The sequence below is a fragment of the Mobula birostris genome, chromosome 13 (assembly GCF_030028105.1).
Source record: "Mobula birostris isolate sMobBir1 chromosome 13, sMobBir1.hap1, whole genome shotgun sequence".
NCBI classification, from domain to species: domain Eukaryota; kingdom Metazoa; phylum Chordata; class Chondrichthyes; order Myliobatiformes; family Myliobatidae; genus Mobula; species Mobula birostris.
Genome location: NC_092382.1, coordinates 105629242 through 105699624, shown reverse-complemented (window position 1 = coordinate 105699624; position 70383 = coordinate 105629242). Strand labels below are relative to the sequence as shown.

The following is a 70383-nucleotide window of genomic DNA, read 5'->3' as shown; positions in this document are numbered from 1 at the left end:
GGCTATAAACCTGGAACTTGTGGGTGTGAATTGGGATGATGCTTTTGCAGGGAAATGTACTATAGACATGTGGTCGATGTTTAGAGGTTTCTTGCGGGATTTTAGGGATACCTTTGTCCCGGTGACGAAGATAAAGAATGGTAGGGTGAAGGAACCATGGGTGACCAGTGAGGTGGAAAATCTAGTCAGCTGGAAGGCAGCATACATGAGGTTTAGGAAGCAAGGATCAGATGGGTCTATTGAGGAATATATGTTTCCAACGTCTATACATCATATGTCTGGAACAACAACAAAAAAAAACAACAAAGCGGGCAAAGAATAATACAACTGTGAAGACTAATAAACTCTGAATCGAAACGGCAAATACCCCCGTGGATCCCATATATCATAATCCTCTGGATAAATCTCCCTGCGGGACCTAGTCAAAAGCCAAAATTATGTTCCCATAGTCAAGATCCACGACTGTAACTTCATCGATTACCTTAGAGAGAGAAACGAAAATCTATAGAATCAGGCAGACGCTTTCAGCAATTACCGAGACAAGGAATTTGAACTCACAGCAATGACGGATAAAAGTAGATGGGAGTGAGAGAGGGAGGGGTTGATCGTGGTGGAAGGAGAGAGTGCGGATGGTGGCTGGAAGGAAGTACCACTGGGGGAGACGGCTGAATTCACGCACACGGTGAATGGTCTCTTTACAGGTACGCATAAACAGCAGCCGAAAGAGAACATCGGAAATAGATCGTACCTTAATATCTGCCTACTCTGCCCCGTTACGACCATTCTTGTCGCGATAGTGACCGGGCTCTTGACCTACGGTGAGTCGAACGGGCTCCGGGTAGAGTCCGGCAGTAAACAAGCAGAGTGCAATAACATGTTAGCGTAAAGTCTCACAGTGATGACGACACGCCCCTGAACGTAACACAGACACACCCCTCACCGTAACACCGAAGCACCTCTCGCCGGAAACCTGACACACCTCGAATCGTGACAATGACACGGCCGTTACCGTTACACAATCAGGACTCATCCTGACACCGACACGCCATTCACCTTAACAGCAACGATCCTGTCACCGTAACACGGACACGCCCCTGTACCCGACACGCTTACGGCCCTCACCGTGACACAGACATAGCACTCACAGTGATAACAACGTAACCCTCACTGTGACATCGACATGCCCCTGACTGACGCACTTCTCAAGGCGATACCGAAACACACGTCACAGTGACACCGACACGTCTCTCACCGCAACACGGACAAGTCCCCCACTGTGAGAGGAAATCCAGAATCACCGTGATACTTACACAGCCCCCATCGTAACGCCAACAAATCTCTTATCGGGATACTGACGTGCCGGTCAGTGTGACACAGACACGCACGTCACGGTAGCGCAGACGTCCCTCGCTGTAAGTCCAACACACCTGCAACTATGATATATACACGATCTCCACCGCGATAGAATCACGCCTCTCACTGTGACACGAAAGTAACACACTTTCACTGCAACACTCGTCACCGTGACACTTATACGCTGCTGGACATGAACAGCACCGCACCGTGTCACTGACACACCACCACTGCGTCCCGCCCAACACCGTGACGCCGACTCACGGGTCAGTGTAAACTCTAACCGTCCTTCACCATCTCTCTCAGTGTCACAGATTCATCAGTCTCAGATCACCTCCTACCGAGATTACCAGCTACTTTGGGAGCAGTATCAGAAGATGAACAGGACACAGATCCAATATCGACATCAGATCCATGAGCTGAAGTTAAGACTTGAATCCAAGACATCCGAGAACTCCCGTCTGAATCTCTCCCATGGCGCCTGTCTCCAGAATCTTTCTGTCCTCAACAACCACATCTCCATCTTCGAAACGAAGCTCAGAACTGTCAGCGGAAACAAGGTTCAAATCTGCCAATTCCTGACCAGTAGCAGAGGTGAGGCAACATCATCGCCCTCTCACCACCTCCTCATGAGAGAGAGAGAGTGCGAGAGAGAGAGAGAGAGCGAGAGAGAGAGAGAGAGAGAGAGAGAGAGAGAGAGAGAGAGAGAGAGAGAGAGAGAGAGAGAGAGAGGAGGGAGGGAGATAAAAGAGGGTGGAAGGATTTTTGTTCTGTATATCTGACCATGGGAGTGTGTGATAAGACGGTATGGTGGGTGCGTCGCTCTGCGTCTGACCTCTGTGTGACGGGTCTGTGTCGAGGGAGAGTCACCCTGTGTCTGTCCCCAGGAATGTGTGATGGGCCGATGTCGAGGGAGATTCACTCTGTGACTGAACAAGGGAGTGTGTGATGGGCCGGTGCGGAGGGGGATTCACTCTGTGTTTGACCCCGGGAATGTGTGATGGGTCAGTATGGAGGGAGATTCACTCTGTGTGTGACCCCGGGAGTGTGTGTTGGGACGGTGTGGAGGGAGATTCACTCTGTGTCTGACCCCGGGAGTGTGTGATGGGACGGTGTGGAGGGAGACTCACTCTGTTTCTGACCACGGGAGCGTGTGATGGGCCGGTGCGGAGGGGGATTCACTCTGTGTTTGACCCCGGGAGTGTGTGATGGGACGGTGTGGAGGGGGATTCACTCTGTGTTTGACCCCGGGAGTGTGTGATGGGACCGTGTGGAGGGGGATTCACTCTGTGTCTGACCCCGGGAATGTGTGATGGGACCGTGTGGAGGGGGATTCACTCTGTGTCTAACCCCGGGAATGTGTGATGGGTCAGTATGGAGGGAGATTCACACTGTGTCTGACCCCGGGAGTGTGTGACGGGACGGTGTGGAGGGAGATTCACTCTGTGTGTGACCCCGGGAGTGTGTGATGGGATGATGTGGAGGGAGATTCACTCTGTGTCTGACCCCGGGAGTGTGTGATGGGACGGTGTGGGGGGAGATTCAGTCTGTGTCTGACCCCGGGAGAGTGTGATGGGACGGTGTGGGGGGAGATTCACTCTGTGTCTGACCCCGGGAGTGTGTGATGGGACGGTGTGGAGGGAGATTCAGTCTGTGTCTGACCCCGGGAGTGTGTGACGGGACGGTGTGGAGGGAGATTCACTCTGTGTCTGACCCCGGGAGTGTGTGATGGGACGGTGTGGAGGGAGATTCACTCTGTGTGTGACCCCGGGAGTGTGTGATGGGACGGTGCGGGGGGAGATTCACTCTGTGTCTGACCCCGGGAGTGTGTGATGGGACGGTGTGGAGGGAGATTCACTCTGTGTCTGACCCCGGGAGTGTGTGATGGGACGGTGTGGTGGGAGATTCACTCTGTGTCTGACCCCGGGAGTGTGTGATGGGACGGTGTGGAGGGAGATTCACTCTGTGTGTGACCCCGGGAGTGTGTGATAGGGCGGTGTGGAGGGAGATTCACTCTGTGTCTGACCCCGGGAGTGTGTGATGGGAAGGTGCGGAGGGAGATTCACTCTGTGTCTGACCCCGGGAGTGTGTGATGGGACGGTGTGGAGGGAGATTCACTCTGTGTCTGACCCCGGGAGTGTGTGATGGGACGGTGTGGAGGGAGATTCACTCTGTGTGTGACCCCGGGAGTGTGTGATGGGACGGTGTGGAGGGAGATTCACTCTGCGTCTGACCCCGGGAGTGTGTGTTGGGACGGTGTGGAGGGAGTTTCACTCTGTGTGTCTGACCCCGGGAGTGTGTGATGGGACGGTGTGGAGGGAGATTCACTCTGTGTCTGACCCCGGGAGTGTGTGATGGGACGGTGTGGAGGGAGATTCACTCTGTGTCTGACCCCGGGAGTGTGTGATGGGACGGTGTGGAGGGAGATTCACTCTGTGTCTGACCCCGGGAGTGTGTGATGGGACGGTGTGGAGGGAGATTCACTCTGTGTCTGACCCCGGGAGTGTGTGACGGGACGGTGTGGAGGGAGATTCACTCTGTGTCTGACCCCGGGAGTGTGTGATGAGACGGTGCGGAGGGAGATTCACTCTGTGTCTGACCCCGGGAGTGTGTGACGGAACGGTGTGGGGGGAGATTCACTCTGTGTGTGACCCCGGGAGTGTGTGACGGGACGGTGTGGAGGGAGATTGATTTTTCTTTACTCCTGCATTTCAGTGGAAAAATGTTCGAAGGATTGGGTCAGATATGAAGAACGGTGTTATTTCTTCTCCACGTTTGAAACATCTTACTTTAGAGCTAGGCAAGAGTGTTCAAACTTTGATTCAAGGCTTCTCGAAATCAATTCACAGGTTGAAGCGGTAAGTGTCACACCACGAGAAGAGATATTCACACAGCTCCCAACGTTTACCAGGATGAGAAGAACAATGGTGGTCCCTGTAAATAGTGAAGCTTCCTCCACTCCGTCTCATCGCACACTCCCGGGGTCATAAACAGAGTGAATCTCCCTCCACTCCGTCTCATCGCACACTCCCGGGTTCAGGCACAGAGTGAATCTCCCTCCACTCCGTCTCATCGCACACTCCCGGGTTCAGACACAGAGTGAAGCCGCCTGCGCACCTTCCCATCACACACTCCCGGGGTCAGACACAGAGAGAACCTCCCTCCGCAGTCTCCCTTCACACATTCATGTTGTAATAATCCGAGAGAGGCTCCGTAAATAGTTTCCTATTCTCGGCATTAATCAAATGAATTTAATTTCACAGAGTTTTGTTTTCCGCGCTCTTGCCTCCCGTATCCCTGCATACTGGATTGGAAAATGCGAAAGAGGGTAAGATTTGGATTGATCTGCGGGGTGAGAGTTTGGGGATGACACGGTACTGACGGGAGAAAATTGGGTCAGTTTACGGACTGAAATAGGTTTGTTGGAAGAAGCGGTGCCACTGGGATTGTTTCAAGTCTGTCCGAGGTTGTCAGGTGAGGGAGGCACAATGGGAATATTTTGGGGAATGATTCGTGTCTGTCGAGTAAGGGTAGGGCACTGGGGACATCTTGAGGATTGGCAGGAACTCTAGGGAGAGATCAGTACCCTGGCATTATTTTGCTGACTGACGCAGGGCTGTGGGGAGTGCGAGATGCACCGTAATTAATTTAGAGAGTGACACGAAGTTATGGGGAGATGGAGGAAACTTGGGACTGAGCTGATTTGTGAAAGAACAGTTGGGCAGCGGGATTACTTTAGGGACTGACAGAGATCTGAGGGGAGAGAGTGGGACAATTGAATTAGTCTGGAGACTGTGTGCAAAGAGTGGGTCAGTGGGATTCGTTTGTGGACTAAAGCAGGGCTTTGGGAGAGGGTTTGTCAGTGGTACAAATTTTGCGACGGACCCGTGTCTGTGGGTTGAGGGCGGTGCAGTGGGATTAGTTTGGATGCTGACACGAAGCTGTTGGGAGAGGAAGGGTCCATGGGATTAATTTGGGAAACGCCAAAGTTTTGCGGGAAGAAAGCAGGCCCTAGGGGTTCATTTCGGGACTGTCATAAGTCTGTGTGGAGAGGGTTGGGCAGGGGGATTTGTTTGGGGACGGAAATAGATTTGGGGGCAAGGTAGAGTTCGTCTGCTGGATTCGTATGGGGACTGATACAGCACTGTGAAGAGAAGGTGGGTCAGTGTGATTAGTCTGGCGACGGAACGCAGGCTGTGAGGAGTCCGCGGTGTTGTAACATTAGTTTGGAGACTGACACAGGGCTGTCCGGACCGATTGGGTCAGTGTGATTAGTTTGGGGACGGTCTCATGGCTGTGAGGAGAGCGCTGTTTAACAAGATTAGTTTCGCGAAGGTCGGGTTTACTGCTGCGCTGTTTTGTCTGTGTTGAAATTTTTTAACCTTCATTGATAGAAAAGTGGCCTCTGGTTTGCTGTACTACGTGTCCTCTGGAACACCCGTCTGCATTCAGTGCCAACCGAGAGGAAGGAACTACCCTTGCAATCGTGATCGTCGTTTCATCTGCGAGAAGTCTACACCTTTATACCCAGCTATTCCTGAAAACATCCAGGATCTGTGTCAACAACCATTGGGGGCTTCATGAATCACGGGACTACCCCCTGTTTCTCCTCCTTCTCTCTCTTCCACTCTCCCTCCATCCATCATCCCAAATTCCCTCCCCACCCTCACTGCCGCTCCCTCCTACTCTGTTCTCCCACTCATTTCGCACTCCCATTCTCAGACACCGTGAAACCTGCCTACCCATCTATCCACTTATTTCTCATCATTTCCCCACCCCGCCCCGCTCTTCCCCAGTCACGCTTGCTCTCTCTCTTTCTCTCTCTCTCGGCACTCTCTCGCACTTTCTTCGCCCGCTCTTTCGCCGCTCCCGCTACCCAATTCTTTACCCTCTCTACCTCTTTCTGCACCCCTCTGCCCAATTTTCTCTCTCCCCTCCCCGTTCTCTCCACACCCTCCGTCTCCCAGATCATTTCTCTTCCTCCTTTTTCACCCACTCTCACCTCCACCCTGAGCCGTCTGGTTGTCGATACCCCGACCCAGGGTAAAAGTCTGTGCGCCTGCACTCTGTCTCTGTCCGTCTTGGGTTTATGCAACTCTGTAAGATTACAACTACGCTCCCGGGAATAAAGTACCGCCCTTCCCTCCCTCTCTCCATGACTCAGTCCCTCGAGTCCCTGCAATATCGCCGTAAATCTCCCTCTGGAGTCTTCCCAGCTCTATGGCATCTTTCCTGGAGCAGGGCGACCAAAACTGTGTGCGGCCTCACCGACGACTTGTACACTGCAATGTGACCTCCCGACTCCGGTACTCAGTGCCCCGACTGGTGAAGGCCAGCGTGCCAAGTGTCCTGCCCACTCGTATCGGATGTTTCCCACCGAAATCGCTATTTCATTTATTATCTGAAACTTATACGGCCTGGAATTTCTTCTTTTGCAGCATCAGCACGGTGCAAATATTTAGAAATAATGTAAATTACAACTATTAATAAATACCGCAAACATGTCGCTCATTCGGTCAAAGATGACAATTAATGTAAATTACATAGTATGAATAAATACAGCAAAAATGTCGAGTCTGTGCTCATGTGTTTAAATACGTGACGGCTCAGCGGAAGGAGCTGTTTCTGAATCGTTGTGTGTGGGTGCTTCGGCTCCTGTGACCCCTCCTTGTTAGTACTAACGGACAGATCTCCTCCGGGGTGGTGAGGGTCCTGAGTGATGGATGCGGCCTTCTCGAGGCATCGCCTTACGAAAATGTCCTCGGTTGTGGGGAGGGCTGAGACTGCCAGACTGTCGTTTGAGCTTAGAACCCTCCGGAGCCTATTTAGATTCCGTGCGTTGCAGCCTCCACACCAGGAGGCGATCTGGCAAGACAGAATTGTCTCCAACGTACATGCATTGAAAATTCCTCATCTTCAATGAGAACCCACATGTGCTCAAACACATAAAGCTGTGATCCCTTCTGTAACGAGACAGCTATGGATGCTGTTGAACTCAAATGCAGAATGTGGTCTAGAATTAACTCAGGCTCAGACTCAAAATAAATTAGACTGTAGGAAACCAATCGAAAACCATCACAAATGGTAATACTGGAAATGTAACTCTTACGATTGAGCACTGAGTGCTCAGCTAGATTCCTTTAACAATAGACTTACACAGGAACGTCTGGAATTAACACAACCATCGACTCTAAATAAACTAGACGGCACGATACCAATCGGAAAACATCACAAACAGTTGGACTGGAAACGTAACTCTTACGGTTGATCGCTGAGTGCTCAGCTAGAGGTCTTTAATTACAGACTTACCATGCAGGAATGGGACAGGGAATAATTGCAAGTCTGAGTCGCAAAAGAATAGTAACTTCACCGTACTCTGGGAAATGGAGTTGCGGAAACCTGCATGTCCGTCCTATTCAATATGACACATGATACCTCCGTGGTTGCATGAACGTGTTGGACCCACTATAGATCCTCTGAGTTACTGACAGCCAGGGACCCTGAACTTCAAATAAGTCTATGCGACGTAGGAGTAGAATTAGACCATGGAGTTCGTTCCGAATTTCATCACGGCTGATCCATTTCCCTCTCAGCACCAAATCTCCCGCCCTCTCCCTGTTACCTTTCCAGCCCTGACTAATCAAGACTCTATCAAACTCAACCTTAAATATACCCAAATGGCCGGGCCTCCACGGCTTCCTGAATTCCGCAGATTCCCCACGCTCTGGTTGTGGATAATCCTTCTCATCTCCTTTCTAAAAGATATCCCTCTGTTCTCAGGCTGTGTCATCTGGTCCGAAACTCCCCTACAATAATGAACATTCTCTGCACATCCACTCTGTCACAGCCTTTCACCATCCGAGAGCTTTCCATAAGGTCAGCCCTCATTCTTCTCAATCCCAGCGAGTACAGGTCACTGACATCACAATGCTGCAAATATGACCTCACAGATCCGTAAAATTCCATTCTTGCTTTTACGTCACAGTCCTCTCGAAATGAATGGGTGGAGGGGAGCCACACATAGTGTTTGAACGGCGGCAAGTGTAGGACGGGACAGTGAAGAAGAATTTTCGCTCTGTGTCTGTGACAGACAAAGTCTGATGAAACGGTGTGGATGGAGCTTCACTCTGTGTCTGATCCCAGGACTGTGTGATGAAACGGTGTGGATGGAGCTTCACTCTGTGTCTGATCCCAGGACTGTGCGATGGGACGGTGTGGATGGAGCTTCACTCTGTGCCTGATCCAAGGACTGTGTGATGGAACGATCCGGTGGGAATTCCACTCTATGATTTGAGGAATATGTGATAGATTCTTACAATTTTGGCGCCGGGACAGCCTCCAAACAGAGATCAGGAGCGAGGCAAGTAGACTGGCATGCAATGTGTGTGTAGACGAATAGAAGATGTCCTGATCTCCAAAAGTTATTAAGTTAATGTTTAAACAATCTTTTCAACATTTTAATCAAGATTAGTGCATTTGTTTTGTTTTGTACAATTTTAGAGCGAAAAAAAGGGAAAGGATGACGATGCAAAGGTTTGTCACCCCAGGAGATTTGAGCTCTCAGATAACTTTTACCAAAGTCTCGGACCTTAATTAGCTTGTTAGGGTTATGGCTTGTTCACAATCATCGTTAGGAAAAGCAAGGTGATGCAAATTTGAAACCTTTATAAATACCCTGACTCCTCAAACCTTATCCCAACAATCAGCAGCCATGGGCTCCTGTAGGCAGCTGCCTAGCCCTCTGAGAGTTAAAATAATTCATGCCCACAAAGCAAGGGAAGGCTATAAGAAGATAACAAATCATTTTTAGGTAGCCGTTTCCTCAGTTTGTAATGTAATTAAGAAATGGCAGTTAACAGGAACGGGGAGGTTAAGTTGAGGGCTGGAACACCTGAAAATTTTCCGAGAGATCTACTCGTAGGATTAATGGTGAGGCAAATCAAAAGCCCCGTTTGACTGAAAAAGACCTTCAGGAAGATTTAGCTGACTCTGGAGTGCTGGTGCACTGTTCTATTGTGCAGCGACACCTGCACAAGCATGACCTTCATGGAAGAGTCATATGAAGAAAACCTTTCCTGCGTCCTCACCAGAAAATTCAGCGTCAGAAGTTTGCAAGGGAGCATCTAAACAAGCCTGATTCATTTTGCAAACAAGTGCCGTGGACCAATGAGGTGAAAACAGAACTTATTGTCTGCAATGAGCAACGGTATGTTTAGAGAAAAAAATGGTGCAGAATTTCATGAAAAGAACACCTCTCCGACTGTTTAGCACGGGGGTGGATCGATAATGCTTTGGGCTTGTGTTGCATCCAATGGCACTGGGGACATTTCACTGGAAGAGGGAAGAATGAATTTAATTAAATACCAGCAAATTCTGGAAAATAAAAAATAAATAAAACGGCACACTGTTTGTAAAGAAGCTGAAGATGAAAAGAGGATGGCTTCTACAACAGGATAATGATCTTAAACACACCTCAAAATCCACAATAGACTACCTGAAGGGGAGCAAACTGAAGATTTTGCCCTGGCTCTCACAGTCCCCCGACCCAAGCATCATCGAAAGTCTGTGGAAGACCTGAAAAGACACGCAAGACGGCCCAAGAATCTCTCAGAACTAGAAGCGTTTTTCAGGAAGAATGGAAGAATATTCCTGAAGAAGAATTGAAAGACTCTGAGCAGGCTATAAGGAGCGTTTACAAGCTGTGATACTTGCCACAGGAGGTGTTCCTCAGTACTGGCCAAGCAGGCTGCCCGAACTGTAGCTTCGGGCCCTTTTCCTTTTTTGTTATTTTCAAATTGTACAAGATGGAAATAAAGGAAAAGTAATCCGCTTAAAATATGAACCAAACGTGTAATCTTTCAGGTTATGCCTTTTGGAAATCAGGTGATCTTTTACACGCTTATCTTTTCACAGTAAAAGACATTTTGACCAGGGGTGTCCAAACTTTTGCATTCCACTGTATGTGAATTAAAAAGCAGCGTCTCGCGTTTTTTTTTTTTTTTCAACAACAACCAATCTGTGAAGCGGATTCCCAAGCGGGGGCAAATAAAGATAAGATAGGGGTAAAAGTTGATAGGTTTGATTTAGTAAGAGCACAGTAAGAGCAGTAGGCATGCCTGGAGTGATATTTGAATGCTCCTCTTGCAGGACCTGGGACGGCAGGGAGACCTCCAGTGTCTCTGACAACTTCACCTGTGAGAAGTGCATCCGGATGCTGCTTCCAACACTCAGAGATAAGGAAATGGAACTTGATGAGCTCAGGGTCATGCGGGAAGCTGAGTGGGGCGGTGATAGGGAGGAAGTTAGACCAAGGTTCACAGGGAACTGGGTGACAGTCAGGAGGATGAAAGGGATTAAACAGCCAGTCCCAGTATAGAGTGCCCCGGGTCAAACTCCTCATTAACAGGTATAATCCTTTGTAGACTTCTAGGCGAGGGAGAGGGGTGCAAATAACCGGGTAGATGCAAGTCTGGCAGATGATGTCTATGAGGTTGGCTCTGGTGATTCAGAAGAGAAAGGGACGAACGAGATGAGGTCAGCTGTGATGATAGCGGATTCGTGTTATAGGACAGAAAAGAGGTTCTGTGGGCTTGTATATAAAAATCGGCGACAACGCAGCGTGCAGCTCTGGGTCCACTGACTGCCATTGAAATCCGCAGAAGACCAGAACAGAGCTTGTCATCTGCCGACCGAACACTAGGGGGCAGCACATACTCCTGCCTGGAGACCACGTCACACCACCCCACATTGTGCAGCTCATTCATTTTCTCTGCCCCGAGCAACTCTCTCAGTTTACACCCGAACTGGACGGGAACCAATAACCCAGCGGGAAGTTTTCATATAAGAGGGGGCTTGAAACGGTTTATACTCGAGATGCAGAGGGATGTAAAGCAGAATGCCAAAACTGATAGTGGAGTGGTTATTGGGGTAGATGTTGTTAAGATCTCAGAGAAAGTATGGAAGTAAACATTTGAGCCTGCTGGCTCTCATGTTATGAGCTGAGTGCGTTTTAATGCAGGAAGTATTGTACGAAAGGCAGATGAGTTCAGTGCATGTTTCTATCCTGTAGTTTCTATCTTGTAGCTGCCGACGAGTAAACCATGTTCTATCTCTAATCTATCCTTTAAAGTACCGCTGTAATATTTTCTCTGACAAGCAATGCAACACCTCCCCCTCTTGTTCCTCCGGTTCTATCACACCTGAAGCAACGAAATCCAGGAATATTTAGTTGCCAATCACACCGCTGCCTCAGCACGTTTCACTAACAGCTACAGCATCATATTTCCAGATATCAGTCCATGCACTAAACTATCCACCTTTTTTTTGCAATGTTCCTAGTATTGAAATAGATGTATTTAACAAACTCTCCACCTCTTACTCTCTGTTTATCCCTAATGGTGCAAAATAACTTTGTTATCTTTTTCTACCTTCTCCCCTACATCTTCGGTCTGTGTGCTCCCCTTCGCTGTCCCCTGTCTATCCTCCCTCACACTGTCTACTAGCTTTCTATAATTGTGAACTAAACTCCTCTCTCCTCGTCTCTTCAATTTGACTGCCACCCCCTAATTCTAGCTTAAAGTCTCCCCAGTAGCCTTCGCAAATCTCCCCGCCAGGATATTGGTCCCCCTAGGATTCAAGTGCAACTCGTCGTTTTGGTACAGGTCACACCTGCGTCAAAGAGGTCCCGCTGCCCAACGTTTTCCTCACAAATCAGTTCAATGCCACGTTCCACCCATCTCCCCATAACTTCGTGTCCCTCTCTAAACTAATTCCGTTGCGTCTTGCATTCCTACAGCCCTGCATCTGTCAGCAAAGTAATCCCAGGGTACTGATCCTCCCCAGAGTTCCTGCCAGTCCTCAAGATATTCCCACAGCCCTAACCTTCCTCGACAGACACGTATCGTTCCCCAATATATTCCCATTGTGCCACCGTCTCCCGACAATCTCGTACGGACTTCAAACAATCCCGATTGTCCACTTTTTCCCACAAACATATTTCAGACCATAAACTAACCCAATTTTCTCCAGTCAGTATTGTGTCATTCCCTAATTCTAACCCGACAGATCAGTCCAAATCTTACCCTTTTTCGCATTTCCAATCCAGTATGCATGGATAAGGATGAAATGAGCGTGCTAACAACACTCTGTGAAATTAAATTCCCTTGATTAATGCGAAAATGGAAAACAATTTACGGAGTCTCTCTCGGATTATTACAACAGGAGTGGGGGGAAGGGAGAGTGCGGAGGGAGCTGCACCCTTTGTGTTTGACCACCACATTGTGTAAAAGGATGGTCTGGAGGAGGCTTCATTCTGTGTCTGAATGCGGGACTGTATGATGAGACGGGGTGGAGGAAGTTTCATCCTGTGTCTGACCCCGGAAGTGTGTGATGGGACGGTGTGGAGGGAGATTGATTCTGTGTCTGACCCCGGGATTGTGCGATTGTACAGTGTGGAGGGAGTTTCACTCTGTGTCTGACCCTGGGAGTGTGTGATGGGACGGTGCGGAGGGAGTTTCACTCTGTGTCTGACCCTGGGAGTGTGTGATGGGACGGTGCGGAGGGAGATTCACTCTGTGTCTGATCCTATCAGTGTGTTATAGGTCGGTGCTGTTCCGAACCAGCAGGTTTCGTTAACTGTGGACTGTCGCTTTAAGAGCGCCTGAGGGAGGTGGGACTATGACGTCAGTCACCGGCTGCCGTGGTTTGGCCAGATTAAACACAGTGAGAGAGAGAGAGAGAGAGAGAGAGAGAGAGAGACGGAAACACTGGAAGCCGATACCTCAGCTTGTCGCAGATAAGACTTTGAACTTTCCTCTGCCCACAAGAGGGGGTTAAACATCGGAACACGGTGCACAACGAATGTGTGACCGTCACTTTGTCGGATCCATAGGAGTGGATTTTAGGTTGCCTGGGTATGCTGTGTGGTAACCTCTGGAATACGATATTCCCGTGACAGGTCACTTTCGGTGATAATTCGTATGTGCATTTGAAACGACACGTCGGACAAGACCTACGGCGACTGTCATCTCGTTTTACCAGCGTGAAACCTGTGGAATATTTTGTACTTAACTTTTCTCTACATTTTACCTTGGATTACAAATGTTTCTTTCCCACAATTTATTTCGTGGATTACTGAACATTCCTGCTTTACCATCTCAAGATGCTAACTAAGCCTTTTCCGCCCAACTCTGAATAGTTATATTTATTCACATATCTACACATAGCACCGTTAATTATTGTTTATCTTGATTAAGTTATTATATTATAAGTAGTTCCTAACAAAGATAGTGGTTTTAACATCAAAACCAGACTCGCACATTTCTGGGGATGTACGGTGTCGAGCATTCTGGCTTGTCGCATGGCCACCTGGTGTGGAGGCTGCAACGCAGAGGGTCGCCATCGACCATAGAAGGTTCTAGACTCAGCCAGCTCCATCACGGGCACAACCCTCTCCTCCATCGAGAACATGTTCAAGAAGGAATGCCTCGGGAAGACCGCATCCATCAGCGAGGCTCACCTCCCGCCGGGAAATGCCCTGTACTGATAGGTACCATCGGGGAGGGGTACAGGAGCCGGGAAACTCAACAATTTACAAGCAGTTCTTTCCCTTCCGCCATCAGATTGCGAACGCTCCCTGAACACTTAAACACTCGCTCGGTATTCACCTTTTTGCAGTATTTATTAATTTTCGCAATTTTCCTGAAATTTATGTCTTTGTACCGCACTGAAGCCTCGTTATAATTGTACAAAAGGTCGGTGAGGCCGCGCTGTGAGTTCGGTGTTCAGTTCTGGTCGCGCTGCTGTAGGAAAGATGTCACTGAGCTGGAAAGAGCGCAGAGGGAGATTTACGAGGATTTTGCCGGGACTGGAGGTTCTGAGTTATGGACAGAAGGCAAGAAGGATGGGACTTTGTTCCTTGAAGAGTAGGTATGAAGCCAGGAGAGGCACATACAGGGTGAATGTGCACAGTCTTTTTCCTTTGTGTTGGTGAACTGAGGGCCAGTGCGCACAGAATTGAGGCGAGAGCGGGTGGAGGGAACCGAGAAAGGAGAGGCGGAGAATGGGCTCCGAGGAGGAGAGGAAGAGGGAGAAAGGGAATGAGTTAGAGAGAAGAAGGGGAAGAAGAGAAGAGGAGTAGAAAGGGGGTGTAACTGGGCGGGAGCGGGGGAGAGCGGCACAGGGAGGGGAGAAGTGTGGAGTAGATGGGGAGAGTGTGAGTAGTGGGGGAGAATGGCGATGCGAGTTGAGGAGGAGAATAGGATAGGATGGAGGGCAGAGAGGGAGGGGATGGATGAAATGATGGGGAGTGAGAGTAGGGTAGATTGAATGGGGAGACGTGGGGTGTCGTCAAATGATTGAAGTCGGCCCGTCAGGTTCTTGACAGAGACCTTGGGTCGCTTCAGGAATATCCGGGTATAAAAATGCAGACTTCTCGCAGATGAATCTGTGTTTCCTTTTACAAATGTTACTCCGTGGGTCCGAGTCGCAATTACTGTAGGTGGGGGATCCATGGGACATCTTGTACAGAAGATAAGAGGTCACATTCCTATCAAAGAGGGTTAGACAATTTCAACAGTACAAAACAGATCCAGCAGGCAACCGGAGCCCGTCGCCAAACTAATCCGACTAATCTGCGCTCTCCCCACAGCTCCTTGTCAGTCTCTAAACTAATCCCATGACACCGTGCTCTCCCAACAGCGCCGAGTACATCGCCGTGCGAATCCCACTACACCACTCTCTCCGACAGTACCGAGTCAGTTTCCAAACTAATCCCACTCTACCACCCTCTCCCGCCAAACCTGCATCAGTCAACAGACTAATCCCACTGTCGCACACTCCCTAAAACCCTGTGTCAGTCTACAAACTTATCCCACTGTCGCACACTCCCTAAAACCCTGTATCAGTCTCCAAACTTCTCCCCACACTCTCTCCCCACAGATCTGTGTCAATACTCAAACTAATATCAGTGCCCGACTCTCTCCCCACGGACCTGTGTCAGTCTCAGAACTTATCCCACAGACCCACTCTTTCCCCACGGCCTCGTGTCAGTCTAAAAAATGACCCCACTGTCCGACTCTTTCCCTACGGCCTCGTGTCAATCCCACACCAACGACCCGTAACAGTCCAAACCTCACCCGTCTGCGCATTTTCCAATCCAGTAGATCCGTGTTCATCGTCGGTAGAATTGGAAACAAAATCCTGTGAAATAAAATCCCTTCGATTACTGTGCATGTAACGCCCTGGGAAATGTTACTGCTGATGTAATGGTTTCTCTGCAGCAGCAGTGTTTTGGGGTTTTATTGTTGTTTAGTGCGATCGTGAACAATAGCCAGATCAGAAATGCTGCTCAAGTCAACTAGTTCCCAGAGAGAACTCGGAAAGGCCAAACAGGTGGTTCACTGCTGCTCAGCGATAAAACATAAAAATATCATATATACACTTCAGAAAAATAAAGAAATGTAGTAGAATACTGGAGTCCTGACGATTACGATGGACTCTGCTGGAGAGAGACAATTATGTTGCCCTCCTGTAAAGGATCCGGCCTGGACACTGGGTCGAAGGGCCTCTGCTGGTAGCTCTGGATCACGACAGTCTTTAACTTCTGTTATCTTTCACCTGGCCATGTGGGTTCTGGCCCAGCCCCTTTCCTTTTTTTGGAATTCCTCCAATTACCTGCTCGTCTCCTCATTTGCGCCCACCTGTTTCTAATTTTCAGTCATTACCCCGCTCATTTCAACCCCGCCTTGACTAGCATTCTCTGCCAGTTCGTCCCAGTTCTGACCTGTGTCGTTCCAGTCTGTCATCACGGCTTCTGCCAACCGATTTTGCCTGATTCTGTGTTTTGGGTTTTGCCCGTTCTTGTACCTGATTCTTGCCTGTGCGCTCTGGATTTGTCTGCTGTCGCCTGACTGCCTTTTCTGGTTAAGACCTCTGCCTGCCATTACGGATTCGTGCCTGCCTTCTGTTTTTGAAAGACTGTTGCCTTTCTGGTCGCTAATAAATCCTGGTGTAAAAAGTATTCATTGGTCTGCACTTGAGTCCCACCGAAACTCGACACGTCCATAATTCAAAGAAATTGAAGGATAAGTTTTCAGGGCTACAAAATGTGGCGGGAGCACTTGGAACTAACAACTAATCCCTATCGGGATAAAACAGCGCCTGTTTTTGTTTCTGTTTTTTTTTTTTCCCGCACTTTTTTCCGGCAGTTTAAGGATTAAGTCCAGCCGGAACATAACTCACAAGCGCTCTTGAAAGTCAGGTATTAACCCTACCTGCGAAAAACCAAGCATTGCCATCCGGGTCTCCTTCATGATCGCTTATGAAGAAGCATGTGACTTCCCTCCCAGAGAGGATAGGAGTTTGTGCACCCGGCTCTTGAAGGCTTGGACCCATCGTCGCAGTTGTTTCCAACCACAGCATCTGGAAGGCTGTTCCACATTCTGATCGCACAGTGAAGGAAGCTTCTATCCAGTGTCTCGCATCAGGCATAGAAAGAGCATGAGCATGCACAGATAAACTAGATCGTGCGGTGCGCCGTCTCTCAGAAGCTGAAGACAGCATGACGCGAGGTTCTGCAGGGCTGTGGCTGGTCTGCATTTTGTATAACACAGCAGCTGCAGCAGGCTGTCGTCTGTGCTGGAAGCTGCTGACAGATAGATTCTCTCGAGCTGTTCTGACTAGAGATAATCGGCCCTTGGGAATGTGTGGCCTCCGACGATGGGGATGGTTTAATTTCTTGTGTGTCCGGGAGGCTGGGTTCGATGGCTTTTGTTCGAGAAAAGATGCAGAGAGACGATGCCAGAACGGGGAAGGCGGAGACTGCAGGCTTGAGCGGACTTGGAATGGCGTCGAGAGGTGACGACGCCCGTGGGAAATCGATGGAGAACGAACGGACGGGAAAAGAGTGAGCTACAGCGAGCGCTTTAGACTGTTTCATTAAAATGGGCCCTTTTTCTCTTTGTTTTCGATGCTAACCCTACAGTTAAATTAAGAACCCTGAAGCTCTATCGTTTACTTGCATACGGTGCACTGCTCGTTATTTCGTGGGATTGATTTGTAACCGGGCAACACATCACGGTACATCCACACAAACGAGATTTCTCAGTTTGGCCGGGCCGGAGGCAGTGTTCCCCCCGACCCCCAGACAAACGCATGCTGGTCGAACCTGAGGGTAACAATTACCCTCTCTCCATTCCTGACGGCAGGAAAAAGTGAAGAGGTGGGACAGAGATGGAATGACCCAGCGTCTGATCCTTGGACTGCGTGATGGGACTTTGTGGAGGGAGATTCACTCTGTGTCTGACCCCGGTACTGTGTGATGGGGCGGTGTGGAGGGACTTAATTCTGTCAGACTCAAAAAGCTCTATATTTGTACCGTGGAGAGCATTCTGACAGGCTGTATCACTGTCTGGTATGGAGAGGCTACTGCACACGACCGACAGAAGCTGCAGAAGGTTGTAAATCGAGTCAGCTCCATCTTGGGAATTAGCCTACAAAGTACCCAGGACATCTTCAGCGAGCAGTGTCTCAGGAAGGCAGCGTCCATTATACAGGACCTCCAGCACCCTGGGCCCATGGCCTTTTCTCACTGTTACCATCAGGTAGGAGGTACAGGGAGGCCTGAAGGCACACACTCAATAATTCCAGAACAATTTATTCCCCTCCGCGATCCGATTCCTGAATGGACTTTGAAGATTTGGACATTACCTCACTTTTTATAATGTACAACATTTGTTTATGCATTTTAAATAATTAATATACGTGATTGATTTAATTGTTTATTTTTTCATTATGTTTTATATTTTTATTATTCTCTCTCTCTCTCTCTGCTGGATTATGTGTTGCATTGAACTGCTGCTGCTAAGTTAACAAGTTTCACGTCACATTCCGGTGACAATAAACCTGATTCTGATTCTGATTCTGGAGGGAGTTCCACTCCGTGTCTATCCCCGGGATGTGTGAGGGACGGTGTGCAATGATTGAATCTTTGTTAAACCCCGAGAGTGTGTGATTGTTCTCCATATCGCTTCTCACGGTGTGACACATACCTTTTCCTTGTTTGAATTGATTTCGAGGAGACTTGCATCAACGTTTGAACAATGATTCCTCGCTGCATCATAAGATTTCTCCAAGGTGGATATGAAATAACACCGATCTGCGTTTTCGGTCCAGTTCCCAGGACAGCTTTCCTCTGCAAATCAGGAACGAAGAACAGTGAATCTCCCTCCATTGCTCCCATCGCACCGACTGGAATGAGAAAAAGTCAGCCTCCCTCCACAACGTCCCATCCCGGATTCAGACAGCAGGTGTCGCTGTTTTCACTCCGTCCCGTCACATACCCTGGCATAGAGTGAAGCTTCCTCCACTCCGCCCCATCACACACTCTCGGGGTTTGACACAGAGTGAAGCTCCCTCCACACCGTCCCATCACGCACCCTCAGGGTCAAACAAAGTGTGAAACCCCCTGCACACCGTCCCGTCACAAACTTCCGGGGTCAGACATAGAGTGAATCTACCTCTACGTTGTCCCATCACACCATTCCGGGGTCAGGCACACACCTCCGCACCTTCCATTCACACCTACTAGGATCAGCAACAGAGCGAATCTCCCTCCATACCGTCCCATCACTCACCATCGTCGTCAGACAAACATGAAGATCCTTCCATACTGTCCCATCACACAATCCCGGGATCAGACACAGAATGAAGCTCCCTCCACACCGTCCCATCACACACTCCAGGGAACAGACACAAAGTTAAACTCCCTCCACACCGTCCCATCACGCACTCTCAGGGTCAAACGCAGAGTGAAGCTCCTTCCACACCGTCACCTCACAATCCCGGGGTCAGACACAAAGTGATACTCCCTCCAGTCCATCCCATCTAACAATCCCGTGGACAGGCATTAAGTGAGCTCCGTCCACAACATCCAAACACACAACACGTTCTCAGACAGAGTGGAACACTTCCACACCTTTCCATCACAGACTACAAGGATCAGCTTTAGGGTGATACTTCCTCCGTGGCATTCCATCTCACTCACACTGTGTCAGTCACAGAGTGAAGCTCCTTCCACAGCATCACTTCACAGCCCACAGAGGTTAGACGCAGATTGACACTCCCTCCGTACAGTCCCATCACACTCCCAGGTGTTGAATACAGTCTGAGCATCGCTTTGCATTGTCCCATCAGACACTCCTGGTATAATACAGAGTGATTTCCCTCAGCACTCTCCCAAGACACAAGTAGATAGGGTCGTAAAGAGAGTTTTTGGTACATTGGCCTTTATTAATCAAAGTATTGAGTATAAGAGCTGGAATGTTATGATGAAGGTTGTATAAGGCATTGGTGAGGCCGAATCTGGAGTATTGTGTTCAGTTTTGGTCAACAAATTACAGGAAGGATATAAATAAGGTTGAAAGAGTGCAGAGAAGGTTTACAAGGATGTTGCCAGGACTTGAGAAACTCAGTTACAGAGAAAAGGTGAATAGGTTAGGACCTTATTCCCTGGAGCGTAGAAGAATGAGGGGAGATTTGATAGAGGTATATAAAATTATTATGTGTAGATAGATTGAATGCAAGCAGGCTTTTTCCACTGAGGCAAGGGGAGAAAAAAAAACAGAGGACATGGGTTAAGGGTGAGGGGGTCGAAAGTTCAAAGGGAGCATTGGGGGGGCTTCTTCACACAGAGAGTGGTGGGAGTATGGAATGAGCTGCCAGACGAGGTGGTAAATGCGGGTTCTTTTTTAACATTTAAGAATTAAATTGGACAGATACATGGATGGGAGGTGTATGGAGGGATATTGTCCGTGTTGCAGGTCAGTGGGACTAGGCAGAAAATGATTCGGCACAGCCAAGAAGGGCCAAAAGGCCTGTTTCTGTGCTGTAGTTTCTGTGGTTTCTATGGTTTCTAAGACAAATTACTGGGGTCAGAAACAGAGTGATGTTCCCTACATAGCTCCCATCGTTCACTCAATATATCAGTCAGGAGTGAAGTTCACTTCACAACGTCCCATCTTATTCAGCACTGTCCCATCACAGAATCCAGGGGACAAACACAGAGTAGAACACCCTTACACTGTTACATCATACCCACCCAGGGTCAGATACAGAGTGAAGCTTCCTCCACACCGTCCCATCACTCACCACCGTGGTCAGACATAGATTAAAATTCCTCCACACAGTCCTATCCAATACTCATGTGGTCAGACCAAGTGTGAAGTTCCCTCCATACCGTCCCATCACACACTCCCAGGGGCAGACACAGAGTGAATCTCCCTCCTTATCGTCCCATCACACACCCCGGCGTCAGTCTCAGTGTAAATGTCCCCACACACCGTCCCATCACACACTCCCGGGGTCAGGCACAGAGTGAAGCTCTTTCCACTACGTCCCATCACAGGCTGCCGGGGTCAGACAAAGAGTGAATCTCCCTCCACACCACCCCTTCGCACATTCCTCTGGTCAGACGCTGGGTGAAGCTCCCTCCATACAGTCCCATCAGACACCCCCATGCTCAGACACAGAGTGAAGCTTCATTCACACCATCCCAGCACGCACTCCCGGGTTCAGACACAGAGTGAATCTGCCTCCACACCGTCCTGTCACACAGTCAAGTGTCAGACACTGAGGGAATCTCTTTCAACACTGTCCCATCATGAATCCAGGGGACAAACTGAGAGTGAAACTCTCTTACACTGTTACATTATACCCACCCGTGGTCAGACACAGAGTGAAGCTCCCTCCACACTGTCCCATCACAAATTCCTGAGATCAGATGCGGAATGAAACCACCTCTGCATCACAGGCACCCGGATTCAGTTGAAGACTGCAACTCCCACGCCATCCAATCACACACTTCCTGACGGGTCAGCCATAAATTAGTGTTCTGTCCACACTGTCCCGTCACACACTCTCGGGGACAGTCTCTTCTCTCACGGTCCCATCATACCTTCCGGGTGTCACACACAGAGTGATGTTCCATCCGCACTGTCCCATCGCACACTTCCGGTTTCAGACACTGTATGATGCTCCTTCTACTCGGTCACATCACACAACACAGGGGTCAGAAAACGAGAGGAGCTCGCTCCCCAACGTCCTATCACACACCGCTGTTATCAGACACAGAGCGAAACACCATCAAGGCACGCGTCACTGTTCCCGTTGTCAGTCACACGCATGACCAGCCCCCACACAAACGCACTGATCCAACGCACCCTCCACACCGCCATAGCTTCCCATAACACGCACACGGTGCCTAACACAGAGTTCCTTCATACACAGACGGGGTGAGACACAGATTTAAGCTCCCGATACACGGTCAGATCACACACTAACACGGTCAGACGAAGATTGAACTTCTGTCTCAGCGGACGCAGCACACACACCAGGCGTCAGACGTGGAGTGAAGCTCCCTGCACACTGCCTTTCATACACTCCCGGGGTCAGACACTGAGTGAAGCTCCCGTCCACATTGTCCCATCACACACTCCCGGGGTCTGACACATAGTGATGCTCCCTCTACACTGTCCCATCACACTCTCCCGGGATCAGACACAGAGTGAAGCTCCCTCCACACCGTTTCATCACACGGTCCCGGGGTCAGACACAGAGTGAAGGTCCCTCCACACGTTCCGATCACACACTCCCGGAGTCAGACATAGAGTGAAGCTCCCTCCACACGTTCCGATCACACACTCCCGAGGTCAGACACAGAGTTTCGCTCCGTCTACAAAGCTTCGTCGCGAACTGCCTTGGTCAGACACAGAGTGAATCTCCCCCCGCACCGTTCCATCACACACTCCCGGGGTCAGACACAGAGTGAATCTCCCTCCACACCGTCCCATCACACACTCCCGGGATCAGACACAGACGGAATCTCCCTCCACACGGTCCCATCACACACTCCCGGGGTCAGACAGAGAGTGAAACTCTCTCTCCATGGCTTCATCACACATCCCACCGGTCAGACGTCGCGCTCTTCCGGGGTCAGATACCCGGTTTTACTCCTTCCACACCGTCTCAAACACAGAGTAAAGCTCGCTCCATAACACTTCCCACACACTCCCTGGCTCAGAGATCAGAGATCGCTCCACAAAGTCCCATCACACACAGCCTTGGTCAGACACATTGTGAATCTCCCTCTCCGCGATCCCATCGCACAGTCCAGCGTCAGACGCGGAAAGAAACTCCCTCAGCACACACGACAAGTGTCAGAGGGAGGGTGATTCTCCCTTTACAACTCCTCAACACACCACTGAGCAAAGTGTCAGGCACGGAGGAAAGCTCCCTCCACACTGTCCCATCACACACTGACGAGGCTAATACAATGTGAATCTCCCTCCTTACCTCCCATCACACACTCCCGTGGTCAAACACAGAATGAATCTCACTCCACACAATCCCATCACACACCGCCCAACCCGAGTCTAACAAAGTGTGAACCTCCCTCCTTACGTTTCATCACACACTCGCTGGTGAACCACAGAGTGAAGCTCTCTCTGAACAGTCCCCACACCCCCCTGTGTTCACACACAGAGCGAAGTTCCGCCTTCATCCTCCCATGGCACACTCACTGAGTCAGACTAACTTCACAACACCCAGTCACACAATCCGGTTTCACATAGTGAGAATGCCCCTCTGCACTGTCCCATCACATACTCCCGGAGTCAGACACAGACGCTTTCTCTTTCTAATAACCCATTACACACTCCGGGAATCAGATACACTGTGATTCTCCCTCCACACCGTCCTATCACACACTCGCGGTTTCCGTCAAAGAGTGAAGCCTCCTCTGCACCGTCCCGTCAGACACTCCAGGATTCAGAGTGAAACTCTCTCTCCGCCATGGCATAAAACCAATCAAGGGTCAGACATGGGGTGAATCTCTCTGGGCCCTGTCTGATCACACAACCCGCCTGTCAGACACAGAGTGAAGCTGGATCCATACCGACCCATCAGAGATTCCCGCAGTCAGATATGGAGTGAAGCTGTAATGTTACGTCTCACAATCCTGTGGTCAGACACAGAGTGAATCCACCACCAAAACGTCCCGTCACAGTCTCCTGGGTTCAGTGTCAGAGTGAAACTTCCTCCACGATCACACACTCATCCGTCAAACACAGAGGGAATTTCCTTCCATACCATCTCTTTACATACTCCCGATGTCAAGCACAGAGTGATGCTTCCTCTCTCTCTATCCCGCCCTGTGACGAGGAGCGGGTTAAAGAGGGGGATGATGCCTCACCTCTTCCGCTGATCAAGAATTCACAGATTTGAGCCATGCTGTCGTTGACCAATTTGTACTTCGTTTCCATCTGAGTGAACCGGTGACGGAGATCAGATATCTCAGACATCGTGGATTGAAGGGTTGAGTTTAACTCATGGCAGTTTCGGTCGAGGGTGGTCTGAGACTGACGAATCTGTGATACTGAGAGAGATGGTGAAGGATGTTCAGCGTTTACAGTGACACGTGAGTCAGCATTACGCTACCGCGCGGGTCACAGAGAGTGTTGTGTCAGTGTCACGTTAAGGTTGTCACAGTGAGAGGCGTCGGCCTGTCGTGTCATGCTGAGGTGTATATTAATGTGTCGGTGAAGGTTATGTTGTTGTCACAATGAGGGTCTGCGTCAATATCATGCGGGTTATATTCGAGTTGCTGTGAAGGACGTGGCGGTGTCACCGTGATAGGTGACTCTGTGCCCCGGCGACAGACGTGCCGGGCCACAATGCAGTGTACCTCGAGGTCACGGCGAGGGAAATGTCAGAGTAAGGGGCCTGGTACTGTCACGGTGAGTGGAGTATCTCTGTCATGGTGTGGGTGTGTTTGTCTCACAGAGAGGAATGTTTTTGTGTCACGGTGAGAGGCATGTCATTGCCACGGTGGTTGTAACAGTGTCAGGCTGAGGTGTTTTGGTATCACGCTAAGAGGTTTGCCCGTGTCAGAATGAGGTGTGGGTAATTGCCTCAGTGAGCGGTGCATCGGCGTTATGTTGAGCGGTGATACTGTCTCGGTCAGGGGTGTTACAGTAACTTCTGAGTCTTTGTCACGAGGCGGTGCGGATCACGTCGAGGAGCGTGAAGGTGTCAAAGAGTACGGTCCCTCAGCGTCACAGTGAAAACACGTCGGTGTCATTCTGAAGTGTGTTTCGCTGTTGCCTTCAGGAATTTGTCAGTAACACGGGCAGTGGGCATGTCGATGTTGCAGTGAGGGGTACGTTGCGGTCAGTGTTACCGCCATGTGTTTATCACGGCGATGTTCGTGTCCGTGTCACGGTTAGGAGTGTATCTGTGTCTCGTTGAAGGTCGTGACAGTGCTACGGTGACAGCATTGTTCATGTTATGGTGAATAGCGCGTCGGTGTCAGGATGAGTCTTGAATGTGTTACAGTGAAGGTCGTGTCTTTATCACGGTTAGGTGTTTGTCTGTGTTATGGTGATAGGTTTTAATCGGTGTTACGGTAAGGGGCGTGTCTCTGTCACTATGGTGTTTTACAATAACAGTTTGTTCCACTCTCTTTATTTATGGTCTGACTCCTCCCGGAGACCGTTCCACTCACGATGGATCGAGAGTCCGGCCACAATTATGATGAGGGCGGACGTAACTAAGCACAGTAGATAGATCTGACGGTGTGGTCTGTTTCCCATCTTCCGTTTCGACTCCTGTTCATGCGCACCTGTAGAGAGACCACTCGGCCATAACAGCAGAAGATATAGGAACAGAGGTCGGCCATTCCGGCCATAGAGTCTGCTCGGCCATTCAATCATGTGCTGATCTCATTCTTCCAGTCATCCCCACTCCCCTGCATACTCTCAATACCCATTGAAACGCTGGCTCATCGATAACCTATCCATCTCTGCCTTAAATGCACCCAATGCCTCGGCATCCACAGCTGCTCGGGGCAACAAATTCCACAGATTTACCACCGTCGGACTGATCCGCATCTCAGTTCTAAAAGGACGTCTTTCAATCCTGAAGTCGTACCTTCTTGTCCTGGAATCCCCTACCATGGGAAATAACATTTCCATATCTAATCTGTTCAGGCTTTTCAACATTCGGGACGTTTCTATGAGATTCCCCGTCATTCTCCTGATGTCCGGCGAAAACAGCCCAAGAGTTGCCAGATGTTCTTCATACAGAAACCCCTTCATTCCGGGAATCATTCTCGTTTATCTTCTCTGAAACCTGTCTTATGTCAGTATACCTCAGGAGCCAAGAACTGCACACACACACATCTAAGTGTGTCTCTCTAGTGCCTTTTGGTGCCTCAGCATCACTGCCTGCTCTTCCATTCTGCAGCTCTAGAAATGAATGTCAACATTTCACCACCGAGTGAACCAGCAGGTTATCAGAGTTTGTTATTTTTTTCACATTTCTGTAATTGTTTGCCCGCTTTGTTCTATTTTCACACATTGGATACATGACGGGCTAAACTCTGCCACTTCTCGAACTGTATCTGTGACTGATCCATATCGCATTGAATTATTTTGCCAGTTTTCAACATGACCCACAAGACCACCCATCTTCGTATCACGTACAACTCACCAACGCACCCATCCACAATCCCATCAAGATCATTTACATACGTCACAGGCAGGAGGTGGAATGAGCTCCCAGAGAAGTGGCGGAGAGAGATGAACTGACCTGTTTGCGCAGTTGTTGGCATCACTCCAGGTCCCGAGGCAATGGGAGGATCCTCATTGTCCTCGATGAGGGGTTTGTCCTTCCGAAAGTTCAGCTCTGAGTAGGTGGAGGTCAGGCCGACTGGGAGAGAGGGTCAGACAGGAAGATTAGGGAGGGAATGAGACAGCGGTAGAGAATGGAAGAGAGAGTCGCGGACAGACAGAAGAGATAGGAAGAGAGAGAAGAGCGAGAGGAGCAGTGGGGGGACAGGAGTGACAGCGAAAGTGAGGGGAGGGAGAGAGGAGGGAGACAGGGAGGCAGAGGAGTAGAGCGATGAACGGAGAGGGGGAGACAGCGAGAGAGGCGATAGCCGGGAAGATCCGAGAGGAATAATGGGGAGAGAGAGGGGAGTGACAGAGGCGGATACAGAGGGGGAGAGAGAGGTGAGAGAGTCAGGAATGGTGTGATAACAGGGAGAGGAGTGAGAGAGAGAGCGAAAGAGAAGGGGATCGAGAAGGGAGAGTGAGCGGCGGAGAAAAGTTGGAGAAGAATGGATTAGGGATAAGAAGCCAATTTGAGAGAAAGGTGAAAGAGCGAGGGGAAGTGCGTCGGGAGTTGGCATCCGTCCACGTCCCGATGAAAAGGGAGGATCCTCATTCTCATCGATAAGGGGTTCGTGTTTCCGAAAGTTCAGCTCTGAGACGGTGGAGATCAGGCCGACTGGGAGAGAGAGAGTCAGAGCGGCTGGTTAGGGAAAAAAATGAGACAGCAGTAGAGAATGAGAGAGAGGGTCGCGGAGAGAGGAAGAGACAGGAGTAATAGAGAGGGTGAAGCGTGGGTGAGAGAGCAGCTGAGAGACAGCGAGGCAAAAGTTTGGGAGAGTGGAGTGAGAGAGGAAAGACGGCGAAAGCGATGCACAGGGAACGGGAGAGAGCGATGGAGCAATAAGCGGGAAAATGAACGAGGTGAGAAAGGGGAGAGAGAGAGTGAGACACAGAGGGTCAGGGGAGAGGGTGCCGGGGAGACTGCAGAAAGACGGGAACAGTGAGAGGTGAGTGAAAGGTGCGAGAGAGAGCCAACGAGAGGGTGATTGGAAAGGAAGGGTGTGCGGAGAACTGTGGGAGAGGATAAAGACGAGCGAGAAGAGAATTTCAGAGAGGGGAAAGAGCGAGTGGAGACAGCGTCAGGGAGAGCCAGATAGAAGTGGATAGCGAGGTGGGGAAGACGTGGAGGGGAGATGACCGGGAAACGGAGGAACAGAGAGATTTGGGAAGATTGTGTGAGGTTCGGGAGAGGATAACCGTGATCGGAGAAGGGTGAAGATAAGGGGACTCTGATATGGAGGTGCGCTGGGAGCGGACCCAAATGCGAGGTAGAGACACTGAACAGAACTAGGTTTGTCAATAAAGCAAGAGAAGTGGGGACAAAGCGACACTGGACAGGACACAGTCCTGGACGAGACTAGGAAACCGAGACCTGAACGAAGAGCCAGGAACTTGGAACAAGGACAAGGACTCCGACCCGGAACCTGACTCGGGCTCGGTCTCCGGATCTAAACGAGGATAAGTCGCGGTTTCAGTACGTCGCGTGGCTACAGGACTGGACGTGAAACTCCTGCACAGGACGAGAACACAAAGCCTTGGCTTGGACTAGACGAGGTTAATGGACGTGGTTTGGACCAGGCAAGGTACTCTAGGGCTGGGCAAGGCACAAAGAAAGGACGAGACCCCGAAGCCTTGACTTGGTCATGGAAGATAGGAACGCAGAACACCGAGTCTCGGTTTTTTGGAGACAGGAACGCAGAGCACAGAGCCTTGGTCTTGTCAGACAGGAACATTCAACACAGAGCCGGGACCGCTCCTTGTGAACAGGACGTAGGGCCAGGACTCATAAATAGAACACAGAGAGACAGATTTTCACTCAAGGTAGCGGCAAACGGCCGGACCTACCTAGCGAGTGCATGGACATAGAGACGGTTCCCAACACAAGGTAGCAGCAAACGGCCGAAGCTACCTAGCGAAGGCGTGGACACAGAGACAGTTCCGAACAACGATAGACAGTCCCTTATCTAGACACAGCAAGGCTTTGGTCTTGCTCCGGCGGTAGAACATCACAGCGATACAGGCGAGGCTTCAATCGAGTCTTCAGGTGAAGGTAGCAGGCGAGGCTTTATGAGGAACGTGAAGGGAAGGGAAGGGAACAGTGCAGCAAAGAAGCTGACCCCAGGAGCTATTTAAGCAGCCAGCCCAGAATCAGAATCATGTGCCTCAATAAAGGCACACACGTGGACAAGGGAAAACCGGAAAACTTGGAACACGGATTGATAGACCGGACGGTGAACCGGAATGTAGTCTTCAAGGACCGCGCCATGACAGGCAGTGGGAGACAGTAGGGGAATGAGTTTGAGAGAAGGACAAAGTGATAGAGGAGGGGAGGGAGGGGGAGAGGATAGACAGAGATAGAGGAGACAGGGTAATAGAAGGGATGGGAGAAGAGTGAATTATAAGCATGCAGTTACATCCACAGATATAGATCACTTCATGGGAGTAGAACAAGATTAATGAATAACAGAATGCAGAATGAAGTGTCACAGTTACAGATGAAGAGCAGTACAGGCACACAATGAGGTACAAGGGCCACCAGGGCGTATATTGTGAGATCCAGGGTAGATCTGATCGTACTAGGGGATCGCTCAATATTCTGATAGCAGTGGGGTAGAAGCTGTCGTGGAGCATAGTGAAAAATGCTCTCGCATCTTCCCTCCGATGGGAAGGGGCGGGTGCAGAAGAGAGAATGTCCAGGACGGGCAGGGTGTTTCTCTGTTGCTGCTGGCTACAACACCGAGCTGGCAGGAATTGCAGGAGGGGAGGAGGAGGGGAGGCTGGTTTCTGAGCTGTGCTCAGTTCTTTGCACAGCGCTCTGCAGTTTTGTTTTGTTTGTTTTTTGTGTGTGTGGTCAGAGGCGGAGCGGCTTCTATATTTAGATTGAGGAACCAGAGCGGTTCATCAGAGCAGGGTAGTGGACGTGATGCTTGGGAACTCAACAAGGCATTTCATGTTACCACTTAGTAGTCTATTCTGTAGAATTATATGGAATACAGGGAGATTTGACTGAGTCTGGACTCGAGGGACTGAGTTATGGAGAGAGGTCAGGCAGGTTGGGACTTTAATTCTTGGAGCGGAGGGTTGACTTTACAGAAACGTAGAAAACCACGAGTGGTGAATGCGTGCAGTTATTTCCCCTGGACTTGGAGAATCAAATGTAAGAGGTTTCTTCTTTTATGTTACTGCGTAGTCTAATTAAAATGGCTTCTTTATTATGTTTTCATTGAAATTGCTTGTTTGTTATGTTATCTCCTGAGAAGGTCCTCCTGCTAGCAGTTGTTTGGAACATGTTACTAATAAGAGGGTGGACAAACCGATTGGCATAGATGTTATATTTCCTGTGTGTCTGTAAGTTAGTGTGATGCGCCGGTATTTGGGCACAAGGCGGGAGAGAGAGACAGAGGATGGATCAGGTTCTGTGAGTCCGCTAAAGCAGGTGGACCCCGAGCAGGAGACCGAGTTCCAGGGTGTTCGGTGGGGAGGGGAGCCGGAGACGGACTCGGATGGGGCGTCTGGTCGACCACCGTTGTTGGTCCCAGGCGGCAGGTCGAGGTGGTCGGAGGGGATCGCAAGCTGAAGAAGGAGGGTCCCGAGCTCCAACTGTTTGTGCACGAAGACGTTGAGCTATGATAAATGTTGCGCCTTTTATTTTCTTTTTATATTTTATTCTCTATTAATTATATAGTTCCAGAAATATCTATACACTGCAAAACATTTAATCGTATCTAGTGTATTGTCTGTTATTTGGGCGAGCTGGAGTACATCGCACTGCATCCACACAAACTATTACCCAGATTGGCGGAGCCAAGGTCTGTTTCCCTCGACGACAGCGAGCTAGGCGACACTGACGCTGGTCAGGGGGCTACACAAAGACCAGAGCGCACATGTCCAGGTTGAGTGGGGAAAGGGTTGTCATGGGGTGCCGAGTGATAACCTTTTGTTACCCAGATGGTGGCCAGTCTATGGAGCGGTCTTACAGAAGTGGTCGAGGCAGATGCATTAGATACTTGGACACAAGGGAGAATGGCACGTGTCCCCTCCAGAATCACGTCATCAGCGTGACCTCTGACCTGATTGTGCAGTGGTTGGCAGCCCGCCGCGGCCCGAGGCAATGAGAGGATCTTCGTCTTCAGAGATGCGGGGTTCCTCTTTCTGAAAGTTCAGCTCTGAGTAGGTGGAGGTCAGACTGTCTGGGAGAGAGAGTCGGACAGACAGATAAGGAAGAGAGTGAGAGCCGTAGAGAACGGGGGAGTGAGTCGTGGAGAGGGAGAAGAGACAGAAAGAGAGAGAAGAGAGAGAGGAACAAGTGGCGTGGGGTGGGGAGAGGAGTGAGAGCGAAAGAGAGGGGAGGGAGAGAGGAGAGAGACAGGGAGGCAGAGGAGTAGAGCGATGGACGGCGAGGGCGAGACAGCGAGAGAGGTGATATTCGGGAAGATCAAAGAGAAATAATGGGGAGAGAGTACGGGTGACAGAGGCGGAGACGGGGGTGGGAGATGGGAGAGAGTCGGAAACAGTGTGAGAACAGGGAGAGGTGAAGGAGCGAGGAGAAAGTGTCGGGAGAGGGAGAGAGGGTGGATAGAGAGAAGGAGAAGGGGTGAAGGGAGATTAGAGGCCATTTATGGACAGAGAGAGGTGGGAAGACCGGGAGGGGCAACGGGGAAGGATGAGAGGGAGCGAAGGGAGAGGGAAAGAGCGAGAGGGGAAATAAACTCGCAGAGAAGTGGTCCAGGCATTCAAGAAATTCGAAAACCTTGCGAGGATGACATCTGATGCTTCCAGAATGGCGTCAGTACGGTGAACCCTGACCTGTTTGCGCAGTTGCTGGCATCCATCCAGGTCCCGATGCCATGGGAGGATACTCATCCTCGACGATAAGGGATTCGTCTTTCCGAAAGTTCAGCTCTGAGTAGGTGGAAGTCAGGCCGACTGGGAGAGAAAGAGTCAGAACGGCTGATTAGAGAGAGAATGAGACAGCGGTAGAGAATGGGAGACAGAGTCATGGAGAGAATGACGAGACAGGAGAAAGAGAAAGGGGTAAGCGAGGGGAAGAGAGGAGATGAGAGACAGCGCGACAAATGGTTTGGGTGAGTAGGGAAATATACAGAGAGGAAAGACGGTGAAAGCGATGGACAGAGACAAAGAGAGAGTGATGCGGTAATGGGCGGGGAAATGCAAGAACAGTGGGGAAAGAGACCGAGGTGAGAAAGGGGAGAGAGAGAGTGAGCGACAGAGGGGGGAGGTTACAGTGTGCCGGGGGAATGTGCAGAAAGACGGGAACAGTGAGAAGAGAGAGAAAGGTGCGAGAGAGTGCCAAAGGGAGGGTGATTGAGAAGGGAGGGTGTGCGGAGAACAGTGGAGAGGGATGAGGAAGAGAGAGAAGAGAATTTGAGAGAGAGGAAAGAGAGAGCGAGAGAGCGTTGGAGAGACAGACATAGAGGTGGATAGGGAGGAGCGGAAAATGTGGAAGGGAGATGAGCGGCAATCATGGAGACAGAGCGAGGTGGGAAGAAAGGGTGGATTTCGGGAAGGGATAACAGTGAGCGGAGACGGCGAAGATAAGGGGACAGTGGGAGACAGTAGGCGAAAGAGTTTGAGCGAGAGGCAGGGTGATAGTGGAAGGGAGAGAGGATGAAGCCTGGAATGGAGAGCATGCCTCATGAGAATAGATTGAGTGAACTCGGTCTTTTTTTCCTTGGAGCGACGGAGGATGAGAGGGGACTTGACAGAGTTGTGAAATACAATGAGAGGCATTGATCGTGTGGATAGTCAGAGGCTTCTACGAGAGGGCATAGTTTTAAGGTGCTTCGAAGTAGGTACAGAGGAGATGTCAGGGGTAATTTTTGTACGCAGAGAGTGGTGAGTGCGTAGAATGGGCTGCCGGCGGCTGTGGTGGATGCGGAAACGATAGGATCTTTTCAGAATCTCCTGGATGCCTACATGGAGCTCAGAAAAATAGTGGGGTAAGGGTAGTCCTAAGGGAGGGAGATGTTCGGCACAGCTTTGTGGGCCATAGGACCTGTATTGTGCGGTCGTTTTTTTTTTTTTTTATGTTTCTATGTTTTCCAAGATATCCTGAAGTGGGAGGGTGAGGAACCAGAGGTCGTGGTACATATAGGTACCAATGACGTAGCTAGGAAATGGCAGAGGTCCTGAAAGGAGAATATAGGGAGTTAGGAAGGGAGTTGAGAAGAAGGACCGCAAAGGTAGTCATCTCGGGATTACTGCCTGTGCCACGCGACAGTGACAGCAGGAATGCGATGAGGTGGAGGATAAATGCGTGGCTGAGGGATTGGAGCAGGGGGCGGGGATTCAAGTTTTTGGATCATTGGGACATCTTTTGGCGCAGGCGTGACCTGTACAATAAGGACGGGTTGCACATGAATCCTAGGGGGACCAATATCCTGGCAGGGAGATTAGCGAAGGCTACTGAGGTGACTTTAAACTAGAATGGTTGGGGGTGGGAATCAAATTAAAGGGACTAGGAGAGAGGAGGTTAGTTCACAACAGGGGGATGGGAACCAGTGCCGAGAGACAGAGGGGTGTAAAGTGAGGGTAGAAGCAAAAAGTAGTAAGCTGAAAAGTAAAAGTGGCAGGCCGGCAAATGCAGGGCAAAAATCAAAACGGCCACTTTTCAACATAATTGCATAAGGGCTGAGTGTGTTGTAAAAGCAGCCTGAAGACATTGTGTATCAGTGCAAGGAGCATTTGTAACAAGATGGATGAATTAAAAGTGCTGATTTTTATTAATGAATATGATATAGTTGGGATCACAGAGACATAGCTCCAGGGTGACCAAATATGTGAGCTCAACATTCAGGGGTATTCAATATTCAGGAGGGACAGACATGAAAGAAAAGGAGGTGGGGTTGCATTGCTGTTTAAGGAGGAGATTAACGCAACAGAAAGGAAGGACATTATCCGGGAGGATGTGGAATCGATATTGGGAGAGCTGCATAACACTAAGGGGCAGAAAACGCTGGTGAGAGTTGTGTACAGGCCACCTAACAGTAGTAGTGAGGTTGGGGCTGGCATTAAACAGGAAATCAGAAATGTGTGCAATAAAGGAACAACAGTTATAATGGGAGACTTCAATCTACATGTAGATTTGGTGAACTAAATTGGTAATGGTGCTGAGGAAGAGGATTTCTTGGAACGTGTGTGGGATGTTTTTTTTTGAACCAACATGTCGAAGAAAAAAACTAGAGAGCAAGCTATTCTAGACTGGGTTTTGAGCAATGAGGAAGGGTTAATTAGCAATCTTGTCTGAGAGGCCCCTTGGGTAAGAGTGACCATAATATGGTGGAAATCTTCATCAAGATGGAGAGTGACATAAACAAGGGTAACTTTCAAGGTATGAGACGTGAATTAGCTAAGACAGACTGGCAAAAGATACGTAAAGGGTTGACGGTGGATATGCAATGGTAAGCATTTAAAGATCGCATGAAAGAATTGCACCAATTGTTCATCCCAGTTTGGAAAAATAATAAATCAGGGAAGGTAGTGCACACGTGCTAACAAGGGAAATTAGGGATAAAATCAATTCCAAAGAAGATGCATGCAGATTAGCCAGAAAAAGCGGCTCACCTGAGGACTGGGAGAAATTTAGAGTCCAGCAGAGGAGGACAAAGGGCTTAATTAGGAAATGGAGAAAGCATTATGAGAGAAAACTGGCAGGGAAAATAATAACTGACTGTAGAAGATTTTTACATATGTAAAAAGAGAAAGATTGGTTCAGACAAACGTAGGTCCCTTACAGACAGAAACAGGTGAATTGATTATGGGGAACAAGGACATGGCAGACCAATTGAATAACTACTTTGGTTCTGCCTTCACTATGGAGGACATAAATAATCTTCTGGAAATAGCCCGGGACAGAAGGTCCAGTGAAATGGAGGAACTGAGGGAAATACATGTTAGTAGGGAAGTGGTTTTAGGTAAATTGAAGGGATTAAAGGCAGATAAATCCCCAGGGCCAGATGGTCTGCATCCCAGAATGCTTAAGGAAGTAGCTCAAGAAATAGTGGATGCATTAGTGATAATTTTTCAAAACTCTTTAGATTCTGGACTAGTTTCTGAGGATTGGAGGGTGGCTAATGTAACCCCGCTTTTTTAAAAAAAGGAGTGAGAGAGAAACCGGGGAATTATAGACCGGTTAGCCTAACATCGGCGGTGGGGAAAATGCTAGAGTCAGTTATCAAAAATGTGATAACAGCACATTTGGAAAGCGGTGAAATCATCGGACAGAGTCAGCATGGATTTGTGAAAGGAAAATCATGTCTGATGAATCTCATATAATTTTTTTGAGGATGTAACTGGTCGAGTGGATAGGGAAGAACTAGTGGATGTGGTATATTTGGATCTTCAAACGACTTTTGACAAGGTCCCACAAAGGAGATTAGTGTGCAAACTTAAAGCACACGGTATTGGGGGTAAGGTATTGATGTGAATAGAGAATTGGCTGGCAGACAGGAAGCAAAGTGTGGGAATAAACGGGACCTTTACAGAATGGCTGGCAGAAACTAGTGGGGTACCGCAAGGCTCAGCGCTGGGACCCCAGTTGTTTACAATATATATTAATAACTTAGATGAGGGAATTAAATGCAGCATCTCCAAGTTTGCGGACAACGCGAAGCTGGGCGGCAGTGTTAGCTGTGAGGAGGATGCTAAGAGGATGCAGGGTGACTTGGACAGGTTAGGTGTTTTTAGGCAAATTCATGGCAGATGCAAATTAATGTGGATAAATGTGAGGTTATCCACTTTGGTGTCAAAAACAGGAAACAGATTATTATCTGGATGGTGGCCGATTAGGAAAAGGGGAGGTGCAACGAGACCTGGGTGTCATTATACACCAGTCATTGAAAGTGGGCATGCAGGTACAGCAGGCGGTGATAAAGGCGAATGGTATGCTGGCATTCACAGCAAGAGGATTCGAGTACGGGAGCAGGGAGGTACTACTGTAGGTGTACAATGCCTTGGGAGACCACACCTGCAGTATTGTGTGCAGTTTTGGTCCCCTAATCTGAGGAGCGACATTCTTGACACAGAGGGAGTAAAAAGAAGGTTCACCAGATTGATTTCTCGGATGGCAGGACTCTCATCTGAGGAACGACTGGATCGACTAGGCTTATACTCGTTGGAATTCAGCAGACCGAGGGGGGATCTTATTGAAACGTATAAAATCCGAAAGGGAATGGACAGGCTGGATGCAGGAAGATTGTTCCCGATGTTGAAAAAGTCTAGAACGAAGGGTCACAGTTTGAGGATAAAGGCGAAGCCTCTTAGGACCGAGATTAGGAAAAAAATTCTTCATACAGAGAGTGGTGAAGCTGTGGACTCCTCTGCCACAGGAAACAGTTGAAGCCAGTTTATTGGCTAAATTTAAGAGGGAATTTAAAAGGGATCATGGGGTATGGAGGGAAGGCTGGTACAGGGTTCTGAGTTGGATGATCAGCCATGATCATAGTGGATGGCGGTGCAGGCTCGAGGGCCAGATGGCCTACTCCTGCACCTATTTTCTATCTTTCTATGTTGCTGTCTTTCTATAGAGAGAGAGAGAAAGTGTGGACTGGTAAGTGAGGGATTCAGGAGAGAGTTTAGGAAGTGCGGTGGACGATAGACGAAAGAGAGAGATCCTGGATGGCCTGTTACCCAGGGAGAGTTGTCGGTCTAATTCCAGCGGGAAGGACAGATCAGGCACGGGCTCTAGATGTAATCTACGTGGACTTTAATAAGTTCTCAGATGGGACACTACTCTGGAATATGATGGTACAGGAGTCTGGAGGTCGCCTTGAAGTTGTACGGTGACGCCGCACTTGTTCAGTGTTGGTCGCCCGGGTACCGGAAAAGCTACAGAGCTGGGAGGTTTAGGAGGAAGTTGGACTCGGGGGAGTGACGCATGGGGAGAGGTTGGGCAGTTCGGGACTTTATTCCTTGGAGCGCAGAGGTGACCTTACAGAGTTGTAAAAAATAACGAGAGGCACAGGCAGGGTGAACGAGCACAGATGCTCCTCAGGTCCGGGGTATCCGGAAGCAGAAGCCATAGGATTTAGCTGAAATTCAGTCGTGAGGAGGGAGAGAGATGAGGAAACGGCGTGGCTAGGAGAGTGTTAGACAGAATGAAAATGGCGAGAGTGGTGCAAAAGAAATAGAGGGGAATAAATAGAGGAGGAGAGAATGTAGGGACGGATTGTGGGGGGGGGGTCGACGGGAAGTGTGGGAGAGATGGGGAGAAAGAAAGGCACAGATGGACAGAGGTTTGTAGGAGAGTGGTGGGGGAGAATCTGGATGCAGAGGAACAGAATGGGGTAAGAGAAGCGTGGCTTTACTGAAAAGTATAAAACCACGAGCGGTGAATGCTTACAGTTACCTTCCCTGGACTTGGAGAAAGGACCAGAGCGCACAGGTCCAGGTTGAGTAGGGAACGGGGTTTAATTAGGGTGCGAGTGATAATCTTTTGTTACCCAGATGGTGGTTAGTCTGTGGAGTAAACTTAGAGAGGAAGTGGTCGAGGCAGATGCATTAGAAACCCGGACACATATGGAGTATGACACGTCAGCCCTCCAGAATGACGTCATCACCGTGAACTCTGACCTGATTGTGCGGTGGTTGGTAGCCCGCCGGGTCCCGAGGCAATGAGAGGATCTTCGTCCTTATCGATACGGGGTTCCACTTTCCGAAAATTCACCTCTGAGTAGGTGGAGGTCAGACAGTCTGGGAGAGAGAATCGGACAGGCAGATAAGGAAGAGAGTGAGATCGGTAGAGAATGTTGGAATGAGTCGCGGAGATACAGAAGAAACGGGGAGATAAAAGAGAAAGAGGGGAACCAGTGAGGGGGAGATCGGGTGAGAGAGCGAAAGACAGAGGAGGGAGACTGGAGAGGGACAGGGAGGCTTAGGATGAGAGCGATGAACTGAGAGGTGGAGACAGCGATGGGGGCGATGGGCGGGAAGACGCGAAGGAAAGAATGGGGAAGGAGAAAAGGGTGAGAGAGGCGGCGACAGAGGTGGAGAGAGAGAAGAGAGAGTCGGGAATACTGAGAAAACAGGGAGAGGTGTGAGAGAGAGCGAAAGAGAAGGGGATTGAGAAGGGAGAGTGAGGGGAGGAGAAAAGTTGGAGAGGGATGAGGAAGAGAGAAGAAACCAATTTGAGAGAGAGGTGAAAGAGCGAGAGGAAAGAGCGTCAGGGACAGGGAGAGAAGGCGGGTGGAAAGGAGGAGAAGGCACGAGAGGAGATTAAAGACAATTTAGGGACAGAAAGAGGTGGGAAGACCGGGAGAGTTGGACTGGGTGGGATGAGAGGGAGCGGAGAAGAGGGACAGAGCGCGAGGGGGAGACCGAGAGTGGTAGAGACGGTGACTGTCATAGGGCAGAGACGGGGTTGAGAAGGGGCAATGAGAGAGGGCGAAGAGAAGGGGACAGTGGGAGACAGGGAGGAGGGGATAAAAGGAGAGAGAGGAGAGAGTGGGAGCAGGTGAGGAAGGGGGGAGAAACGAAAGAGGGAAACGACAGCGGTGTAGGAAATAGAGACCACTCGCCCCCAACAGAACTCGCTCCTCATTGCCCTTTCCTCCACACGGACCCTTCCTACAGCACTCGATCCTCATTCCATCCCACGGCGCTCGATATATACCGCTTCTCCGACGGCGCACGATCCTCAGAAAACCTCCTACCGAATTCCTCCTCATCCCCAACGCAACTTCCTCACCGACCTTCCCAGAGAGTTCATCGCTTCCACACGCTTTCCCGTCTACTAATTCTCAAACAGGGAATCACGAGGGTGAATTATGAGCTTGCCCTGAGATCTCCCAACACCAATGGACACATCAGCTAAACAGAGTCAAACCACCAACCTGAAACTCACACCATCTCTCCGGACCCACGGCTCAGAAAGGGTCGTGACGTTAAGTTCCTGTACAATCGATTCAGCTATTCAGATTCAGCTGGGGACACAATACTGAGAGTTGGAAACAGGGTAAGGCATCCGCCAACCGTTCCGCCACACAGTCCCGGGTTCAGACACAGAGTGAATTCCCTCTACGCTGTACTGGCACATACTCCCGGGGTCAGACAAAGATCACCTTCCATCCAGACCTCCAATCACACACTCTTAGGCTCAGAAACAGAGTGAATAGCCTCCACGGCATCCAATCACACTCTTCCGGCGTCAGACACAGGGTGAAGCTCCCTCCATACTATCCCATTACAAATTCCCGGATTTAGAGCCACAGTGAATCGCGCTACACACCTTCCGATCATTTACCACCGGAGTAAGACAAAGAGCGAATCCCCCTGCACCCCGTCCCATTACACACACCCGGTTTCAGAGGCCATCTCCCTCAATACCGTCTCATCACACAGTCCCAGTGTGAGACACAGAGTGAAGCTCTCTCTACAGCATCCAGTCACACAGATCCGGGGTCAGACGCAGACACTCCTGGAGTCAGACAGAGCGAAATTCGCTCCACACCATAGCATCACACATTCTCGGGGTCAGGGAAAGAGTGAGTGCTCCCTCAACACCGTCCCATCACAAAATCCCGGGATTAAACAGAGAGTGAAGCTCCCTCTACACTGTCCCATAACAACCTCCTGGTTTAGACAGAGAGAAAGCTCCCTCTGCACTGTCCCATCACACACTCCCGGGTTCAGGCACAGAGTGAATCTCCCTCCACACCGTCCCATCACACACTCCCGGGGTCAGACACAGAGTGAATCTTCCTCCACACCGTCCCATCACACACTCCCGGGGTCAGACACAGAGTGAATCTCCCTCCGCACCGTCCCATCACACACTCCCGGGGTCAGACACAGAGTGAATCTCCCTCCGCACCGTCCCATCACACACTCCCGGGGTCAGACATAGAGTGAATCTCCCTCCGCACCGTCCCATCACACACTCCCAGGTTCAGGCACAGAGTGAATCTCCCTCTGCACTGTCCCATCACACACTCCCGGGGTTAAACAGAGAGTGAAGCTCCCTCCACACCGTCCCATCACACACTCCCGGGGTTAAACAGAGTGAATTCTATCGACGCAGTCCGATCACATATACACCGAGTTCATTTCTCTCCACATTGTCCCATCACACAATACTGGGTTCAGACACAGAGTGAATCTCCCTCCACACCGTCCCATCACACATTCGCGGGGTCAAATCCAGAGCGTACCTGCCTCTACACCGTCCCATCACACACACCCGGGATCAGACACACATTGAAACTTCCTCCTCACCGTCCCATCTCACACTCCCGGGTCAGACACAGAGTGATGCTTTCTCCACACTGCCTTATCAAACGCTCCCGGGTTGAGACAGCGAATGAAGCTCCCTCCACACCGTTCAAGCACACATTCACGGGGTTACACACAGAGTAAAACTCCCTTTATCCTTCTCTCTGCCCCAGTCACCTCTGGATGGAGACCGTGAATCCGTTTCTGTGAACTTCACATTCATGTAAGTCTCGCTGTCCTCCATCTTGTCGACGATTCACTGCGTCTCTGAGCTCAGAAAGGGGAAGCAGCCGTTGTCAGAGGAAGTCCTTGTTGACAAGCGGCTCAGACCGACTCCAGCAAACACCAGATTAAAGGTTGATAAAGAAATCTGCTGTTAGCAGAGGCAGGAAGTGCGGGGGAGGAGAGTGATTAAAGTTGTGATAGCGGGTCCTCTCGAGAGATAAGAATAGCGGGGGAAGCAGTTGTGAGAGTGGCGAGAATGGGGGAAGGTTGGGGGAGGTCGGAGAGAGAGGTGGGTGACAGGTGACAGAGAGCGAGTGGGGAGAGAAAAAAGGGGTAGGTCGAGAGGTGGGAGAGAATGGGTAGGGAGTACCGAAAGAGCGGGTTATTTTGAGAGAAATTAGGGGAGAGAGGGGGAAGGAAAGGGAGGAAGGGATAGAAACGGAAGGTGAGGGGGCGAAGCCTATGAGAGGGAGGTGAGGGAGCTCCACAGAGAGGGAGGGGGACACTGTGTAGGGAAGTTTGACAGAGTGTTAGAAGATGGCGTAGATAGGAAGAGAAGAGGGGAGGGAAAAAGAGTGGAAGAAGAGGATTAGTGAGTGATGACAGTAGTGAAGAAGGAGTGAAAGACGGACGGATATGTGTCACTCGTGCAGAGCCTTTATAGAATTGTAGATCGTCCACCGCCCCCACCCTCTCCCAGGTTGGTATCTGATTTGATTATCGGTGCACCCACTCCTCTGCTTATCGCCGGGGATTCAAACCCACTGTTGCGGAGAAACCACGGCCCTTCGACAAAGACCCAACTCCCACCGAAGTAAGCGAGCCCCCTCCCTCAGAGCGAAATGAACAACTCCTCTCAGTCGCTCTCTCTCTTTCTCTCTCTCTCTCTCTCTCACTCTGTCTCTCCTCTCTCTCTCTCTCTCTCTCTCTCTCTCTCTCTCTGTCTATTTCTCTCTCTCTGTCTCTCTCTCTGTCTCTCTCTATCTCACTTATTCTCTCTCTCAAACGTACACAAAATTCACACCAGAAGCAGCTGAGAATAACAGATTGCCTTTTTATAGACTGTGAGGAACTGATCGAAAAAAGTGTCACTTAGATATTGAAGTTAACATGAAAACAACGCAGGCTGATCGGTATCTCATGGGTTGACTCTCTTCACCCTTTGGAACATGAGCTGGGGGTTATCAGTATTTCGGAGAGGCCTTGAAAGCGAGCGATGGACTGACAGGCCCGTCATCAACACAGCCACCCCCACCCTCAAATAAATAAATAAGTAGATAGAGAAATAATTAATAATTAAATAAATAATAGATAGATAGATTTTTATTAACGACCTGGGGGTAGAAGGGTGGGTTGGCAAGTTTGCAGACGATACAAAGGTTAGTGGTGTTGTAGATAGTGTAGAGGATTGTCAAAGATTGCAGAGAGACATTGATAGGATGCAGAAGTGGGCTGAGAAGTGGCAGATGGAGTTCAACCCGGAGAAGTGTGAGGTGGTACGTTTTGGAAGCACAAACTCCAAAGCAGGGTACAAAGCAAATGGCAGGATACTTGGTAGTGTGGAGGAGCAGAGAAATCTTGGGGTACATGTCCACAGAGCCCTGAAAGTTGCCTCACAGGTGGATAGGGTATTTAAGAAAGCCTATGGGGTGTTGGCTTTCATAAGTCGAGGGATAGAGTTTAAGAGTCGCGATGTAATGATGCAGCTCTCTAAAACTCTGGTTAGGCCACACTTGGAGTATTGTGTCCAGTTCTGGTCACCTCACTATAGGACGGATGTGGAAGAATTGGAAAGGGTACAGAGGAGATTTACCAGGATGGTGCCTGGTTTAGAAAGTATGCATTATGATCAGAGATTAAGGGAGCTAGGGCTTTACTCTTTGGAGAGAAGGAGGATGAGAGGAGACATGAAAGAGGTGTACAAGATATTAAGAGGAATAGATAGAGTGGATAGCCAGCGCCTCTTCCCCAGGGCACCACTGCTCAATACAAGAGGACATGGCTTTAAGGTAAGGGGTGGGAAGTTGAAGGGGGATATTAGAGGAAGATTTTTTACTCAGAGAGTGGTTGGTGCGTGGAATGCACTGCCTGAGTCAGTGGTGGAGGCAGATACGCTAGTGAAGTTTAAGAGACTACTAGACAGATATACAGAGGAATCTAATGTGGGGGCTTATATAGGAGGCAGGGTTTGAGGATCGGCACAACATTTTGGCCGAAGGGCCTGTACTGTGCTGTACTATTCTATGTTCTATGTTCTATGTAGATAGATAGATAGCTAGATAAATCGATAGATAGATAGATAGATAGATAGATGGATAGATAGATAGATAGATAGATAGATAGATAGATAGATAGATAGATAGATAGACAGATAGATAAATAGATAGATCGATCAATAGATAGATAGATGGATAGATAGACAGATAGATAGATATTAGATAGATAGATAGATAGATAAAACAAAAGATAACAGGGACGTCAGCCCAAAAGACGTTCAGAAGCTCTTTCAAAAATCCTGCATCAACTTGTGAATACCCATTAGTCTCTCTGCGTCCCTAACTACTTCCCTCTTTGTCCCCCATGAATGCTTCTATCCCGCTTCAATTTTTACTCCTCCAGCTCTCTTACTCTCTCTATCCCTTCTCTCCTTATGTCTTACTATCTGATTGTCCTCCTCACAGAGCCTCCTCTTTTTGTCCACCCAAATTCCCACTCTCCCCAGCTCACAATGAACCTTCACCTGGCGGAAATTCGCCTGGGCCCATGTTCCGTTCCCAGGAAAGGCGCCGCCTGCTGGACCGCCGTTCGGCTTCATGCTCCACAATAAGTCAGGACGAAGGAGAAAGGAGCAGGGGAATTCGGGAATGGGGAAGGGTTGAGAGAGAGATACGGAGAGGGGGTAGAGAGAGAGCTCACAAATGCAGTGCAGGTCCAACCACACCGCCCCATTAACATTGACGGGGTACCAGCCACAGACTGAAGTTCCTTCCAAGCCATCCCACAATAGTCCGGAGGTCAGACACAGAGTGAATCTGCATCCGCACCGTCCCATCACACACTCCCGGGGTCAGACACAGAGTGAATCTCCCTCGGCACCGTTATATCACACACAGCCGGGGTCAGACACAGAGTGAAGCTCCTTCCACACCACCCCACCACAGAGTCCGGGGGTCAGACACAGAGTGAATCTCCCTCGGCACCGTTATATCACACACAGTCGGGGTCAGACACAGAGTGCAGCTCCTTCCACACCACCCCATCACAGAGTCCGGGGGTCAGACACAGCGTGAACCTCCCATCACCCGTCCCAGTAACATTGACGGGGCTCCAGACATATCGTGAAGCTCCTTCCACACCATCCCACAACAGTCCGGAGGTCAAACACAGAGTGAACCTCCCTCTCCACCGTCACATCACACACTCCCGGGGTTAGACACAGAGTGAAGCTCCTGCGGCGCCTCCCCATCACACACTCCCGGGGCCAGACACAGAGTGAATCTCCCTCCACACCGTCCCATCACACACTCCAGGGGTCAGACACAGAGTGAATCTCCCTCTCCACCGTCCCATCACACACTCCCGGGGTCAGCCACAGAGTGAAGTTCCTGGGGCGCCGCCCCATCACACACTCCCTGGGTCAGACACAGAGTGAATCTCTCTGCACACCGTCCCATCACACACTCCCTGGGTCAGACCCAGAGTGAATCTCCCGGCACACCGTCCCATCACCCACTTCCGGCGTTAGACACAGAGTGAATCTCCCTCCACACCGTCCAATCACACACGCCCGTGTGTCGGACACATGGTGAAGCTCCTTCCATACCACCTCACCACACAGTTGGGAGACAGGCGCAGAGTGAAGCGCTCCAGACTGTGTCATCACACATCCCCAAGGTCACGTACCGTCCAATACCACTCTAGTGGAGTCTTAAACTGAGCAAATCACCCTGTCTGCCCACTCTCAGCTCTCAACAATCCCCAGCATGTGGGAGTTCCAGTCGTCTCGAATTCAGTCTGTTTCAAATCCAGTACGTGTGTGTGACTGGATGAAACAGAGAAGAAAGAGAAAGAGAGAGAGAGAGAGAGAGAGAGAGAGAGAGAGAGAGAGAGAGAGAGAGAAAGCGAGAGAGAGAGAGAGAGGGAGGGAGAGTGAGGGAGGGAGGGAGAGAGGGGGAGAGGGATAAAGGGATAGAGGCTTATAGCGGGGAGAGGGAGATTGAAGGTAGAAACGGAAGGAGAGGGTGGGATAGAGAGACAGTGGTTGTTGAGAGAGGAGTAGAGGGAGAGGGGGAGTGGTGGAGAGAGAGAGAATGGGTGCACAGAGAAAGAGAAGGATTAGAGAAAGTATGAGACGGAGAGATAAGGTAGAATGAAGTGTAGAGAGAGAGCATAGAGAGCGTGTGTGGGTCTAGAGAGACAGAGTGAGGCAGAAAGAGAGAGAGGGGTTGTAGAGCGGTAGAGAGGGGACAGCAGGACAGAGGAAGAGAGTGCCGGTGGAGCGAGAGGGAGAGTGGGATACAGAAAGATTCTGTGTGGGAGTAGAGAGAGAAAGAGAGAATATTCGAGAGAATATGTGTTTAGAGCGAGGGATATTGAGGGGAGAGAGAGAATGGGCAACGATAGAGAGAAAGGGAGAAAGTTTGGGTAGCGGGAGAGAGAGTGGCACAGGGAGAGAGAGAATGGGGATAGAGATAAAGGAAGAGAGGTGAGAGAGTTTAGAGAGAGACGTGGGAGTAGAGAGTGTGGGGCAGAGAGAGAAAGAGAGGTTAGTGTGGCGGGAAAAAAATAATGGGGGTACAGAGAGCGAAAATGAGGCGGGGTAGATAGAGACGGTAGAGTGAAAGTGAGAGTAGGTGTAGAGCAGGAGAGAGTGGGGCAGTCAGAGATAGTGGCGTAGAGAGAGGGACCAGGGAGAGAGGGAAAGAGTGAGGATAGAGAGAGTGTGGTTGTAGAGAGAGAGTGAGTGGTACTGAGGGACATAGAGAGGAAGAGACAGGGGTAGACAGAAAGTGGGGTAGAGCAAGAGGAGGGATGGTAATTATGGAGACAGAGAGAGGTTTAGAGAGAGGGGGATAGAGGGATTGGGAGTAGAGAGAGGGTCAAAGAGAGAGACGGTGGAGATAAAGAGAGCGAGAGTTCGGGGAGAGAGGCAGTGTGTGGATAGAGAGAGATAGAGTGGGAGTCGAGTGTGACAGAGAGGGGTACAGCGAAGGAGTACGCAGAGATAGAGAGAGAGTTAGAGACGTTACAGATAAAGGGAGAGTGGAGGAAAGAGAGGTAATATCTGGGTAGATAGAGAGTAAGGGATGAGAGAGAGAAAGTGGGGGTAGAGAGAGAGGGAGGGTAGAGAGGGAGAGGAAGGGTAGAGAGAGGGACAGAGAGTGTGTGTGGAAAGAGAGAGTGGGGGTATAGCAACCTTGAGGGAGTAGAGAGAGTGAGAGAGACGGTAGAGTGAAAGAGAGAGAGAGTCAACGAACAACTGTAGAGAGAAAGGGAAAGAGTGCGGGTCGAGAGAAAGATGGATAGAGGAAGGGGGTTGACAGAAAGAGTGGAGCAAGGGAGAGCTAGATGGATTGTGTGGGGTGTAGAAACAGAGAGAGAGAGAGAGTTGTGGTCAAGAGAGCGACAGAGGTGAGTTAGAATGAGAGGGAGAGAGACGGTGTGCTTGGAGAGAGATTGAGGGTAGAGAGAGGGAAAGGAAAACGATAGGCAGGAAGACACAGCTTGCGGTTAGAGAGGGAGAGATGCAGAGAGGTAGAGTGAGACAGAGAGATAGAGAGTGGGGATGAAAAGAGAGGGAGAAAGAGTGGGGGTAGAGAGAGTCGGCGTAGGGATAAGGTGGGTTATAGCTAGAGAGTGGGGTAGAACGAGTCGGGGTAGAGAGAGTGGGGATAGATAGAGAGTGTGTGGGATAGAGAGAGCCAGATGTTGCAGAGGGACAGAGGTAGAGCCGAGATACAGAGAGACAGATATACAGGCCGGGGAGAAATGGGAGTGAAAGAGAGAGAGAGTGGTATAGAGCGAGAAAAGATAAGGAGAGGGGGCAGAGCAAAGAAAAAGAAATAGAGGGGATAGAGTGAGAGTGACGGTAGTGAGGGAGAGGGTTCAGTGAGGTAGAGAGAGTGGGGGTAGTGAGGGAGAGGAGTTAGTGAGGAAGGGAGAGTGGGGTAGAGAGATAGGTTAGATATTGAGTGAGGTAGAGAGAGTGCGGGAAAGGAGAGAGAGTATGGGGAGTGGAGAGACAGAGAGGGTGGGGTCACAGCGAAATGGAGAGTATAGAGAGAGACGGTAGGCACAAAGAGATTGTGGTTAGACAGATATTAAGGGCAGGGTGATAGAAAATGAGCAAGCGTAGCACAGAGAGTTAGTGCGGGTAGAGAGGGAGAGATAGAGAGAGGTGGTGAGAGAGATAAAGTAGGTGTAGAGAGAAAGGGAGTCAGGGGTGAAGGGGTAGAGGAGGAGAGGGAGGATGGTGGTAGAGGGAGAGAGAAAGAGGGAATAGAATAAGAGAGAGCGACGGTGTCGTTAGAAATAGAGTGAGAGTAGAGAGAGGGAACTGGCAATAAGAGAGAGGAAGAGAGACGGTGTGGATAGAGAGGGTGAGAGAGTATGGTGGAAAGACAGAGATAGTGGAGTTAGAGAGAGATGGGGAGAGGGTAGGGCAGAGACAGAGTGGTGTAGAAAGAGAATGGTAGAGGAAGAGAGAATGAGTGGGAGTCCAGTTATAGCGAGAGAGGCGGGGTACGGAGGGCGGGAGGGAGAGAGGTGGGGGAGAGCGTGAAGCAGAGAGAGTGAGTGTGTTAGTACAGTGGGTGATCTGCGGAAAGGAGAGAAAGTTGCTTGTAGAAGGAGATAGAGGGAGAGGTGAGAGAATCAGGGAGTGGGGTGTACAGAGATTGGGCAGAGAGAGAGAAAGTGTGGGATTAGACACAGGGAGAAACGTTAGAGAAAAGAAAGAATGGGGGCAGGAGAGAGAAGATGTGAGCGTAGAGAGGAGAGAGAACGAGGGCAGGTGGAGAGAGTGGGAACAGGAAGAGAGAGAGTGGGGGAGAGAAAGAGCAGGTAAATGGAGCGAGTTGGTGTACAGAGAGAGAGGGGGGAGAGAGGGAGTTAGAGAGATGGCAGAGAACGAATAAGCAAGAGTGCGGGAAGAGAGAGATAATGGGAGTAGAGCGAGAGAGAGAGAGACAGACAGACAGAGAGAAAGAGAGAGCAGGGTAGCGAGAGTGTGTGTGGATAGAGAGCGGAGGAGAGTGGGGTGAACAGACAGCGGGGGCACAGAGAAAGGGAGGGAGTAGAAATAGTGACAGGATACGGTAGAGATAGAGGAAAATAGGGGATAGAAAGAGAGTGGAGAGGAATTAGTAGGGGCGGAGAGAGGAAGAGTGGTGGTAGAGGGAATGTGTGGGGGTAAATACTGAGACTGGGGTTAGGGAGACGGGGTCACAGACATAGTGGTGGCACAGTGTGTGAGGCAGAGTGAGAGCGCATGAGTGGGGGTTACAGAGAGTGCATGTGAGTGGCACAGAGAGAGTGACAGAGCGATAGATAGAGAGAGAAAGAGAGATAGAGATATAGAGGGGGTGCGGTTACAGTAAGAGACAGATAGACTGGGATACTAGGAGACAAGAACTGTGCACAGTGCCTGAAATGGAGTCTGACCAGGGTCCTATAGAGCTACATCATTACATCTCGGCTACTAAAGTGAATCACACGGTTGGTGAAGGCCAATACATTGTATGGTTTCATAAGCAAGAGTCAACGCGTAGCTGCTTTAAGTGTCGTCTGCACTGGGACCTATGATCACTCTGATCCTCCACACTGCCAAGTCTTACCAGTAATACTATATTCTGCCATCATATTTGATCTACCAAAATGACCCACCTGAAAGTTAACTCGTTTCAACTCCATCAGCCAATTCTCAACCCAGTTAAGAGAGAGAGAGAGAGGCAGCGAGAGAGATTTAATAGGCATGGAAAGAGAGAGGAGAGAGAGAGAGCGAGTGTGTGTGTTTTGCAAGAGCAAGTGAGTGGGGATAGAGTGAGAGGAAGTATGGTTTTAGACAGAGAGTACGTGTGAGAGCAGAGATAATGGGTGAAATAGAGGCCGTCGAGCAAAAGATTGGGAGGGTTTGAATAGATAGAGACGGTGTACTTGTGTTTAGAGAGAGACAGAGTGTATATGTGTCGGCGTAGGAAGAGAGGGACAGAACAAATGTGAAATATAGCCTCTGGACCCTCCAAACAAACACGACGGGGTCAGACACAGAGCAAAACACCCAACAGACTGTCCCAAAACAGAATCCCTGGGTCAGACACAGAGTGAATCTCCCTCCGCAGCGTCCCATCACACTTTCCCGGGGTCAGACACAGAATGAACCTCCCTCCACACCGTCCCATCACACACTCCCGTGGTCTGACACAGAGTGAACCTCCTTCCACACCGTCCCATCACACACTCCTGGGGTCAGACACAGAGTGAATCTCCCTCCACACCGTCCCATCACACACTCCCCTTGTCAGACACAGAGTGAATCTCCTTCCACACCGTCCCATCACTCTCCCCCGTGGTCAGACACAGACTGAATCTCCCTCCACACCATCCCATCACACACTCCCGTGGTCAGACGCAGAGTGAATCTCCCTCCACATCATCCCATCACACACTGCCGGCGTCAGACACAGAGTGCATCTCCCTCCACACCGTCCCATCATACCCTAACAGAATCAGAAACTGAACGAAGCTTACTCTGTGCATATTCTCCCCTCTCACCAGTCCCCAGAACATCGGCTTTGCTCTGGTCTTTCATTGTGGGTCTGTCTCATAGATAGTAATGTGTGACCGGATGTAGTGTAGAGTTAAGAAGAGGGTAGGGGAGGATAGGGAGAGCTGGTGAGATTGCAGTGACTGGCAGGAAGTTGTGAGGAACCGCACGATCGGCCTGCCTGAACAAAGATGTAGAGAGGCTAAGATCTGAGAGATCAATATCTGGTGGAAAGCAGATGTAACACCAGACGTCAACTCTCCCCTCTCCCCCATTCTCCCGACAATTCCGTGTAAACACAGAGGGGGAGGAGCTTGCGGAGGGGTCGGAGACGTGGGGGCTCCAGTGTAATAGACTGCTCACAGGAAATGATCGTCGTGGAGGGAGGGGATGACGGAGAAGGGGAGGGGTGTGGGTGACGAGGGTGTTGACGGAGACGGGGAGGGTTGTCGATGAAGGATAAGGTGACAGAGGTGGGGGGGACTGTAGCTGACGTTCCAGTGTCCGGGGACATCTAGAATCTCTCACCGCTGCAGTAGGGATGTTTCACCTGCTTCTAAAGGGCGACAGTCACAACAGTGTCCGCGAAAGGTAGGGTGAGCTACCTCAACAACAATCACCCGAGACACTCATTATCATTCAGTGCTTTGAGAGACTGGTCCAATCCAAAGTCAAACCCTACTTTAGCGAAGACGTGGCCCCGCTGCAATTTTGTGAACTCCACAAAAGGTCGACAGCGGTTACCATCTCATTTACTCTCCACTAGACCCTGATCAGCTGGACAATACAACACCAACGAGCCAAGTTTCACTTTGTGTCTGACACCAGGTGTATGTGATCGGACGGTGTAGAGGGATCCTCAATCCGTGTCTGGTCCCGGAAGTGTGAGATGTAATGAAGTGGACGGAGTCACTGATCTGGATATATATTCTGTGTTTCTGACACATACCTCTTCCTGTTTTGGATTTATTTCAAGACGCATTGAATCATAATTGGAACAATGATGCTTCGCTGAATCGTAATATTTTGGAAATAGATATGAAATAACAACGGTCATCCCTTCTGATCCAGACCTGGGGACACGCGTGCTCTGGAAATTAGAAAAAAAAAAGGTGCAGTGGGTCTCTCTCCGTGCCATTCATTATATCCGCCGCAAGTCAGACACAGAATGAATCTCCCTCCACACCGTCCCATCACACACTTCTGGGTGGGTCAGACACAGAGTGAATCTCCTTCCACACCGTCCCATCACACTGTCCCGGGGTCAGACACAGAGTGAACTCCCTCCAAACCGTCCCATCACACACTCCCTGAGGAGGGGGGGGGGGACGGATGTGTCACACAGGGTGAAACTAAGTCCACAACTGCCCAGCATAAACTGCCTGTGTGGGAAACAGAGTGAAGCTCCTTAAACAGTGTTCGATTCTAACCTTTAATCTCCTCCGCATGTGCCATCTTAAATGCCAGGTGTCAAAGGCCCTCTCTTCACGCTGCCAGGGTCATACACTGTGAACACCATAGCATAGAAACTATTGAAAAACTACAGCACAGAAACAGGCCTTTTGGCCCTTCTTGGCTGTACCGAACCATTTTCTGCCTAGTCCCACTGACCTGCTCACGGACCATATTCCTACCTATATATGGTGTCTATAACGACCGCATAGCATCGAGAAATCTTGTTCTCGTCCACAGTACATCTTTTCTGTTCCCCAGCTAAAGAAAACCCCATCAATACAGCTCGCCACATCTCACCCACTTTGCTTTTGAGCCACAAACCATGCTCAGTGCCAGAGACATGACCGATGAGACTTTGCTCTGCTTGGCCATTTGCACATCTCTCCTCCCAGCCAAAGTTGTATACCTGTTATTAAGCGGGTAGGCAACAAGAGATCTCTACACTGCCTCTACCTTGTTAGCCGCTTCCACATTCTGAATGACACCCAATTCACTGTGTCCTGCACTTTGCGTGTAAATACTTCTTTGTATGTCATCCCTATAACCCCCTCTGTGACTCGAACGATCATAAGTTCATCTAGTTCCTTTTCCAACTCTGTAAAGTACAGTAAGGGGCAGCTCTATTGCCTTCTTACACGGGAAGTTGTCAGGAACCCTGAAGGACCCCCGCCTCCCCACATCCAGCAAGAGGAACATTCAACTCTCCTGCCAGGCATTGCTACCGCTCCAACTGTGCATTTATAAAGAAAGAAATAACAAATAAACTGAAAACAAATAAACCAACAGTTTTGTGCCTTCTCTCACTCGGGACTCTCCTCCTTGAAGATTCAAAGTTGCAAACCGTGCAACTTCCACTCAAATCCGATTACACGCCGCTCTTTCCATCTACTCCGGCTCATCACACACACACATACAGATACAAAAACTGAGTGCGAATCTCTCCATATCGCCTCATCGTACACTCCAGGGGTCAGACGCAGAGTGCATTTCCCTCCACACAGTTATATCACATACTTGCGGGGTCAGAAAAGTACTGAAACTCCCTCCACACCGTCCCATCACATATTCATCGGGTTAGACACGGAGTGAATGCCCCTCCACACCGTCCCATCACACACTACCGGGGTCAGACACAAAGTGAATCTCCCTCCACACCGTCCCATCACACACTCCCCGGGTCAGATACAGAGTGAAGTCTCCTCCCCACCGTTCCAACGCGCAGTCCCGAAGTGTGACGCTTTCTCCGGACGATCCCATCGCACACTACCAAGGTCAGACACGGAGTTAAACTCTGTCCACATCGTCCCATCACACACTCCCGGGGTCAGACGCACAATTAACCTCTCTCCACACCATCTGATGACACAGTCCTTAAGTTAGACACTGTGTGACGCTATCTCCGGCCGATCCCATCGCACACTCCCGGGTTCAGACACAAACTGCAGCTTATTCCTCGGGTCCTTTCAGAAATTCCCGGGTTCAAAAGCTCCTTCCCTCTCACCAAACCCCAGCATTCCGCCGGTCCAATAGTCCTAAATTGTGATTCTGTCTCGGAGAATGTGCGCATGTTTGCGTTCAGATGATGTACAGGGAAGAGCAGACAACTTTAAGGGGGATGTGATGTCGGGAGAGCATGGACGTGGCCATGAGATAGCAGTCACTGGGAGGGAGTGTTGTCGAAACAAACAGTTGGCCTGTTCACACAGAATAGTGCAGAGGCTCTGAACCGAGAGATCGATATCCAGTGGAGGTGGGGGCCGCGGTGGCGTAATACCAGACGTCACCGCTCCCCATTCCGCCCCACGGTTCCAAATGAACAGACAACGGGAAACGGGGAAAGAAGAGATAATGGAGACGGCAAAGAGTGAAGGGGACGAAGTGCTGATGGAGACGGTGTGTGTAGAAGACGATGACGGTGGCGGAAACGGGTAGGGCTTTAGGGGAAGTCGTGGCTGACCGTGACGAGGATGGTTGCCTGGGAAGGAGAGTTGACGACGAAGTGGGTCGTAGGGGAGGAAGGAGAACAAGGAAGGCTGCAGGGACTGCTGTTGTTGGCAGAGACTGGCGGGGTGTAGAAGAGCGAAGGGATCATGAAGACGGGCAGGGATGAAGGGAAGGGATAGAGTGACTAGACCGGGAGGTGGTACAGAGGATGCAGGGAGTCACGGAAACAGGGAGGATTTTATGGGAGGGTGTAAAGGACGCGCACATTGAGTAGGTAGACGAGTTGGAAAGCCACGTTGCAGTTGAACAAAGGCGTTTGAGAGGGGCACATTGCTCGACTCTGCTCGTCTCTTCTCTTCTATGACCAATGTCTCGACGGCCTCCGTATGAGTCATCTTTCAGATGGGTGAACCCTCGCAAGTCATGAGTTTCCGATGGTTCACCTGGAAGGACACTAAAAACCTTTGCCGAGAAACAGGCTGGATTGCCTAAGAAGTCGGTGATGTGGAAGGCAAATACAAGGTAGGCATTCATTTCCAGAGCAAGGATTTAATTTTAAGCCACTGTGAGGCCTTATTTGGTGTATTGTGAGCAGTTTTAGGCCTCTTACATAATTCAACCAGATGTCCTTACATTAGAGAGGGTTGAAAGAAGGTTCACGACGAGGATGTCCGCAGCTCAGTGGATGTATCCTAGGTCCAAAACATTCATGCAGACACTAAGGTGTCATGTTCCCGGTTGAAGAGCGGGAGTCATCCAAGTTTTGGCACGGCCAATCCCTTGGGTGTGTTTAGCTGCCGCGTCCACTTTAAGCATTAGACTGCCAATTACTGCCTGTAACATGCCTTCACGGAATGTCTGCAGTTAAAGGCCTCGAGCTGACACTCTGTGTTCAACCGGAGGATTAGTTTCTTGTCCTGCAGCTTGTGATGTTACCACTGGATTTGGTTTGTGTCGTCTTGTTTATTTCCAGTCTGAGCCTCAGCAATTGTCTTCACCACCATTCCAACCATCCATACCTCTCTCGTTACGGAAGGGAGTACGACGTCAGGAGTTTGTGAAGATTTGGTCTTTCATTGAAGACCAGCAAATGATCGCTGGGAGCATTCCGACTTGTCGCATCGCCGCCTGGTGTGGAAGCTGCAACGCACAAAGTCGCCAGAGGCGGCAGTGGAGAGTAAACTCAACCAGCTCCATCACGTGAACAAAACTTCCCAGCATCGAGGACATCCTCAAGATGCGATACCAGGAGACGGCGGCGTCCATCACAGAGGCCACTCACCCCAGGACACACTCCCTGTTCATTGCTACCATCGTGGAGGAGGCACAAGTGTCTGAAAACTCAACGATTCAGGAAGACCTGCCCCCCCCCCTCCATCATATTCCTGAAAGCATGAGCACCACCTCACATTTTGCGGTCTTTATTATCTTTTGGAATTTCACAATAATTTTACATATTTGCGACCTACCGATTCTTCAAAAGAACAAATCGAGGATGCTGCCGGGACACGAGGGACTAAATTATGGAGCGAGGTCAGGAATTTTTAGGCTTTATTCTGTGACCTTACAGAGGTGAATAAAGCCTCGGGTGGCAAAGATAAGGCACTCTGTTTCTCCAAGGCTGGGGAATCGAGAACACTAAGACACATGATTTAGGTGAGAGTGGTGAAAAGAGAAAAGACGGGTGAAGTGGGATTATATAAATGAAAGAGTGCGATGGGGAGAGAGGATAGAGATGGAGTAGAGAATCGGGAGAGACAAGAGAGAAGAGTTGGGGAAGAAAGCGAGTGGAAGGGAAATATTGGGATGTAATAGGTGAGGTGGGAGGGGAGAAGGATGAGAGAGAGAGTAAGTTTGAAGGAGCGAGGGTAAAGAGAAGGCGAGATGGCAAGTAAGAGAGCGATATAAGGAGAGAGGAAAATAAGGCAGGCGGCTGGAGAACATGTGTTGGTCAGATGCGGGGGAGAAAGAGGGTGTTGTCATCTGATTCAAGTCTGCCCTGCGAGCTTTTGACACAGATCCTGGATCTTTTCACGAATATCTGGGCACGAAGGTGCCGACTTCTCACAGATGAAACGGTGCTGACCGTTTTCGCAATTGCCAGGTTTACATTCACTGCATTCGAACTTTCCAGCTTTCGTCTTGTGCACCACAGAAGAGGCCACTTGCCTGTCAAGGAGGAGTAAACAAGTTCAAAAGGCACAACGCTAATGCAACAGACAGCCCCGTGTCAGACCCCAAACTCACTGACACACTCCCTCACCATTGACCTGTGGCACACCCCAGAATTTCCCACAGACCCACTTTGCCAGCACATCCTTGTGTCAGGCTCCAGAATACTCCCACTGACACAGTCTACCCTGCAGCCCTACGTCAGTCCTCAAAAGTAATCCCTTGCACGACCCTCTCCCCACAGACCGGTGTGAGACCCCAGAATAATCACAGTACGCCACTGCACCCCACAGGCCTCAAAATACGTACACTACTTCACTGTCTCCCCACAGGCCTGCTTTATAACTCAAAATACTCTCACTTCCCATCTCACCGCACAGATCAGTGTCATTCCAAAGTCCACACTCTGCCTCACTCTATCCGCACGGCACCGTGTCGGTCCCCAAAATACTCGCACTTCGCACTCTCTCCCTATAGCCCCGTGCCAGCCCCGGGTATAATCCGACTGCCCAACCTTCTTGTTCCAGACTTCTGTTAGAAACCAAAACACTTCCACTTCCCACTATCTTCCCACAGACCTCTGTCAATGTCTAAACTAATCCCACTGACAAATTCTCTATCAACTGCTCTGTGTCATTCCCCAAAGAACTCCCACTGTCTCACTCTCTACCACAACCCGTATCAGTTCCCCTCAAAAAAACACCACAACTCTAATCTCTCCCCACGCCTCGTGTCTGTCCCCAAAACACTTACATTTCCCATTCTCTCCTTACAGCCCCAAGTCGGTCTCCAAAATAATCCCACTGCCCAACCTGCTCCCTGCAGACCTGTGCCAATAATCAAAACACTCCCACTTCACACTCTCTTCCCACAATCCACGTTAGTCCCCAAATAAATTGAACGACACTCGTTCTACCAACAGCCCGTGTTGGTTCCCAGGCTAATCCAATTGCCCACTCTATCCACACAGATTTGTGTGTCCCAAATTAATCCCAGTGCGGCACTCCCTCCCCACAGTGTCCGTCCCCAAAATACTCCCACTGCAACATTTCCTTCCCACAGACCGGTGTCAGTCACTGAACAAATTCAAACGCCCCACTCTCTCCCCGCAGACCTTTCCCTGTCCCCAAAATGCTGCCAATCCTGCACTCTGCCCACCGAAATCATCAGTCCGCAAACTAATTCTCCTGCCCGCTCCCTCTCGCAACCCGTGTCAGTTCCCAAACTAATCCTACTGCCCATTTCATTTCTCGCAGCCTGTGTCAATCCCCAGACTAATCCCACGGCAAACTCATCCTCAACAACATGCATATCCCAAATCTCACCCGGCTTTGCACTTTCCAATCCAGTATGAACTGCGCTGTTCGTTGACAGCTTTCTCGACAAGGTTCTGAAAAAATTAAATTGCGCTCATTAATGATTGAATTCTAGCACAATGTAAGCTTCGTCACGTTATGCCTGACCCGCGAGAGTCTGATGTGATGGTGTGGAGGGAGCTTCACTCTGCGTCTGACCCCGGGAGTGTGTGATGAGGCCGTGTGGTGGAAGCTTCGCTCATCTCACCCCGGTGATATGTGAAGGGATGGTGTCGAGGGATATCCACTCTCTCTGACTTCAGAAGTGTGTGTTGGGATGGTGTCGAGATAGATTCACTCTGTGTCTGACCCCGGGAGAGTGTGATGGGACGGTCGGGAGGGAGCTTCACTCTGGTGTAGATGCGTCTTACATCGATCTGATACATACCTCTTCCGCTGCAGAATTTATTTCAAGAAGATTTGAAGCAGAATTCGCACAATGCAGCTTTGCTTCATCGTAGGATCTTTCAATCGTGGATATAAAATAACAGCCGTCTTCATTTCTGAACCAATCTTGGGAAAACGCTTTCTCTGGAAATTCCGAACAAGTAACAGTGAATCTCCCTGCGTGCCCATTGCATTCGCCGGGAGACAAACGTAGAATAGGTATCTTTCCACACCGTCCTATCACAGACTCCCGGAGTCAGACACAAAATGATGCTTCCACCAGACCGTCCATTCACACTCTCCTGGGCCGGACACAGAGTGAAGCTCCCACCAGACCGTCCATTCACACTCTCCTGGGCCGGACACAGAGTGAAGCTCCCACCAGACAGTCCCATCACGCATTTCTTGGGCCGGACACACAGTGAAGCTCCCACCAGACCGTCCCATCACACATTTCTGGGATCAGTTGTAAAGTGAAGATCCCTCCGAACCGTCCAATCACACAGACTCGCCAGATCAAGGACAGAGTGAAACTCCCGCTGCCATGTCCAATTCATTGGGAAGTTCCCAAAACCAGCTCTCGGGATCAGACAGAGAGTGAAGATTGAAAAACACAGCCCAACACATACACAATGCGTTAGAGTCAGAGTAAAGTTGCTTCCACACCGTCCTTCCCATCACACAATTCCGGGGTCAGACACAAAGTGATGCTCCCTCCACTCCGTCCCATCTCACACTTTCACTAGCAGTCAGTGTGAGCCACAGTGTGAAGCTCCTTCCACAACATCATTTCACAGCCTAAAGAGGTCAGATGTAGAGTGACACTCTGTCCATACAACCATATCACACTCCCAGGCGTTGAACACGTTGTGAGCATCGCATTGCACTGTCCCATCAGATACTCCCGGTATAAGACACAAAGTGAATCCCCTTCCGCACTCTCCCAAGACAGATCCCTGGGATCAGACACAGAGCATAGCATCCCATCGCAAATACACTGTATCAGGCACCGAGTAAAGCTGCCTCCACACCTCACCTCACACAGGCTCTGGGTCAGAGAATAGAATATAGATCCCTCCACAAAGTCCAATCACACAGAGCCTTCGTCAGACACAGTGTGAATCTCTCTCTCCATGACTCCACCACAAACTCGAACCGTCAGACACAGAAAGAAACTATTTTAGAACACGCGAGAAATGTCAGAGGGAGACTGATTCTCCCTCTACAGCTTTTCAACACACCACAGAGCAAAGTGTCAGACACAGAGTGAATCTCCCTCCACACCGTCCCACCACGCACTCCCGGGATCACACACAGAGTGAAGCTCCCTAGACTCCGTCCCATCACACACTCCCGGGATCAGACACAGAGTGAATCTCCCTCCACACCGTCCCATCACGCACTCCCGGGATCAGACACAGAGTGAATCTCCCTCCACACCGTCCCATCACACACTCCCGGGGTCAGACACAGAGTGAATCACCTTCCACACCGTCCCATCACACACTCCCGGGATCACACACAGAGTGAAGCTCCCTAGACTCCGTCCCATCACACACTCCCGGGATCACACACAGAGTGGATCTCCCTAGACTCCGTACCATCACACACTCCCTGGCTAGTCACAGAGTGAATCTCTCTCTGAACTGTCCCATCAAACCCCACTGTGTTCACACACAAACCGTAGCTCCGCCAGCACCCTACCATCGCACCCTCACGGTGTCAGACTCCCTCCACAACATCCAATCACGCAATCCGTTGTCACATACTGTGAACGCCCCTCTGCACTGTCCCATCACACTCTCTTGGAGTCAGACACAGACCGCTCTCCCTACGATGCCATTGCATACTCCGGGAGTCCGACACAGAGTGAAGACCCCACTGCACCGTCCCGTCATACACTCCCGGATTCCAAGTGAAACTCTCTCTCCACGGTGCCATAACACCATTCAAGGGTCAGACATAGGGTAAACTCTCTGGGCCCTGTTCGATCACACAAACCACCTGTCAGACACAGAGTCAACCTGGATCCATACCGTCAGATCAGAGATTCCCGGAGTCAGACATAGAGTGAAGCTGTAATATTACGCCTCACAATCCCGTTGTCAGACACACAGTGAATCCACCACCACAACGTCCCACCACAGTCTCCTGGGTTCAGTGACAGAGTGAAACTTCCTCCACGCAGCACCATCACACACTCACCGGTCAAACACACAGGGAATCGCCCTCCATACCATCTCTTCACACACTCCGGATGTGAAGCGCTGAGTGGTGCTTCTTCTCACTATGATTGCCTTGTGATGAGGAGCGGGTTAAAGAGTGGGATGGTGCCTCACCTCTTCTGCTGGTCAACAATTCACAGATTTGAGCCTTGATTTCGTTGACAGATCTGAACTTCTTTTCCATCTCAGCGAACTGGTGACGGAGTTCAGTGTGCATTCCTTCAAGAATGGACAGATTAAATTTGAGCTCAGAAATATTATTTGGACAGGGAGTTTTTAAAAGAGAGCAGCTTGTGGAAGTCGCTTATTTTCTTCGGCAGTTGAACGGGGCACGACTGCGCAACCGCGTGTACGTCGGACCGTGAGGCACCGGGAGTGTTTAAAAGAGAGAAGATTAAGGGAGCGGGCGAGGGAGCAGGTGGAAACAGAGTAGGAAGGCTTTGTCTCCTGAGGCTTCGGTGAGCAGAAGCTGAGGCAGAGCTTCACTTCAAGTGAGGTAAGGCCGGGTAAGTTCCTTTAATAAATCTAATTACTGTACCTGAAGAGTAGGTAATGGAGGCAGCAGTTAGGGCAGATGAGCGCTCCGTTTGCTGGATGTGGGAAGTCAGGGCGAGCAGAATCGTCCCTGATTACTGCACCTGCGAAAGGTGCATCCAGCTGCAGCTCCTGACAAACCGAGTGAGGGAATTGGAGCTGGAGCTGGATGAACTTCAAATCATTTGGGACAGAGGCAGAAATAGAGAGGAGTTACAGGGAGATAGTCACCCCTAATAGTCAGGGGACAGGTAGCTGGGTGACTGTCAGAAGAGGGAGGGGGAAGAGGCTGAATGAGCAGAGCACCTCTATGGCCGTTTCCGCCAATAATAAGTACTGTTGGATACTGTTGATGGGGACGACCTACATGGGACAAGTTGAAGTGATTGAGTCTCTGGCACCAAGATGGGATCCTCATCTCAGAAGGGAAGGAGATGAAAAGAGGAGAGCGGTAGTGATAGGGGATTCGTTAGTGGGGGGAACAGATAAGAGATTCTGTGGAAGAGATCGAGAATCCCGGATGGTCTGTTGCCTCCCTGGTGCCAAGGTCGGCGATATCTCGAATCGAGTTCTCGGTATTCTCAAGAGGGAGGGCGAGCAGCCCGAAGTCGTGGTCCATTTAGGGACCAATGACGTGGGTAGGAAGAGTGTGGAGATCATGAAAGGTGAGTTAAGGGAGTTAGGCGCCAAGTTAAAGGACAGGACCTCCAGGATAGCAATCTCAGGATTGCTCCAGTGTCACGTGGAGACGGGCTTAGAAATAGAAAGATACCGCAGATCAACAGGTGGCTGAACTCATGGTGCAGGAAGGAGGGCTTCAGATTTATAGATAATTGGGAAGTTTTCCACGGAAGTTGGGACCTGTTCCGGCATGACGGTCTACATCTGAACTAGAGGGGAACAAATATTCTTGCCGGTAGATTTGCTAGAGAGGCTCCGGTGGATTTAAACTAGATACGGGGGGTGGGGTGGAGGGTGAGGGGGAGGGGGGACGAGAGTGTAGGAACAGGTGTAGAGTAGAAGAAAAATAAAATATTAATATTGTTTGCACAGTTAGTGATGAACAGAGAGTAAGAGGTGGCGCATTTCCTAAATTAGTTTATCTTAATTCCTTCAGGCGTGATAGAATCGGAAGGACAAGACGGGCAGTGGTTACATTGCTTGTCAGATAAAATATTACAGCGGTGCTCTGGCAGGATAGATTAGAGGGCTCCTTAGGGAGGATATTTGGGTGGAATTTAGGAATGGGAAAGGGGAAGTAACTCTTCTGGCGGTGGATTATAGACCACCAAATGAGGAGCGAGAATTGGAGGAGAAAATTTGTAAGGAGATAGCAGATATTAGTAGTAGGCACAAGATTGTGTTTGTGGGAGATTTTAATTTTCTAAACAGAGACTGGGAAGTCCATATTGTAAAAGGGCTGGATGGTTTGGAGTTTGTAAAATGTGTGCAAGATAGTTTTTTGCAGCAACACATAGAGGTATCAATGAGAGAAAGGGCAGAGTTGGATCTTCTGTTAAGGATTCGGATAGGGCAGGTGACGGAAGTCTGTGGTGGGGAGCACTTTGGATCCAGTGCTCACAATGCTATTAGTTTCAATATAATTATGGAGAAGGGTAGATCTGGACCCAGGGCTGAGATTATTGATTGGAGAAAGGCTAAATTTGAGGAGATGCTAAAGGATTTAGAAGGACTGGATGGGACAATTTGTGTTATGGGAAGGATGTGATAGAGAAATGGAGGTCATTTAAAGTTGAGATTTTGAGAACACAGAATCTTTCTGTTCCTGTTAGTTTGAAAAGAAAGGTTAAACGTTTGAGAGAGCCATGGTTTTCAAGGGATATTGAAAAGTTGGTTTGGGAAAAAAAAAGAGAGAGATCTACAATAAATATAGGCAGCCTGGAGTAAATGATGTGCTCGAGGAGTATAAAGAATGTAAAATAAAAATCTTAAGAAAGAATTTAGAATAGCTAAAATAAGATGTGAGCAACACAGATAAAAGTTGCTGGTGAACGCAGCAGGCCAGGCAGCATCTCTAGGAAGAGGCGCAGTCGAGGTTTCGGACCGACAGCCTTCGTCAGGTCTAACTGAAAGAAGAGCTAGTAAGAAATTTGAAAGTGGGAGTGGGAGGGGGAGATCCGAAATGATAGGAGAAGACAGGAGTGGGAGGGATGGAGCCAAGAGCTGGACAGTTGATTGTCACAGGGATATGAGAGGATCATGGGACAGGAGACCTAGGGGGAAAGAAATGGTGGAGGGGGGGGACCCGAGGATGGGCAAGGGTGTATAGTGAGAGGGACAGTGGGAGACAAAGGAGAGAGAAAAAAAATGAGTATATAAATAAATAACGAATAGGGTACGAGGGGGACGTGGGGAATTGGCGGAAGTTTGAGAAGTCAGTGTTTATGCCATCAGGTTGGAAGTTACCCAGACGGAATATAAGCTGCTGTTCCTCCAACCTGAGTGTGGCTTCATCTTTACAGCAGAGGAGGCCGTGGATAGACATATCGAAATGTACCGGGGCGTGGAATTAAAATGTGTGGCCACTGGGAGATCCTGCTTTCTCTGGCGGACAGAGCGTAGGTACTTCTTCCTAGATGTGCTGCCAGGCCTCCTGCTCTCACCACCAACTTTATGTGCGTTGCTTGAAATTCCAGCATCTGCAGATTTCCTCGTGTTTGCGTTTTAAAAGATATGAGGTTGCTTTAGCGAGTAAGGTGAAAATAAATCCCAAGTGTTTCTACCGTTATATAAATAGCAAAAGAATAGTGAGGGATAAAATTGGTCCCATTGAGATTCAGAGTGGACGGTTACGTGTGGAGCCAAAAAGATGGGGGAGATTCTTAACAACTTCTTTTCTTCGGTATTCACTAAGGAGAAAGATATTGAATTGTTTTAATCGGTGTTCCGGTAAGGAACATGTCTGTGTCACTATGGTGTTTTACAATAACAGCTTGTTCAACTGTCTTTATTTATGTTCTGACTGCACATGAGACAGTTCCACTCACCATAGAGCGAGAGTCCGGTCACTATCACGATAAGGGCGGACGTAACTATGCAGAGTAGGCAGCTCTGACGGTACGGTCTATTTCCGATCTTCACTATCGATTCCTGTTCATGCGCACCTGTGGAGAGAACACAAGAGCATAAGACCATCAGATAAAGACAATAGACAATAGACAATAGGTGCAGGAGTAGGCCATTCGGCCCTTCGAGCCAGCACCGCCATTCACTGTGATCATGGCTGATCATCCACTATCAGTATCCTGTTCCTGCCTTATCCCCATAACATTTTATTCCACTATCTTTAAGAACTTATTCCATATATTTTTTGAAAGCATCCAGAGACTTGGCCTCCACAGCCTTCTGGGGCAGAGCATTACATATATCCACCACTCTCTGGGTGAAAAAGTTTTTTTGCTCACCTCCGTTCTAAGTGGCCTACCCCATATTCTTAAACTGTGGCCTCTGGTTCTGGACTCACCCATCAGCGGGAACATGCTTCCTGCCTGCAGTGTGTCCAATCCCTTAATAATCTTAAACGTTTCAATAAGATCCCCTCTCAGCCTTCTAAGTTCCAGAGTATACAAACCCAGTCGCTCCAATCTTTCAACATATGACAGTCCCGCCATCCCGGGAATTAACCTTGTGGACCGACGCTGCACTCCCTCAGTAGCAAGTATGTCCTTCCTCAAATTTGGAGACCAAAACTGCACACAGTACTCCAGGTGTGGTCTCACCAGGGCCCTGTACAGCTGCAGAAGGACCTTTTTTTCTCTTACACTCAATTCCCCTTGCTATGAAGGCCAGCATGCCATTAGCTTTCTTCACTGCCTGCTATACTTGCATGCTTGCTTTCAGTGACTGATGTACAAGAACACCTGAATCTCGTTGTGCTTCCACTTTTCCTAACTTGACTCCACTTAGATAATAATCTGCCTTCCCGTTCTTACCACCAAAGTGCATAACTTCACATTTATCCACATTAAACTGCATCTGCCATGCATCTGCCCACTCACCCAACCTGTCCAAATCACACTGCATTCTCATAACATCCTCCTCACATTTCATACTGCCACCCAGCTATGTGTCATCGACAATTTGCTAATGTTACTTTTAATTCCCTCATCTAAATCATCAATGTATACTGTAAACAGCTGCGGTCCCAGCACTGAACCCTGCGGTACTTCACTGGTCACCGCCTGCCATTCCGAAAGGGGACCCGTTAAACGCTCCCCTTTGTTTTTAGTAAGCTAGCCAACTTTCAATCCATGTCAGTACTCTGCCCCCAATACCATGTGCCCTAATGTTGCCCGCTTATCTCCTATGTGGGACTTTATCAAAGGCTTTCTGAAAGTCCGGGTACACTACATCCACTGGCTTTCCCTTGTCCAGTTTCATAGTTACATCCTCAAAAAAATCCAGAAGATTAGTCAAGTACGATTTCCCCTTCGTAAATCCATGCTGACTCGGACCAATCCTGTAACTATTATCCAGATGTGACGTAGTTTCATCGCTTATAAAACACTCTAGCATCCTTCTCACCACCGACGTCAGGCTAACCGGTCTATAATTCCCTGCTTTCTCTCTTCCTCCCTTCTTGAAGAGAGGGACAACATTAGCCACCCTCCACCCCCCAGGAACTGATCCTGAATCTATAGAACATTGGAAAATGATGACCAATGCGTCCAAGATTTCTAAAGCCACCTCCTTAGGTACCCTGGGATGCAGACCATCTCGTCCCGGGGAATTATCAGCCTTCAGACCCAACAGCCGATCCAACACCATTTCCTGACTAATATAAATTTCCTACACTTCATTCATTACCCTAGGTCCTTTGGCCACTATTACATCTGGGAGATTGATTGTGTCTTCCCTAGTGAAGACAAATCCAAAGTACCTGTTCAACTCGTCTGCCATTTCCTTATTCCCCATAATAAATTCACACGTTTCTGTCTTCAAGGGCCCAATTTTGGTCCTAACTATTTTTTTTTTTTTCCTTTTCACATACCTGAAGAAGCTTTTAATATCCTCCTTTATATTCCTGGCTAGTTTACCTTCGTACCTCATTTTTTCTCCGCGTTTTGCCTTTTTTAGTTACATTCTGTTGCTCTTTAAAAGTTCCCAAATCCTCCGGCTTCCCACTCGTCTTTGCTATGTTATAATTCTTCTCTTTTATTTTTATACTGTCCATTACTTCCCTTGTCAGACACGGCCTCCGCTTACTCCCCTTAGAAGATATAGGAAAGTAAGTTGGACATTCGGGCCATCGTGTCTCCCAACCATTCAATCATGGGCTGATCCAATTCACTCACCTGCCTTCTCCCCATACCCTTTGAAACGCTGGCTAATCAAGATCCTCTCCAGCTCTGCCTTAAATGTACCCAATGACTTGGCTTCACGGTTACTAGTGGCAACAAATTCCGCAGATTCACCACCCTCTGACTAAAGTAATTTCTCTGCATCTCATTTCTAAAAGAACGTCTTTCAATCCTGCAGTCGTACCTTCTTGTCCTGGAATCCTTTACCATGGGAAATAACATTTCCATATCTAATCTGTTCAGGCCGTTTAACATTCGGAAAGTTTCTGTGAGATCACCCCTCATTCTCCTGAACTCAAGGGAATACAGCCCAGGAGCTGCCAGATGTTCTTTATACAGCAACCCTTTCATTCGGGGAATCATTCTCGTGAATCTTCTCTGAGTCTTCCCTTTATTAGTGCATATAAGGCGCCCAAAACTGCACACAATACTCTAAGTGTTGTCTCACGTGTGCCTTTTGGTGCCTCAACATCACGTCCCTGCTCTTATATTCTATACCTCCAGAAATGAATGTCAACATTTCTTTCGCTTTCTTCACTGCCGACTGACCCTGGATGTTAACCTTTAGAGTATCTTGCACAATTGCTCCCAATTCTCTTTGCATTTCTGCATTTTTAATTCTCTTATTTAAATAATAGTCTCTGTGCTTATTTCATCCACCAATGCATGACCATACACTTTCCAACATTCCATTTCATTTGCCACTTCTTTGCCCATTCCCCTAAACTAACTAAGTCTCTCTGCAGGCTATCTTTTTCCTCAACACTGCCCGCTCCTCCATATTAACTTCGTATTATTCGTGACGCAGAGGCAGAAATAGACAGGAGTTTCAGGGAGATAGTGATCCCTAAAAGTCAGGAGGCTGGTAGCTGGGTGACTGTCAGGAGAGGGAATGTCCTAGACAGAATGAGCAGAGCACACTCCTGTGTGTCCCCATCAATAATAAATATAACATTTTTGTAACTGTTGGTGGGTCGACCTACCAGGGACAAGTTGCAGTGGTCGCGTCTCTGGTACCGAGACCGGACCATCAACTCAAAAGAGAAGGATGGAAAATTGGAGAGCAGTAGTATTAGGGGATTCGATATTTAGGGGGACAGTTAAGAGGTTCTGTGGGAGATATCGAGAATCCCAGATGGCTTGCTGTCTCCCTGGTGCCAGGGTCCGCGATATCTCCGATGGAGTTCTCAGTATTCTCAAGCGGGAGGTTGGGGAGCCAGATGCCGTGATCCATGTAGGGAGCAATGACGAGGATAGGAAGAAGGAAGAGCTCATGCAAAGAGATTTTAGGGAGTTAGGTGCAAAGATGAAGGACAGGACCTCTCGGGTTGCAATTTCAGGATTGCTACCCGTGTCACGTGCCAGTGAGGCTAGAAGTAGGAAGATGATGCAGCGAAATACGTGGCTAAGGAGATGGTGTACGAGGGAGGGCTTATATATTTCTGAACAATTGGGACCTGTTCTGACCGAACGGGTTGCACATGAAAAGGAAGGGGACTGACATCTTTGCGTGAAGGTTTGCTAGTGCTGCTCCGGGGGGTGTAAAGTAGACTTGCGGGGGGGGAGGGGCGGGACCACAGTGTTAGAGCTGATAGTGGGGTGGAGGAGGATAAAAGTCATGCGAAAACAGCAAGTATAGTGCATGGTGTAATGCCAAATCTAACATATAAACGGGCTTTGAGGAAAGAGAAGCTGAATAAAGGGAGTAAAGGTAGTCAGGTAGAAAGGCTAAACAGCGTGTACTTCAATGCAAGAAGCATTAGGAACAATGGTTCCTCCCGCCGAGATTTAGGTGAGAGTAGCTGAAAAGATGACTCAAGACAGTAAGATAAGATGAAGGAAAGAGTGGGGTGGGGAGAGAGGGGTAGAACGGGAGTAGGTAATCAGGGGAAAGTGTGTGAAGAGAAGGGAGAAGAGTTGGGAGAGAAGGATGCAAGAAATCAAGGGGAAGACCGATGGGGATATAATAGGTGAGGTGGGAGGGGAGGCGGATGAGAGAGAGAGAGGGTAGAGGGACATGGGTAAAGAGAGGACGGAATGACGAGTATGACTGCGATAGAAAGAAAGAAGAGAATAGGGTAGGGGCGAGGGACGGAAACGATGGAGTACTGAGAGTCGAGAAGAGATACAGTCGACGTTTCGGGCCGAGACCGTTCGTCAGGACTAACTGAAGCCACAGGGCAGAAATGAACAAAAACTCAAATGTGAAAATAGTCACTGTAGAAGACACCAGCAGTATTCCTGATGCTATGATCTGTTGAAGCTCAGAAGTTACTGTTACAAGACAGAAGATGCGCAAAAGGCAGAAAGACCTAAGGGTATATAGGTCGCCGGGACCCAAGGGCTCTGAAAGAGGGAGCGTTAGAGTTAGAAATAAACTTGGACTCTGGCATAGCATAGTGCCATAGGACTGGAAAACTGCAAATGATACCCCAGGATTTGAGAAAGGAGGCCGGCAGCACAAAGGAAATTATAGACCAGTTAGCCTGTCCTCAGTGGTTGGGAAGATATTGGAGTCAATTGTTAAGGATGAAGTGATGGAGTACTTGGTGACACATAACACGATATTACAAAGTCAGCATCGTTTCCTTCAGCGTAATCCTGCCTGGCGAACCTGCTGATATTCTTTGAGGAGTTTAAAAGTACGATAGATAAGGGGGATGCAGTGGATGTTGTATTTTTGGACTATCAGAAGGCCTTTGAAAAGGTGCCACACATGAGGCTGTTTAGAAGTAGGATAGATAAGGGGGTTAAAATGCCTTTGACAAGGTGCCACACATGAGGTTGCGTATCAGGTTAAGAGCCCATGGAATTACTGGAACGTTAGATACGTGGATTGAGCGTTGGCTGTTTGGCAGGAGGCAACAAGTGGGAATAAAAAGATCCTTTTCTAGTTGGCTCCAAGTATATAGTGGTGTTCCGCAGGTGTCGGTCTTGGCTTTATGAAACACTTGTGGTGCCTCACCTTGAGAATTATGAGCATTGTTGGGCCCCTCATCTGAGAAAAAACATATGCTCGCATTTGAGAGGGTCCAGAGGAGGTTCAGAAGGATGATTCCAGGAATGAAAGAAATATCATGCAAGGAACGTGTGATCGTTCTGCGTCTGTGCTCGCTGGAATTCGGAAGGATGAGGGGAGGTCTCATTAAAACTTTTCTAATATTGGAAGGGTCAGAGCCGTCTCTATTCCCTGAGGTGCCTGAGGTCCTTTAACATCCGTCGGACGATGCTGAGGCTGTTCTAGGAGTCTGTGGTGGCCAGTGCGATCATGTTTGCTGTTGTGTGCTGGGGCATCAGGCTGAGGGTAGCAGACACCAACAGGATCAACAAACTCAGTCGTAAGGCCAGTGAGGTTGTGGGGATGGGCTCTCTGACAGTGGCGTCTAAAAAGAGGATGCTGCCCAAGATGCATTCCATCTTGGACAATGTCTCCCATCCACTACATAATGTACTGGTTGGGCACAGGAGTACATTCAGCCGGAGACTCATTCCACCGAGAGGCAACACAGAGCGTCATAGGAAATCATTCCTGCCTGTGGCCATCAAACTTTACAACTCGTCCCTTGGAGGGTCAGACACCCGAGCCAATCGGATGGTCCTGGGCTTATTTCCTGGCATAATTTACATATTACTATTTAATTATTTATGGTTTTATATTGCTCTATTTATACTCCATTCTTGGTTGGGGCAACTGTAACAAAAAAAATCCCTCGGGATCAGTAGAGTATGACTATGACTAGCGTGCGAGCTATCATATTGCAATGAGACAACACAGGGTAGGTCTTCCACAGAGTTCCGGACAAACACTGAGGAGTGTTGTAGAATAGACGGACACACGGTACAGGAACACGGTTCCTATAAAGTGGATCAGAGGTAGACAGGGCGGTGAAGAAGGCATCTGATTCTCAGTCCTTCATCTGTCAATTCAGGGAGTACAGGAGTCGGGAGGTGACGTTGCAGTTGTACAGGACGGAGGCGAGGCCGCACTTGGAGAAGCGTGTGCAGTTCTGGTCGCCCGGTTCCGGGAAAGAGGCCACTCAAATGGAAAGAGTGCAGATGGAGATCTGCGAGGATGTTGCTGGGACGAGAGGGACTGAGTTATGGAGAGAGCGTTATTCCTTGGAGCATTAGGATGACCTTTCAGGGTTATTTCAAGACACGAGGTGCACAGACAGAATTAATGCACACAGATATTTCCTCTAGACTTGGAGAAGAGCGCAGAGGTCTAAGGTGAGAGGGGAAAGATATTTAATTGGAGAGCAGAGCAACAACATTTTGTTACCCAGACTGTTGTCCGTCTACGGATTGAGGAGCCAGAGACGTGGTCGGGGCAGTAGACATTAAGGCACTTCGGTATATGACACGTGACCCTTGCAGAATGACGCCATTGTCGCGAACTCTGACCTGTTTGTGCAGTGATTGGCAACTCGCCGGGTGCCGAGGCAATGGGAGGATCCTGATAGTCATCGAGTCGGGGTTCGTCTGTCCCAATGTTCAGCTCTGAGTGGATGGAGATCGTCCCTCTGCAAGCGACAGCGAGAGAAATGAGAGAGAGTGTTAGAGAGTGGGGGGGGGAGTGGGGTGCAGTGAGAGGGGAAGAGCGAGTACGGACAGAGAGTTGAGAGATGAGAAGAGAGGAGATGAGAAGGGGCCAACGAGTAGTACAGGGGTTAACAGAGTGGGAAGTAAAAGAATAGAGTGGGTGATAGAAATCGAGAGAAGTGAGGAAGGAAGAGATAATACATGAGTGTGGAGAGAGAGAGGAGGGAAAGTTGAGAGAAGTGAGAGCGATTGTGGGGTTTGATACGGGAGAGCGTGGGATTTAAATGCAACACAACGCTCAATAATCTCCTCCTATCCACACAATTCCACCCCCCACCCCGCGTCACTTATTCACCTCCCGTACCACAGCGCTCCCACCGTTTGCCGCCTCAGTGACCCACCCGCACCACCGCCCCGACCACAACATCGCATGCAATTCCGTTCTCCCTCAGCACTCTCCACCCCATTCCACAGGGCTCCTTCTATAGCGCCCTCCCATGGCGCTGCCCAAGGCGCAACCTCCTCTCTGACGCCCCACCTCGACAAAGTGAACACAACCCTCCAGTCACCTATCCCACCAAATCCTTCTGAGGTATCCACCAGCAGGGAATCGTTCGGGTGAACTGTGCACTTGCCCTGAGATCATTCGACAAGATTGGGCACATTACCTAAACACATTCAAACCAATAAAAATGAAACTGACCTCCATCTGTCCCGGGCACTTTAGGTTCCACGTCCGATGCAGCTGGTTCAGCTGGGAGAAAAACGGTGAGCGTCAGAAACTGGCTGGGGCTCCCTCCGCACCGTCGCATCATACACTCCCGGCGTCAGACACAGAGTGAACCTCCTTCCACACTGTCCCATCACACACTCCCGGGGTCAGACACAGACAGAATCTCTTTCCACACTGTCCCATCACACACTCCAAGGTCAGGCACAGAGTGATTCTGTTCTACACCGTTCCCATCATACAATCTCTGGGTCAGACACAGAGTGAAACTCCTTCCACAGCGTCACATCACAGACCCCCGGGGTCAGACACAGAGAGAATCTCCTTCCACAGTGTCCCATCACAGACTCCCGGGGTCAGGCACAGAGTGATTCTCACTCCAGACGTTCCCATCATAGAAACATAGAAACATAGAAAATGGGTGCAGGAGTAGGCCATTAGGAACAATCTTCCTGCATCTAGCCTGTCCAATCCCTTTAGGATCTTATACGTTTCAATCAGATCCCCCCTCAATCTTCTAAATTCCAACGAGTACAAGCCCAGTTCATCCACTCTTTCTTCATATGAAAGTCCTGCCATCCCAGGAATCAATCTGGTGAACCTTCTTTGTACTTCCTCTATGGCAAGGATGTCTTTCCTCAGATTAGGGGACCAAAACTGCACACAAAACTCCAGGTGTGGTCTCACCAAGGCCTTGTACAACTGCAGTAGTACCTCCCTGCTCCTGTACTCGAATCCTCTCGCTATAAATGCCAGCATACCATTCGTCTTTTTCACCGCCTGCTGTACCTGCATGCCCACTTTCAATGACTAGTGTATAATGACACCCAGGTCTCGTTGCACCGCCCCTTTTCCTTATCGGCCACCATTCAGATAATAATCTGTTTTCCTATTTTTGCCACCAAAGTGGATAATTTCACATTTATCCACATTAAATTGCATCTGCCATGAATTTGCCCACTCAGCCAACCTATCCAAGTCACCCTGCATCCTCTTAGCATCCTCCTCACAGCTAACACTGCCACCCAGCTTCGTGTCATCCGCAAACTTGGAGATGCTGCATTTAATTCCCTCATCCAAGTCATTAATATATATTGTAAACAACTGGGGTCCCAGCACTGAGCCTTGCGGTACCCCACTAGTCACGCCTGCCATTCTGAAAAGGTCCCGTTTATTCCCACTCTTTGCTTCCTGTCTGCTAACCAACTCTCCACCCACACCAATACCTTACCACCAATACCGTGTGCTTTAAGTTTGCACACGAATCTCCTGTGTGGGACCTTGTCAAAAGCCTTCTGAAAATCCAAATATACCACATCTAATGGTTCTCTCCTATCCACTCTACTAGTTACATCCTCAAAAAATTCTATGAGATTCGTCAGACATGATTTTCCTTTCACAAATCCATGCTGACTTTGTCGGAT

The 70383-nt window shown here is 49.5% G+C and overlaps 1 protein-coding gene across 1 annotated transcript; it reads right to left on the bottom strand.

Moving 5' to 3' along the window:
- Positions 1 to 14069: 14069 nt before the first annotated feature.
- Positions 14070 to 39550, bottom strand: LOC140207278 (uncharacterized). The gene is made up of 9 exons (XM_072275752.1): positions 39483 to 39550; positions 36669 to 36788; positions 30885 to 31004; positions 25996 to 26115; positions 24911 to 25027; positions 23600 to 23782; positions 18402 to 18544; positions 15489 to 15552; positions 14070 to 14899 (listed from the first exon to the last, which is right to left on the bottom strand). Exons 1-9 carry the CDS (start codon positions 39547 to 39549, stop codon positions 14892 to 14894), a joined length of 942 nt encoding a protein of 313 aa, XP_072131853.1. The 5' UTR covers position 39550; the 3' UTR covers positions 14070 to 14891.
- Positions 39551 to 70383: the final 30833 nt, after the last annotated feature.

Bases quoted from the DNA above. Each gene is read 5' to 3' on its own strand.
- LOC140207278 (XM_072275752.1), bottom strand. From the start codon at position 39,549: ATGGAGGACAGCGAGACTTACATGAATGTGAAGTTCACAGAAACGGAT. The intron at 25,028-25,995 runs GTCAGTTCATCT...GTCTCTCTACAG, and splicing joins GCCAACAACTGCGCAAACAG to GTGCGCATGAACAGGAGTCG. The intron at 18,545-23,599 runs GTGAGGCATCAT...CCTGATTTGCAG, and splicing joins ATTCTTGATCAGCGGAAGAG to AGGAAAGCTGTCCTGGGAAC.